At 50.5% G+C, this 72,089-nt stretch overlaps 2 protein-coding genes and 1 long non-coding RNA gene across 4 annotated transcripts in view; 2 read left to right on the top strand and 1 right to left on the bottom strand.

Moving 5' to 3' along the window:
• LOC116938250 (HIG1 domain family member 2A) overlaps nucleotides 1–4,200 on the top strand; it is a 7,582-nt gene extending 3,382 nt beyond the window's left edge. Inside the window, exon 3 of the mRNA XM_032945338.2 lies at nucleotides 4,039–4,200. Coding sequence (XP_032801229.1) covers nucleotides 4,039–4,199 — 161 coding nt within the window. The 3' untranslated portion in view covers nucleotide 4,200. The remainder of the gene's footprint in view (nucleotides 1–4,038) is intronic.
• A 9,862-nt stretch (nucleotides 4,201–14,062) lies between these two features.
• LOC116938249 (serine/arginine-rich splicing factor 12-like) lies at nucleotides 14,063–64,091 on the top strand. Of its 2 annotated transcripts, XM_076058972.1 has the most exons (6): nucleotides 14,069–14,253; nucleotides 23,111–23,215; nucleotides 35,660–35,763; nucleotides 42,635–42,857; nucleotides 55,749–55,811; nucleotides 63,873–64,091. In XM_076058972.1, exons 1-6 carry the CDS (start codon nucleotides 14,189–14,191, stop codon nucleotides 63,970–63,972), a joined length of 660 nt encoding a protein of 219 aa, XP_075915087.1. In that variant the 5' UTR covers nucleotides 14,069–14,188; the 3' UTR covers nucleotides 63,973–64,091. The 2 variants fall into 2 exon arrangements, with proteins under 2 accessions (XP_075915086.1, XP_075915087.1); XM_076058971.1 differs by lacking the exon at nucleotides 55,749–55,811 and having other exon boundaries at nucleotides 14,063–14,253.
• LOC142908388 (uncharacterized) lies at nucleotides 56,454–57,100 on the bottom strand. The gene is made up of 3 exons (XR_012931708.1): nucleotides 57,049–57,100; nucleotides 56,873–56,960; nucleotides 56,454–56,684 (listed from the first exon to the last, which is right to left on the bottom strand). It is a non-coding gene; the product is annotated as an uncharacterized LOC142908388 (long non-coding RNA).
• Nucleotides 64,092–72,089: the final 7,998 nt, after the last annotated feature.

Here is a 72,089-nt window from a genome sequence, read left to right as displayed (position 1 = left end):
TGGCTGGGATTGGCATCGTCCCCGACTCCTCCTGATGTCGAGGGTAAATGGGCGAGGTTTAGGACTGTGACTCATGCAGCTGCAATGGCTGCTTTGGGTACGCGGTCCAGACCTCCCCAGAGACCCTGGCTGACAGAGGAGGTGTTCAGGATGGTTGAGAAAAAGCGACAGGCCCACTGTCATCGGCTACAGAATCCCACGTCAGAGAATGAGGAGGCTTACCGCAGCCTTCGCTCGGAGGTTCGGAGAGCCGTGAGGCGCTGCAAGGATGGGTGGTGGTCGCGGGTTGCTGAGGAGATGGAGTCTGCCTCAGTGGCCCATGATCACAAATCTCTATTTAACTCCATCAAAAAAGTAACCTGCAGCGCCACACCTATTACCATCATTAGGGGAAAAAACGGTGATCCAATCTTCGCCCCCCAGGAACAGGTTTGCAGATTTGCTGAGCATTTCTGTGAGGTCCTGGGGGAGGGAAAATCCCTCAGCCAGGAAAACATCGTGGCACAAAGTGAGGATGACCCTGCTGAGGCTGCGGTGCCTCAAATATTGGAAGAAGTCACCCCCTGTGAGTGGCTGGCTGAGGTGCCATCTGTTGAGGAAGTACTGAAGGCGAGCCGGAGTCTGAGACCAGGAAAGGCAGCGGGCAGAGATGATCTCCCAAGCGAAATGCTGAGGGAGGGTGGCGTATGTGCACAGACTGCCCTACATGACATCATAACAATGGTCTGGACCACTGGACGGGTTCCGCAGGATTGGAAGGATGCCCTGGTGGTCCCCCTCTTTAAGAAGGGGGACCGCACAGACTGTAACAACTACAGGGGCATCTCACTCCTCAGTGTGCCGGGAAAGGTCCTGGCAAGGATTATTCAGCATCGCCTTGCCAGGCACGCTGAGGAGAGGCTTGCAGAGCCCCAATGCGGTTTCAGGAAAGGGCGGTCCTGCACAGGTGCCATATTTTCTGTCCGTCTGCTACAGCAGAGGTGTAGGGAATTCCAACAAGACCTACATCTCTGTTTTATTGACCTGGTCAAGGCCTATGATACCATCAGGAGGCCTGGGCTCTGGGTTGTTCTTCGTGCTTTTGGAGTACCTGACCCTCTGCTCACGATCATTAAGGACCTTCATGATGGTGAGCGGGCCCGGGTAAAACTACGTGGCCGGGAGTCGGAGCCATTCCCTGTACACCTTGGGATGCGACAGGGATGTCCTCTGGCTCCCACATTATTTAACATCTATTTTGACCACGTAGTTCGTGAAGCTTTCAATAGCTGTACCGGGAGAATCTCCATATGGTACAGATATAATGGGAGGCTGATCGATGCCCGGGTGCGGTCAAGGGATGGCTCCCTATTGCTCAACCACGTTATGTATGCTGATGATTTGGTAATAGCTGCTCATTCAGAGGAGGAGTTGGAGACGCTTCTGCTGAGACTGGAGCGTGCCACTAAGAGGTGGGGCCTTACCATCAGCCCCACCAAAACTAAGCACCTGCCTGGGTATTTTGTACCATCGGACACTCCACCCCCACAACTCCCAATCATTGATGGGGCAGTTGTGGAGAGAGTGGAGAGTTTCCCATACCTGGGCAGTGTGCTTATGACTGGCTCCAGTTTAACTGCAGAGGTCTCACTCCGAATCAGTTGAGCGGCAATATCTTTTCATCGGTTGCGTAACGCTGTGTGGAAGCTACCTGGTCTGTCGCTCCGCACTAAGCTTCAGGTCTTCTCGGCCACGGTCATTCCCTCCCTTTTCTACGCTTGCGAAACGTGGACCCCCCTAATGGAACATCTTCGCCGGTTAGAAACATTTAGGCTGGCCTGCCTACGATCCATCCTGGGTTTAACCAGACTGGATTGTGTGAGGAGCTCACAAATCCTTGAAATATCTGGGCAAGGCCCCATCGGTGAGCTCCTCCGGCGGGGAAGGCTACGATGGCTGGGTCATGTAGCCCGCATGCCCAGCCACCGCCTGCCGAAACAGCTTTTGTTCGGCCGGATTGAGGGGGCTAAGCGGGCGCGGCACGGGCTAGAGAAGAGATGGAGTGATGTGGTACAGGAGAACGTGGAGCTGAGTGGACTTGCCGATGACGGGTACCAGCGGTGTCAAGATCGGCCTCTGTGGAGGAGGCTCGTGAAGGACGCTATTGGGCAGTTGAAGGCAGTCGCCCTCCAACAACAACGGAGGGCGGCGGAGCGACGCTCACAACAACGAGCGGAGCGCCGGGTGGCTAAAGCACAGCAGGTTGGCACAGTAGGGGGCACAGGTGGTGCATCAGCCAGTCATCTCAGTCAGTCGACCCGTGGCACCTGCTGGGTCTGCCCCGTGACCTCCTGCCAAGCGGGCGTTCGACACTTCACGTGGCCTAAGGGTGCACATAGCCTGGCACAAGCGTCGTGGTGACGTCACCGCCACTTAGTGGCGAATGGCGGTTGTTGTTGTTGTTGTGTCTGTGTGTGTGTCTGTGTGTGTACACTGTGTGTGTGTGTCTGTCTGTGTGTGTCTGTGTGTGTGTCTGTCTGTGTGTGTCTGTGTGTCTGTGTGTAGCGGTTAGCGCTACGCTGCGCTATGAACCTGGCGACCCGGGTTCGATTCCCGCTCACGGCCAACACCAGTGACGATTATCTGAACAGGTCCCGGGCCTCCCCTAGGTCGACTCAGCCTCAAATGAGTACCTGGTGCGGTGTGTATACATCGCCACTAGGGAGACAAAGGCGGTCGGGCGTGGTGCTGGCCACCCACCCCCTCGTGTACCGTTCCGGCCTTCATAGGTGCTCGCTAACAGCACTTGCCCCTACAGTCTGTTAAGGCTATATGGGGAATCTTTGTGTCTGTGTCTGTGCGGTGGTGTGTTAGTAACCATCGCCACTGGGGAGACAAAGGCGGCCGTGTTGGCCACCCACCCCCTCGTGTGCCACAGTGCCGGTAGCCTTCATATAGCAGCACTTGCCCCTACAGTCTGAGTAGGCTACACGGGGGTCTTTGTCTTTGGTAGCCTTCGTAGACTCTGCTGCTGCTGCTGCTGCTACTCGCTCCTGACGCTGCACTTGCCCCTACAGCCCTGCTGGAGGCTACCTGGGGGAGCTTTGTCTGTGTCTCAGCACTTGCCCCTACGGCCCTACTAGAGGCTACCTGGGGGAGCTTTGTCTGTGTAACAGCACTTGCCCCTACAGCCCTACTAGAGGCTACCTGGGGGAGCTTTGTCTGTGTAACAGCACTTGTCCCTACAGCCCTGCTAGAGGCTACCTGGGGGAGCTTTGTCTGTGTCTCAGCCCTTGCCCCTACAGCCCTGCTGGAGGCTACCTGGGGGAGCTTTGTCTGTGTAACAGCACTTGCCCCTACAGCCCTGCTAGAGGCTACCTGGGGGAGCTTTGTCTGTGTAACAGCACTTGCCCCTACAGCCCTGCTAGAGGCTACCTGGGGGAGCTTTGTCTGTGTCTCAGCAGTTGCCCCTACAGCCCTGCTAGAGGCTACCTGGGGGAGCTTTGTCTGTGTCTCAGCACTTGCCCCTACAGCCCTGCTAGAGGCTACCTGGGGGAGCTTTGTCTGTGTCTCAGCACTTGCCCCTACAGCCCTGCTAGAGGCTACCTGGGGGAGCTTTGTCTGTGCGGGCGAGTCTGCCAGTCAGCGTGAGTGTGGAAAATTAACTCCCCTCTGGCCCCTCCCCTCTGGCCCCTCTCCCCTCCCCTCTGGCCCCTCCCCCTCCCCTCTGGCCCCTCCCCTCTGGCCCCTCCCTGGCCCCTCCCTCTCCCCCCCGGCCCCTCCCCCGGCCCTCTCCCCTGGCCCCTCCCTCCTCCCCTGGCCCCTCCCCCCCTGGCCCCTCCCCCCTGGCCCCTCCCCCTCCCCTCTCGCCTGGCCCCTCCCCCCCTGGCCCCTCTCCCCTGGCCCCTCCCTCCTCCCCCTGGCCCCTCCCCCTCTCCCCTGGCCCCTCCCCCTCCCGCCTGGCCCCTCCCCCTCTCCCCTGGCCCCTCCCCCCTCTCCCCTGGCCCCTCCCCCTCTCCCCTGGCCCCTCCCCCTCCCCGCCTGGCCCCTCCCCCCCAGGCGTGTTGACCACTGCCGTGGTGCTGTCTCTGGGCCTGGTGGCGTTCCGCCGCGGGGATTTTGTTCGCTCCCAGCGCCTCATGAGGGCCCGGGTCCTGGCCCAGGGATTCACCCTCGTGGCGCTCGTCGGCGGGGTCGTCTTGGGGGTAGGCAGGGGGTAGGTGGGGGGTAGGTGGGGGGTAGGTGGGGGGGTAGGTGGGGGGTAGGTGGGGGGTAGGCGGGGGGTAGGCAGGTAGAGAGGGGGTCCTCTTGGGGGTAGGCAGGGGGTAGGTGGGGGGTAGGTGGGGGGTAGAGAGGGGGTAGGCGGGGGGTAGGTGGGGGGGTAGAGAGAGGGTAGGTGGGGGGTAGGTGGAGGGTCGTCTTGGGGGTAGGCAGGGGGTAGGTGGGGGGTAGGTGGGGGGTAGGTGGGGGGTAGAGAGGGGGTAGGTGGGGGGTAGGTGGGGGGTAGAGAGGGGGTAGGTGGGGGGGTAGGTGGGGGGTAGATAGGGGGTAGGCAGGGGGTAGGTGAGGGGTAGGTGGGGGGTAGAGAGAGGGTAGGTGGGGGGGTAGGTGGGGGGTAGAGAGGGGGTAGGCGGGGGGTAGGTGGGGGGTAGGTGGGGGGTAGAGAGGGGGTAGGCGGGGGGTAGGTGGGGGGGTAGAGAGAGGGTAGGTGGGGGGTAGGTGGAGGGTCGTCTTGGGGGTAGGCAGGGGGTAGGTGGGGGGTAGGTGGGGGGTAGGTGGGGGGTAGAGAGGAGGTAGGTGGGGGGTAGGTGGGGGGTAGAGAGGGGGTAGGTGGGGGGGTAGGTGGGGGGTAGATAGGGGGTAGGCAGGGGGTAGGTGAGGGGTAGGTGGGGGGTAGAGAGAGGGTAGGTGGGGGGGTAGGTGGGGGGTAGAGAGGGGGTAGGCGGGGGGTAGGTGGGGGGTAGGTGGGGGGTAGGTGGGGGGGTAGGTGGGGGGTAGGTGGGGGGGTAGGTGGGGGGTAGAGAGGGGGGTAGAGAGGGGGTAGAGAGGGTGGTAGAGATGGGGGTAGAGAGGGGGTAGGGAGGGGGTAGGGAGGGGGTATAGAGGGGGTAGAGAGGGGGTAGAGAGGGGGTAGGTGGGGGGTAGAGAGGGGGTAGAGAGGGGGGTAGAGAGGGGGTAGAGAGGGGGTAGGCGGGGGTAGAGAGGGGGTAGAGGGGGTAGTGAGGGGGTAGTGAGGGGGTAGGCGGGGGGTAGGCGGGGGGTAGGTGGGGGTAGGTGGGGGGTCCTCGGGGGTAGGCAGGGGGTAGGCGGGGGGTAGGCGGGGGGTAGGTGGGGGGTAGAGAGGGGGTAGAGAGGGGGGTAGAGAGGGGGTAGAGAGGGGTAGGGAGGGGGTAGAGAGAGGTTCGAGAGGGGGTAGAGAGGGGGTAGAGAGGGGGGTAGGGGGGGTAGAGAGGGGGTAGTCAGGCCAGGGGGTAGCCTGGATCCGTGATCCCCACCAAGTTATCCCCTGATCCCGCTACCCCGTGTTATATTTTATAGGGGTCTTGGTGTCCTACCAGGTATCCCCCTGATCCCACCAGGTATCCCCCTGATCCCACCAGGTACCCCCCTGATCCTAGTACATTTTAAAGGGATACCTGGGCACCATCCCCATATCCCCCGTTTGGTATCCCCCTTGGCTTACTCAGGGATACACGCACCCCCCCTAACCCTCCCCCGGGTACCCCTAGGTACACCCTAGGTACCCCCTCTCTCATTTGCACGCTCACTCAGTCACTCACTCAGTCACTCACTCAGATATTCACTCAGACACTCACTCACTCAGTCACTCAGACACTCAGTCACTCACTCAGATATTCACTCAGACACTCACTCAGACACTAACTCAGTCACTCACTCAGTCACTCACTCAGACACTCACTCAGATATTCACTCAGACACTCACTCAGACACTAACTCAGACACTCACTCAGTCACTCACTCAGACACTCACTCACTCAGCTACCCACTCACTCACTCAGACACTCACTCAGTCACTCACTCAGACACTCACTCACTCAGACACTCACTCAGTCACTCACTCAGACACTCACTCAGACACTCATTCAGACACTCACTCAGACACTCACTCAGACACTCACTCACTCAGACACTCACTCAGACACTCATTCAGATAGTCATTCAGACACCCACTCAGACACTCACTCAGACACTCACTCAGACACTCACTCAGACACCCACTCAGACACTCAATCAGACACCCACTCAGTCACCCACTCAGACACTCAGTCACTCACTCACTCAAGACACTCACTCAGACACTCACTCACTCAGACACTCACTCAGACACTCACTCACTCAGTCACTCAGACACTCAGTCACTCACTCAGATATTCACTCAGACACTCACTCAGACACTAACTCAGTCACTCACTCAGTCACTCACTCAGACACTCACTCAGATATTCACTCAGACACTCACTCAGACACTAACTCAGACACTCACTCAGTCACTCACTCAGACACTCACTCACTCAGCTACCCACTCACTCACTCAGACACTCACTCAGTCACTCACTCAGACACTCACTTACTCAGACACTCACTCGCTCAGACACTCACTCAGACACTCATTCAGACATTCACTCAGACACTCACTCACTCAGACACTCACTCAGACACTCATTCAGACACTCACTCACTCAGGTAGTCACTCAGACACTCACTCAGACACTCACTCACTCAGACACTCAGTCAGACACTCACTCAGATAGTCATTCAGACACCCACTCAGACACTCACTCAGACACTCACTCAGACACCCACTCAGACACTCACTCAGACACCCACTCAGTCACCCACTCAGACACTCAGTCACTCACTCACTCAAGACACTCACTCAGACGCTCACTCACTCAGGTAGTCACTCAGACACTCACTCAGACACTCACTCACTCAGACACTCACTCAGACACCCACTCAGACACCCACTCAGACACCCACTCAGACACCCACTCAGACACCCACTCGCACACGAACACACTCAGACACTCACCCTCACTCACCCCCATGTCTCTGTACGGTTCTAATAAAATCGCTCAGTCCATCCGTGCTTTGATCTTGATTACTCCTGGAACCAACTCCACCCTCTCACTCCAATACCAACATAGCCGCTATGCGCAACTAAGTGGCGGTGACGTCACTACGGCGCATGTGCCAGGCTAAGTGCACTTTGAGGCTATCACGTGAAGTGTCGAACGCCCGCTGGCAGGAGGTCACGGGGCTGACCCAGCAGGTGCCACGGGTCGACTGACTGAGATGACTGGCTGATGCACCACCTGTGCCCCCTACTGTGCCAACCTGCTGTGCTTTAGCCACCTGGCGCTCCGCCCGTTGTTGTGAGTGTCGCTCCTCCGCCCTCCGTTGTTGTTGGAGGGCAACTACCTCCAACTGCCCAGTAGCGTCCTTCACGAGCCTCCTCCACAGAGGCCGATCTTGACACCGCCGGTACCGGTCATCGGCAAGTCCACTCAGCTCCACGTCCTCCTGTACCACGTCACTCCATCTCTTCTCTAGCCCGTGCCGCGCCCGTTTAGCCCCCTCAATCCGGCCGAACAAAAGCTGTTTCGGCATGCGGTGGCTGGGCATGCGGCTACATGACCCAGCCAACGCAGCCTTGCCTGCCGGAGGAGCTCACCGATGGGACCCTGCCCAGATTTTTCAAGGATTTGTGAGCTCACACAATCCAGCCTGGTTACACCCAGGATGGATCGTAGGCAGGCCAGCCTAAATGTTTCTAACTGGCGAAGATGTTCCATTAGGGGGGTCCACGTTTCGCAAGCGTAGAGAAGGGAGGGAATGACCGTGGCCGAGAAGACCTGAAGCTTAGTGCGGAGCGACAGACCAGGTAGCTTCCACACAGCGTTACGCAACCGATGAAAAGATATTGCCGCTCGACTGATTCGGAGTGAGACTTCTGCTGTCAAACCGGAGCCGGTCATAAGCACACTGCCCAGGTATGGGAAACTCTCCACTCGCTCCACAACTGCCCCATCACCGATTGGGACTTGTGGGGGTGGAGTGGCACGCTCCAGTCTCAGCAGCAGCGTCTCCAACTCCTCCTCTGAATGAGCAGCTATTACCAAATCATCGGCGTACATAACGTGGTTAGATGTTAAATAGATGTTAAATAATGTGGGAGCCAGAGGACATCCCTGTCGCACCCCAAGGTGTACAGGGAATGGCTCTGACACCCGGCCACGTAGTTTTACCCGGGCCCACTCACCATCATGAAGGTCCTTAATGATCGTGAGAAGAGGGTCAGGTACTCCAAAAGCACGAAGAACAACCCAGAGCCCAGGCCTCCTGATGGTATCATAGGCCTTGACCAGGTCAATAAAGCAGAGATGTAGGTCTTGTTGGAATTCCCTACACCTCTGCTGTAGCAGACGGACAGAAAATATGGCATCTGTGCAGGACCGCCCTTTCCTGGCAGGTGCTTAGTTTTGGTGGGGGCCGATGGTAAGGCCCCCCACCTCTTAGTGGCACGCTCCAGTCTCAGCAGCAGCATCAGCAAATCGCAAAGGTTGCGATTTCGTGAGATTTGAAAAGTCCCAATTGCTTTTTTTATTGGAATCGCTTCATTGTTGTTATTATTAATTAATCTATGTTTGATTGTTCTATTTCGTTTAAGACATTTTAATAAATACACGTTGGAAGCAATTGATATGTCATTGGATCTCCTTTGCCAGTAGCAAAATGTAATAGTAGGGAGTTTTCCCCTTTTTTCTCGCAGCAAAACTGAAAACCTGCATTAACCACAATACTTGCAGTCAAAATGCAAACAGAAAACACTTTGATTTAAAGCTTTCGTGACTGCAGGGATTAATATTCTTGGTTCTTTCGGTAAAGTCACCACCACGTAGATAGGGAAATAATAAAATAATAAAAATATAAAACAATAAAATTATTGTAAAACAATAAAAAATATTATTCTTGGTTCTTCCAGTAAAGTCACGATGATGCCTTGAATAAAGGTGTCAGTTTTTGTGCCAGTTAAAAGGGTAAAACCTATTCCTATATCTTGTTTCTGGCAAAGGAGGTCTCATAAAATAAAATTATTGTAAAGCAATAAAATTATTATTCTTGGTTCTTCCGGTAAAGTCACCACCACGTAGAAGGGAAACAATAAAATAATAAAAATATATAAAACAATAAAAATTATTGTAAAACAATAAAATTATTATTCTTGGTTCTTCCGGTAAAGACACCACCACGTAGATAGGGAAACAATAAAATAATAAAAATATAGAACAATAAAATTCTCACGACGTTTCGACTGCAACACATATCGAGAGATACATGGAGATACACAGAGATGCATAGACACATATAGAGAGATACATGGAGATAAACAGAGATACTTAGTCACATATAGAGAGATACATGGAGATACACAGAGATACATAGACACATACAGAGATACATGGAGATACACAGAGATACATAGACACATAGAGAGAGATACACAGAGATAAATAGACACATAGAGAGATACATGGAGATACACAGAGATACATAGACACATATAGAGAGATACATGGAGATGCACAGAGATACATAGACACATATATAGAGATGCATGGAGATACACAGAGATACATAGACACATATAGAGAGATACATGGAGATACACAGAGATACATAGACACATAGAGAGATACATGGAGATAGATACATAGAGATACATAGACACATATAGAGATACATGGAGATACACAGAGATACATAGACATATAGAGAGATACATGGAGATACATAGACACATATAGAGAGATACATGGCGATACACAGAGATACATAGACACATATAGAGAGATACATGGAGATACACAGAGATACATAGACACATATAGAGAGACACATGGAGATACACAGAGATACATAGACACATATAGAGAGATACATGGAGATACACAGAGATACATAGACACATATAGAGAGATACATGGAGATAGATACATAGAGATACATAGACACATATAGAGATACATGGAGATACACAGAGACATAGACACATACAGAGAGATACATGGAGATATATAGAGATACATAGACACATATAGAGAGATACATAGAGATACATGGATATACACAGACACATATCGAGAGATACATGGAGATACACAGAGATACATAGACACATACAGAGAGATACATGGAGATACACAGAGATACATAGACACATATAGAGAGATACATGGAGATACACAGAGATACAAAGACACATATAGAGAGATACACAGAGATACATAGACACATATAGAGAGATACATGGAGATACACAGAGATACATAGACACATATAGAGAGATACATGGAGATACACAGAGATACATAGACACATATAGAGAGATACATGGAGATACACAGAGATACATAGACACATATAGAGATAATAGAGAGACAGAGATACATAGACACATACAGAGAGATACATGGAGATACACAGAGATACATAGACACATATAGAGCGATACATGGAGATAGATACATAGAGATACATAGACACATATAGAGAGATACATGGAGATACACAGAGATACATAGACACATACAGAGAGATGCATGGAGATACATAGAGATACATAGACACATATAGAGAGATACATAGAGATACATGGATATACACAGACACATATAGAGAGATACATAGAGATACATGGATATGCACAGACACATATAGAGAGATACATGGAGATACACAGAGATACATAGACACATATAGAGATATACATGGAGATACACAGAGATACATAGACACATATAGAGAGATACATAGAGATACACAGAGATACATAGACACATATAGAGAGATACATGGAGATACACAGAGATACATAGAGAGATACATAGAGATACACAGAGATACATAGACACATATAGAGAGATACATGGAGATACACAGAGATACATAGACACATATAGAGATAATAGAGATACACAGAGATAAATAGACACATATAGAGAGATACATGGAGATACAGAGATACATAGACACATATAGAGATACATGGAGATACAGAGAGATACATAGACACATATAGAGAGATACATGGAGATACAGAGATACATAGACACATATAGAGAGATACATGGAGATACACAGAGATACATAGACACATATAGAGAGATACATGGAGATACACAGAGATACATAACACATATAGAGAGATACATGGAGATAGATGGAGAGATAGATACATAGAAATACATAGAGATAGATGGAGAGATATATAGATATACATAGAGATACAGAGATACATAGAGATAGATGGAGAGATACATAGAGATACATACAGAGAGATACATAGAGATAGATGGAGAGATACATAGAGATACATACAGAGAGATACATAGAGATAGATGGAGAGAGATACATAGAGATACATACAGAGAGATACATAGAGATAGATGGAGAGAGATAGATACATAGAGATACATACAGAAAGATACATAGAGATAGATGGAGAGATACATAGAGATAGATGAAGAGAGATAGATACATAGAGATACATACAGAGAGATACATAGAGATAGATGGAGAGAGATACATAGAGATACACACAGAGAGATACACAGAGATACATACAGAGAGATACATAGAGATACATACAAAGAGATACATAGAGATAGATGGAGAGAGATACATAGAGATAGATGGAGAGAGATACAGAGAGATAGATGAAGAGAGATAGATACATAGAGATACATACAGAGAGATACACAGAGATACATACAGAGAGATACATAGAGATAGATGGAGAGATACATAGAGATACATACAGAGAGATACATAGAGATAGATGGAGAGAGATAGATACATAGAGATACATACAGAAAGATACATAGAGATAGATGGAGAGAGATACATAGAGATAGATGAAGAGAGATAGATACATAGAGATACATACAGAGAGATACATAGAGATAGATGGAGAGAGATACATAGAGATACACACAGAGAGATACACAGAGATACATACAGAGAGATACATAGAGATACATACAAAGAGATACATAGAGATAGATGGAGAGAGATACATAGAGATAGATGGAGAGAGATACAGAGAGATAGATGAAGAGAGATAGATACATAGAGATACACACAGAGAGATACACAGAGATACATACAGAGAGATACATAGAGATACATACAAAGAGATACATAGAGATAGATGGAGAGAGATACATAGAGATAGATGGAGAGAGATACATAGAGATAGATGAAGAGAGATAGATACATAGAGATACATACAGAGAGATACATAGAGATAGATGGAGAGATACATAGAGATACATACAGAGAGATACATAGAGATACATACAGAGAGATACATAGAGATACATACAGAGAGATACATAGAGATAGATGGAGAGAGATACATAGAGATACATACAAAGAGATACATAGAGATAGACGGAGAGAGATAGATACATAGAGATACATACAGAAAGATACATAGAGATAGATGGAGAGAGATACATAGAGATAGATGAAGAGAGATAGATACATAGAGATACATACAGAGAGATACATAGAGATAGATGGAGAGAGATACATAGAGATACACACAGAGAGATACACAGAGATACATACAGAGAGATACATAGAGATACATACAAAGAGATACATAGAGATAGATGGAGAGAGATACATAGAGATAGATGGAGAGAGATACAGAGAGATAGATACATAGAGATACACACAGAGAGATACACAGAGATACATACAGAGAGATACATAGAGATACATACAAAGAGATACATAGAGATAGATGGAGAGAGATACATAGAGATAGATGGAGAGATACATAGAGATAGATGAAGAGAGATAGATACATAGAGATACATACAGAGAGATACATAGAGATAGATGGAGAGATACATAGAGATACACACAGAGAGATACATAGAGATACATACAGAGAGATACATAGAGATAGATGGAGAGATACAGAGAGATACATACAAAGAGATACATACAGAGAGATACATAGAGATACATACAGAGAGATGGAGAGAGATAGATACATAGAGATACATACCGAGAGATACATAGAGATAGATGGAGAGAGATAAATGGAGATAGATGCCACGACCACCCTAGAAACTTTCTAAAATGACGTCATGTGTTTGTTTAAAAATTTTCCCGCGCTTTTTTAATGAGTGGGACAACCCCCCTCACGCGTGACGTCACCGCATCTTCCCCCCCCACCTCAGGATGAAGTCACGTTTCTCCACCACCAGCACCCCCCCGAAACTCGAAAATGACGTCATTTCTTTAAACAAATTTCCCGCGCTTTTTTCATGCGTGAAACACCCTCACCCCTCTCGTGTCGCCGCTCCACTTCCTCCTCCTAGTGACGTCACTTCCGTCCCTCAAGGTGACGTCACTTTGACCCTCCACCCCCCAACTTTCTAAAACTATGTCATTTGTTTTAAATTATCTACAGCAACTTTTTAATGGGAGATCCTTGCCCCTCTCTTATCAACCGTGACGTCACTTATCCCTCCTCCCTTCAGGGTGACATCACGTCCACCCACGACAATGTCTAAGATGGCGGCATTTGTTTGTTATTATAATTTCTCAATGACGTAACCCCCTTCACCTTCCTCCCTCAACTCAAGGTGACGTCACGTCCACCCCACCACCCCTCCCCCGTGACGTCATCACCACCTCCCTTCCCCACCGTGACGTCACGAGCTCCCCCCCCTACCCCCCCGTAACGTCCACACCACCCCCCCTCCCCCGGGACGTCTCTCAACGCTCTCCCTCTTCCGTGACGTCACCCAAACCCCTCCCGACCGTGACGTCAGTAGCTCCCAACCCCCTTAAACGTCACCTCCCCCTCCTCCTGCGTGACGTCACCCACTTCACCTCTCAACCACATTGCGTCACCCCCTGCTTACCGTGACGTCTCCCCTCTAACCCCTCCCCCGCGACGTCACCCGCTCTACGCCCCTCCCACGGCTCACACACACAGACACACACACCCACGTGACGTCACATTTCCTCCGATGACGTCAGACACTTCGCCCCTCCCTCCGTGACGTCACCGCCACCACCCTCTCCTCTCCTCCATTTGAGTGAGCACTTAGGAGCAGCAACGACCATCACCACCACCAGCACCACCTCCATCATCGTCATCATGTCCAAGTACAACCGCCCCGCCAACTCCTCCGTCTACGTGAGGAACGTGGCCGACTCCACGCGGTGAGTGCGGCGGTAGCGGCTGAGAACGACCACGCTGAGTGGTGGGGGGTGGCGACGATGATGAGGGTAGGCCCGAAGCCTGCGGCCTAGTAGCGCAGGCTTTAGCTTCGCCCACCCCCCTCGATTCGCCTCACGAACTCGGCTCGCGATTTAAACTTAAATTAACCTGGTGTTAATTTGTAGCTATCGACTCGTTAACTCGTTAACCTTGTGTAAGGTTTATTTTGATTTCGGAGGCGAAAGCTTGGCCGGCTTGTCACGTGGAGATGTCCCATAGAGATACACAGATACACAGAGACCCATAGAGACCCACAGAGATCCATAGAGATACACAGAGACCCATAGAGATACACAGAGACCCATAGAGATACACAGAGACCCATAGAGATACACAGACCCATAGAGATACACAGAGACCCATAGAGATACACAGAGATACACAGAGACCCATAGAGATACACAGAGACCTATAGAGATACACAGACCCATAGAGATACACAGAGACCCATAGAGATACACAGAGACCCATAGAGATACACAGAGACCCATAGAGATACACAGAGACCCATAGAGATACATAGAAACCCATAGAGATACACAGAGACCCATAGAGATGGACAGAGACCCCGAGATACACAGAGACCCATAGAGATACATAGACCCATAGAGATGTACAGAGACCCATAGAGATGCACAGAGACCCCGAGAGATACACAGATACCCATAGAGATACACAGAGACCCATAGAGATACACAGAGACCCATAGAGATACACAGAGACCCATAGAGATACACAGAGACCCATAGAGATACACAGAGACCCATAGAGATACACAGAGACCCATAGAGATACACAGAGACCCATAGAGATACACAGAGACCCATAGAGATACATAGACCCATAGAGATACACAGAGACCCATAGAGATGCACAGAGACCCCGAGATACACAGAAACCCATAGAGATACACAGACCCATAGAGATACACAGAGACCCATAGAGATAGACAGAGACCCATAGAGATACACAGAGACCCATAGAGATACACAGACACCCATAGAGATACACAGAGACCCATAGAGATACACAGAGACTCATAGAGACACAGAGACCCATAGAGATACACAAAGACCCATAGAGATACACAGAGACCCATAGAGATACACAGAGACTCAGAGATACACAGAGACCCATAGAGATGAGTCTCTACAGAGACCCATAGAGATACACAGAGACCCATAGAGATACACAGACCCAGAGATACACAGAGACCCATAGAGATGCACAAAGACCCATAGAGATACACAGACCCATAGAGATACACAGACCCACAGAGATACACAGACCCACAGAGATAGACAGAGACCCACAGAGATACACAGAGACCCATAGAGATAAACAGACTCATAGAGACACACAGAGACCCATAGAGATACACAGAGACCCCTAGAGATACACAGAGACCCATAGAGATACACAGAGACCCATAGAGATACACAGAGACCCATAGAGATACACAGATACCCATAGAGATACACAGACCCATAGAGATACGCAGAGACCCATAGAGATACACAGACCCATAGAGATACACAGAGACCCATAGAGATACACAGACCCATAGAGATACACAGAGACCCATAGAGATACACAGAGACCCATAGAGATACACAGAGACCCATAGAGATATACAGAGACCAATAGAGATACACAGAGACCCATAGAGATACACAGAGACCCATAGAGATACACAGACCCATAGAGATACACAGACCCATAGAGATACACAGAGACCCGTGGAGATACACAGAGACCCATAGAGATACACAGAGACCCATAGAGATACACAAACCCATAGAGATACACAAACCCATAGAGATACACAGAGACCCATAGAGATACACAGAGACCCATAGAGACCGATAGAGATACACAGAAACCCATATAGATACACAGAGACCCATAGAGATACACAGACCCATAGAGATACACAGAGACCCATAGAGCCTCATAGAGACAGACCCATAGAGATACACAGAGACCCATAGAGATACACAGAGACCCATAGAGATACACAGAGACCCATGGAGATACACAGACCCACGGAGATACACAGAGACCCATAGAGATACACAGAGACCCATAGAGATACACAGAGACCCATAGAGATACACAGAGACCCATAGAGATACACAGAGACCCATAGAGATACACAGAGACCCATAGAGATACACAGAGACCCATAGAGATACACAGAGACCCATAGAGATACACAGAGACCCATAGAGATACACAGACACCCATAGAGATACACAGACACCCATAGAGATACACAGACACCCATAGAGATACACAGACACCCATAGAGATACACAGACACCCATAGAGATACACAGAGACCCATAGAGATACACAGAGACCCATAGAGATACACAGAGACCCATAGAGATACACAGAGACCCATAGAGATACACAGAGACCCATAGAGATACACAGAGACCCATAGAGATACACAGAGACCCATAGAGATACACAGAGACCCATAGAGATACACAGAGACCCATAGAGATACACAGAGACCCATAGAGATACACAGAGACCCATAGAGATACACAGAGACCCATAGAGATACACAGAGACCCATAGAGATACACAGAGACCCATAGAGATACACAGAGACCCATAGAGATACACAGAGACCCATAGAGATACACAGAGACCCATAGAGATTCACAGACCCATAGAGACCCATAGAGATACACAGACCCATAGAGATACACAGACCCATAGAGATACACAGACCCATAGAGATACACAGACCCATATAGATACACAGAGACCCATAGAGATACACAGAGACTCAGAGATACACAGAGACCCATAGAGATGAGTCTCTACAGAGACCCATAGAGATACACAGAGACCCATAGAGATACACAGAGACCCATAGAGATACACAGAGACCCATAGAGATACACAGAGACCCGTAGAGATACACAGGCCCATAGAGATGCACAGATAACCATAGAGATGCACAGATAACTATGGAGATGCACAGAGACCCATGGAGATGCACAGAGACACATAGAGATACACAGAGACCCATAGAGATACACAGAGACCCATAGAGATACACAGAGACCCATGGAGATACACAGACCCACGGAGATACACAGAGACCCATAGAGATACACAGACCCATAGAGATACACAGAGACCCATAGAGATACACAGAGACCCATAGAGATACACAGAGACCCATAGAGATACACAGAGACCCATAGAGATACACAGAGACCCATAGAGATACACAGAGATACACAGAGACCCATAGAGATACACAGAGACCTATAGAGATACACAGACCCATAGAGATACACAGAGACCCATAGAGATACACAGAGACCCATAGAGATACACAGAGACCCATAGAGATACACAGAGACCCATAGAGATACATAGAAACCCATAGAGATACACAGAGACCCATAGAGATGGACAGAGACCCCGAGATACACAGAGACCCATAGAGATACATAGACCCATAGAGATGTACAGAGACCCATAGAGATGCACAGAGACCCCGAGAGATACACAGAGACCCATAGAGATACACAGAGACCCATAGAGATACACAGAGACCCATAGAGATACACAGAGACCCATAGAGATACACAGAGACCCATAGAGATACACAGAGACCCATAGAGATACACAGAGACCCATAGAGATACACAGAGACCCGTAGAGATACACAGGCCCATAGAGATGCACAGATAACCATGGAGATGCACAGATAACCATGGAGATGCACAGAGACCCATGGAGATGCACAGAGACACATGGAGATGCACAGAGACCCATAGAGATACACAGATACCCATAGAGATACACAGAGATCCATAGAGATGCACAGAGACCCATAGAGACCCATAGAGACCCATAGAGACCCATAGAGACCCATAGAGACCCATAGAGACCCATAGAGACACATAGAGACCCATAGAGATACACAGAAACTCAGAGACACACAGAGACCCATAGAGATACACAGATACCCATAGAGATACACAGAGACCCATGGAGATACACAGAGACCCATAGAGATACACACACCCATAGAGATACACAGAGACCCATAGAGATACACAGAGACCCACAGAGACCCATAGAGATACACAGACCCATAGAGATACACAGAGACCCATAGAGATACACAGAGACCCATAGAGATACACAGAGACCCATAGAGATACACAGAGACCCATAGAGATGCACAGAGACCCATAGAGATGCACAGAGACCCATAGAGATGCACAGAGACCCATAGAGATGCACAGAGACCCATAGAGATACACAGAGACCCATAGAGATACACAGAGACCCATAGAGACCCATAGAGATACACAGAGACCCATAGAGATACACAGAGACCCATAGAGATACACAGAGACCCATAGAGATACACAGAGACCCATAGAGATACACAGAGACCCATAGAGATACACAGAGACCCATAGAGATGCACAGAGACCCATAGAGATGCACAGAGACCCATAGAGATGCACAGAGACCCATAGAGACCCATAGAGATGCACAGAGACCCATAGAGATGCACAGAGACCCATAGAGATACACAGAGACCCATAGAGATACACAGAGACCCATAGAGACCCATAGAGATACACAGAGACCCATAGAGATACACAGAGACCCATAGAGATACACAGAGACCCATAGAGATACACAGAGACCCATAGAGATACACAGAGACCCATAGAGATACACAGAGACCCACGGAGATACACAGAGACCCACGGAGATACACAGAGACCCATTGAGATACACAGAGACACATAGAGATACACAGAGACACATAGAGATACACAGACACACAGAGACACACAGAGACACACAGAGACACACAGAGACACACAGAGACACACAGAGACCCAGAGATATACATAGAGACACATAGAGACACACAGAGACCCACAGATATACACAGAGACTCACAGAGATACACAGAGACCCATAGAGACCCACAGAGATACACAGAGACCCATAGAGATACATAGAGACCCACAGAGACACACAGAGACCCACAGAGTCACACAGAGACCCATAGAGATACATAGAGACACACAGAGACACACAGAGACCCACAGAGTCACACAGAGACCCATAGAGATACACAGAGACACACAGAGACCCATAGAGATACAGAGACCCATAGAGATACAGAGACCCATAGAGATACACAGAGACCCATAGAGATACACAGAGACCTACAGAGACACACAGAGACACACAGAGACCCATAGAGATACACAGAGACCCATAGAGATGCACAGAGACCCATAGAGATGCACAGAGACCCATAGAGATGCACAGAGACCCATAGAGACGCACAGAGACCCATAGAGATATACAGAGACCCATAGAGATACACAGAGACCCATAGAGATACACAGATACCCATAGAGATACACAGATACCCATAGAGATGCACAGAGATCCATAGAGATGCACAGAGACCCATAGAGACCCATAGAGACCCATAGAGACCCATAGAGACCCATAGAGACACATAGAGACACATAGAGACCCATAGAGATACACAGAGACCCACAGAGATACACACCCACAGAGACCCACAGAGACCCACAGAGACCCACAGAGACCCACACAGAGACCCACAGAGACCCACAGAGACCCACAGAGACCCACAGCGACCCACAGCGACACACAGAGACACACAGAGACACACAGAGACACACAGAGACCCACAGAGACCCACAGAGACACATAGAGATACACAGAGACACACAGAGACACACAGAGACCCATAGAGATACACACCCACAGAGACCCACAGAGACACACAGAGACACACAGAGACACACAGAGACACACAGAGACCCACAGAGACCCACAGAGACCCACAGAGACACACAGAGACACACAGAGACCCATAGAGATACACACCCACAGAGACCCACAGAGACCCACAGAGACCCACAGAGACACACAGAGACACACAGAGACCCACAGAGACACACAGAGACCCACAGAGACCCACAGAGACACACAGAGACCCACAGAGACCCACAGAGACCCACAGAGACACACAGAGACCCACAGAGACCCACAGAGACACATAGAGACCCACAGAGACCCACAGAGACACACAGAGACACACAGAGACCCACAGAGATACACAGAGACCCATAGAGATACACAGAAACCCACAGAGATACACAGAGACCCATAGAGATACACAGAGACCCATAGAGATACACAGAAACCCACAGAGATACACAGAGACCCATAGAGATACACAGAGACCCACAGAGACCCACAGAGACCCACAGAGACCCACAGAGACCCACACCGACCCACACCGACCCACAGAGACCCACAGAGACCCACAGAGACCCACAGAGACACACAGAGACACACAGAGACACACAGAGATACACAGAGATACACACAGAGACACACAGAGACACACAGAGATACACACAGAGATACACACAGAGATACACACAGAGATACACACAGAGATACACACAGAGATACACACAGAGATACACACAGAGATACACACAGAGACCCACACAGAGACCCACAGAGATACACAGAGACCCAAACTAAACTATGTTGATGTTTACCAGGTATGACCCCACTGAACGGCTGTGTGGATCTTTGTTCAGACACGCCACCTGCCCATCGCACAGAGATAGCGCCTCAATCAAGTGGCTCATGTCACCATCACCGTGTGGGTATTTACAGCAGCACCCAGATGCCCTACACGCGTAGAGACGTTGATTCAAAATGTGGAGGGGGAGGTAGCTAACGCCTCTTCACAGAGAGAGTGACGCAGACTCTAAATACACAGCAGCAGCAGCGAGGCATCGTCAAGGTCTGGGATCGAACCCACAAACTCCTGCATACCAGGCGAGGTTGCTAACACCTCCCTATCCACCGCGGCTAGGGAATGCCCTGTGCCGAGTTGTGAGTGGGGTGAGCGTGCGAGTGGGGTGGTGAGCGTGCTAGTGGGTGGTGAGCGTACGAGTGGGTGGTGAGCGTACGAGTGGGTGGTGAGCGTACGAGTGGGTGGTGAGCGTACGAGTGGGTGGTGAGCGTACGAGTGGGTGGTGAGCGTATTAGTAAGCGAGTGGTGAGTGGTGGAGTGAGTGTATTAGTGAGTGAGTGTATGAAAGAGTGAGTGTATGAGTGAGTGAGTGTATTAGTGAGTGAGTGAGCGAGTGGTGTATGAGTGGTGTAAGAGTGAGTGTGTGAGTAAGTGAGTGTGTGAGTAAGTGAGTGTGAGTGTGTGAGTGAGTGAGCGAGTGTGTGAGTGAGTGAGTGTGTGAGTGAGTGTGTGCGTGAGTGTGTGCGTGAGTGAGTGCGTGTGTGAGTGAGTGCGTGTATTAGTGAGTGGTGAGTGAGTGTATTAGTGAGTGAGTGTATTAGTGAGTGTGTGAGTGTATTAGTGATTGAGTGAGTGAGTGTATTAGTGATTGAGTGGTGAGTGTATTAGTGATTGAGTGGTGAGTGTATTAGTGAGTGTATGAGTGAGTGTATGAGTGAGTGTGTGTGAGTGTATGAGTGAGTGTATGAGTGAATAAGTGTATGAGTGAGTGAATGAGTGTATGACTGAGTGAGTGTATGAGTGAGTGTGTTAGTAAGTGAATTGTGTAAGTGAGTGAGTGTATTAGTGAGTGTATTAGTGATTGAGTGTATGAGTGAGTGTATGAGTGAATGAGTGTATGAGTGAATGAGTGTATGAGTGAATGAGTGTATGACTGAGTGAGTGTATGAGTGAGTGTGTTAGTAAGTGAATTGTGTAAGTGAGTGAGTGTATTAGTGAGTGCGTGTATTAGTGCGTGTATTAGTGAGTGTATGAGTGAGTGTATTAGTGAGTGAATGTATGAGTGAGTGTATTAGTGATTGAGTGAGTGTATTAGTGATTGAGTGAGTGTATTAGTGAGTGTATTAGTGATTGAGTGGTGAGTGAGTGTATTAGTGAGTGTATGAGTTAGTGTATTAGTGTATGAGTAAGTGAGTGTGTTAGTGAGTGTTAGTGAGTGTGTGTTAGTGAGTGTATTAGTATATGAGTGAGTGAGTGTGTTAGTGAGTGAGTGTTAGTGAGTGTGTGTTAGTGAGTGTATTAGTATATGAGTGAGTGAGTGTGTTAGTGAGTGAGTGTGAGTGAGTGTGAGTGAGTGTGTATTAGTGAGTGTATTAGTGAGTGAGTGTAAGTGAGTATTAGTGAGTGTGTAAGTGTGAGTGAGTGTGTGTGAGTGTATTAGTGTGTATTAGTGAGTGTGTAAGTGAGTATTAGTGAGTATTAGTGAGTGTGTAAGTGTGTGAGTGAGTGAGTGTGAGAGTGTGTAAGTGTGAGTGAGTGTGTGTGAGTGAGTGTATTAGTGAGTATTAGTGAGTGTGTAAGTGAGTGAGTGAGAGTGAGTGAGTGTATTAGTGAGTATCAGTGAGTGTGTAAGTGAGTGAGTGAGAGTGAGTGAGTGTATTAGTGAGTATTAGTGAGTGTGTGAGTGAGCGTGAGTGAGTGTATTAGTGAGTATTAGTGAGTGTGTATTAGTGAGTATTAGTGAGTGTATTAGTGAGTGAGTGTAAGTGAGTATTAGTGAGTGTGTAAGTGTGAGTGAGTGTGTGTGAGTGTATTAGTGTGTATTAGTGAGTGTGTAAGTGAGTATTAGTGAGTGTGTAAGTGAGTATTAGTGAGTATTAGTGAGTGTGTAAGTGTGTGAGTGAGTGAGTGTGATGTTGACCCCGGCCCTGTGTTGCCCCCCTCTTTTCTTTTTTTTGCCGCTATCGTCGTTGTTGAAGGCCCGAGGACTTGCGGCGGGAGTTTGGTCGCTATGGCCCCATCGTAGATGTGTACATTCCACTTGACTACTACACGCGGCGACCTCGCGGATTTGCTTACGTGCAATATCCTTTACCAGCAAGGCTTGCAATCACCGCCATCGCAGACCGGCAGCGCCAATCACCGCCATCATCATCATCATCATCGTAATCGTCATCATCATCATCATCATCGTAATCGTCATCGTCATCATCATCAGCCGCCGCCATTATCAACGCCAGCCGGCCACAGCCACCGCTGTCGGCACCGGCACCGCCGTAGGTCACAGCCACCGGCAATCGCGGTCACAGCCACCGGCAATCACGGTCACAGCCACCGGCAATCGCGGTCACAGCCACCGGCAATCGCGGTCACAGCCACCGGCAATCGCGGTCACAGCCACCGGCAATCGCGGTCACAGCCACCGGCAATCACGGTCACAGCCACCGGCATCGCCACGACTTATTATCGCTACACCACCACCACCGCAATCATCACCATCATCACCACCATCATCATCATCACCATCATCATCATCACCATCATCACCATCACCACCATCACCATGATCATCATGATCATCACCACCATCATCACCATCATCACCATCATCATCATCACCATCACCACCATCAACCACCATCATCACCATCATCACCATCATCATCACCATCATCACCATCATCATCACCATCACCACCATCACCACCACCATCATCATCATCACTATCATCATCACCACCATCACCATCATCACCACCATCATCACCATCACCACCATCATCACCATCACCACCATCATCACCATCATCACCATCATCACCACCACCATCATCACCATCACCACCATCATCACCATCACCACCATCACCACCATCATCACCATCATCATCACCACCATCATCACCATCATCATCACCACCATCACCATCATCATCACCATCATCATCACCACCATCATCACCACCATCATCACCATCACCATCATCACCATCATCACCATCATCATCACCACCACCATCACCGCAGCAGCAGCAACCGGCAGCCACATCCACCACTGCCGTCATCGCAGTTTTGCCGGAATCACCGCAACCATCGCCAACGCTGCCATCACCGCCGCGGTCACCATCATCACCGCCCCCACCATAATCGTCACCAGAATCATCGCCACCACCACCACCGTCGCCACCACCGCCGTAACCACCACCGTCACCACCACCGTCACCACCATCACCACCACCACCGCACCACCACCGTCACCACCATCACCACCACCACCGCACCACCACCGTCACCACCACCGTCACCACCATCACCACCACCACCGCACCACCACCGTCACCACCACCATCACCACCACCGTCACCATCACCGTCACCACCATCACCGTCACCACCACCACCGTCACCACCACCACCACCACCGTTACCACCACCACCTTCACCACCACCGTTACCACCACCACCTTCACCACCACCACCACCGTCACCACCGTTACCACCACCTTCACCACCACCACCGTCACCACCACCATCACCACCGTTACCACCGTCACCACCACCATCACCACCAACGTCACCACCTTCACCACCACCGTCACCACCACCACCATCACCACCGTGGGCAAGGGTTTGAGGTGGGGGTGGACTGGCAGCCTCGCGAGTTTGCCCATAACCACACACACGCACGCATGTACATACACACACGTACACGCACGCACGTACACACACACACACACACGTACACGCACGCACGTACACACACACACACACACGTACACACACACACGTACACACACATGCACGTGCACACGCACGTACACACACACACGTACACACACACGCACATACACGCACGCACGTACAGGCACGCACGTGCACACACACGTATACATGTACACACACACACACACACGTGCACACGTGCGCACACACACACGTACACACACACACGTACACACACACGCACGTACACGCACGTACACACACACGTACACACGGGGCTGGGGGATGAGGGGAGACGTTCCCCCGTTACCCCAGCAGGTGAGTGGGGGGAGGGTGTTGTGGAGCCGGGGTGACGTGTCTGTGTGTGTGTGTCTGTGTGTGTGTGTCTGTGTGTGTGTGTCTGTGTGTGTGTGTCTGTGTGTGTGTGTCTGTGTGTGTGTGTCTGTGTGTGTGTGTCTGTGTGTGTGTGTCTGTGTGTGTGTGTCTGTGTGTGTGTGTCTGTGTGTGTGTGTCTGTGTGTGTGTGTGTCTGTGTGTGTGTGTGTCTGTGTGTGTGTGTGCCTGTGTGTGTGTGTGTCTGTGTGTGTCTGTCTGTGTGTCTGTGTGTGTGTGTGTGTGTCTGTGTGTCTGTGTGTGTGTGTCTGTGTGTGTGTGTCTGTGTGTGTGTGTCTGTGTGTGTGTGTCTGTGTGTGTGTGTCTGTGTGTGTGTGTCTGTGTGTGTGTGTCTGTGTGTGTGTGTCTGTGTGTGTGTGTGTCTGTGTGTGTGTGTGTCTGTGTGTGTGTGTGCCTGTGTGTGTGTGTGTCTGTGTGTGTCTGTCTGTGTGTCTGTGTGTGTGTGTGTGTGTCTGTGTGTCTGTGTGTGTGTGTCTGTGTGTGTGTGTCTGTGTGTGTGTGTGTCTGTCTGTGTCTGTGTGTGTGTGTGTCTGTGTGTGTGTCTGTCTGTGTGTCTGTGTGTGTGTCTGTGTGTGTGTCTGTGTGTGTGTGTGTCTGTGTGTGTGTGTGTCTGTGTGTGTGTGTCTGTGTGTGTCTGTGTGTGTGTCTGTGTGTGTGTGTGTGTCTGTGTGTGTGTGTGTGTCTGTGTGTGTCTGTGTGTGTCTGTGTGTGTGTCTGTGTGTCTGTGTGTCTGTCTGTGTGTCTGTGTGTCTGTATGTGTGTCTGTGTGTCTGTATGTGTGTCTGTGTGTCTGTCTGTGTGTCTGTGTGTCTGTATGTGTGTCTGTGTGTCTGTCTGTGTGTCTGTGTGTGTGTCTGTCTGTCTGTGTGTGTCTGTCTGCGTGTCTCACCGCGTGGCGAGGGGATGCTTGGTGGAGAGCCCGAGGGGGGTGGGGGTTGGTGGGGGGCCCGAGGGGGTTGGTGGGGGGCCCGAGGGGGTTGGTGGGGGGCCCGAGGGGGTGGGGGTTTATTTTTGGGGGGGGGGGTAAACCCCCTTTGACTGCCGTTTGTGTCTCTGTTGTCCCAGATGGCTCCTCTGCGTAGCCCCCACCGAGTTTGTTGCAAACCAGGGGGGAGGGGCATGGAGCCCACGGGCCACTCGGCAGGGTTAGAGGGACGCTAACGCGGCAAGGTCAAAGGCCAAGGTGCCCCAAGCAAGGTCAAAGGTCAAAGTGCCCAAGCAAGGTCAAAGGCCAAGGTGCCAAGCGAGGCCAAGGTGCCCCAAGCGAGGCCAAGGTGCCCCAAGCAAGGTGAAAGGTCAAAGTGCCCAAGCAAGGTCAAAGGCCAAGGTGCCAAGCGAGGCCAAGGTGCCCCAAGCAAGGTCAAAGGTCAAAGTGCCCCAAGCAAGGTCAAAGGCCAAGGTGCCAAGCGAGGCCAAGGTGCCCCAAGCAAGGTCAAAGGCAAAGAGCCCCAAGCAAGGTCAAAGGCCAAGGTGCCCCAAGCAAGGTCAAAGGCCAAGGTGCCCCAAGCAAGGTCAAAGTGCCAAGCAAGGTCAAAGTAAAGTCCCCCAAGCAAGGTCACAGCAAAGTCCCCCAAGCAAGGTCAAGGCAGAGGCCCCAAGCAAGGTCAAAGCAAGGTCAAAGCAAGGTCAAAGCAAGGTCAAAGCAAGGTCAAAGCAAGGTCAAAGCAAGGTCAAAGCAAGGTCCCCCGCCTCCCCCGGCGTGTCTCAAGCAACGAGCAAAGCGCCAGGCAAGCGTCTTACATTGGTTTAGTTGCCACAGCCACAGCCACAGCTGCTGCTGGTGGTGGTGGTGGTGATGGTGGTGGTGGTGAGGGTGGTGGTGGTGGTGATGGTGGTGGTGATGGTGGTGATGGTGGTGGTGATGGTGGTGATGGTGGTGGTGGTGATGGTGGTGATGGTGGTGGTGGTGATGGTGGTGATGGTGGTGATGGTGGTGATGGTGGTGGTGATGGTGGTGATGGTGGTGGTGGTGATGGTGGTGATGGTGGTGGTGGTGATGGTGGTGATGGTGGTGATGGTGGTGATGGTGGTGATGGTGGTGGTGGTGGTGATGGTGGTGGTGATGGTGGTGGTGGTGATGGTGGTGGTGATGTCCCTGCCGATTGGCAAGGCTGTTGCCCTATCCACCCACGTGTCCACTCATACCCCACCCACACCCCCTCCCACCCACACCCCACCCACGTCCCCACCCCACCCACGCCCCACCCCACCCACGCCCCACCCCACCCACGCCCAACCCACGCCCAACCCCACTCACGCCCCACCCACGCCCCCACCCACGCCCAACCCACGCCCAACCCCACCCACGCCCCTCCCCACCCACGCCCCACCCACGCCCCCACCCCACCCATGCCCCACCCCACCCACGCCCAACCCCACCCACGCCCCACCCACGCCCCCACCCCACCCATGCCCCAGCCCACCCCCACCCCACCCACGCCCCTCCCCACCCCACCCACGCCCCACCCACGCCCCCTCCCCACCCACACCCCTCCCCACCCACGCCCCTCCCCACCCACGCCCCACCCCACACCCACCCCACGCCCCAACCCCACCCACGCCCCCTCCCATGAAGCCCAAAGAGCGAGGGGGGCGGTGGCTCTTGAGCGGAGTAGGAGGAGGAGGAGGAGCAGGAGCAGGAGGCGTGTGGGTGTGGGTGTGGACCCCCCGTGGCTCCCCTAGCGAGGTGGAGGAGGTTTGGGGGCGTGGGGAGAGGCGCCGAGTATCCTGCGGGGAATGAGCGGCACGGCCAACGCACCTGGGTAGAGGAGGAGGGGGAGGAGGAGGAGGAGGAGGGCGTTGGCGTGGTGAGCGATGAGTGGTGTGGATGCGGGGCGATGGGTGGCGGGTGTGGATTGGGGGGGGGTGACGCTGGCGAATGATGTGGTGACACTTAGAGGTGGGAGTGTTTTGGGGGGAAGCTGCAAGTGCCAGGCTGCTCCCCCCCCCCCCCCCCCCCCCCCCCCCCCGTCAACCAGGGGTGAGGTAGTGGTGGTGGTGGTTGTTCATGCCCCCACCGAAGATGCACGTCGGTGGAGGGATGCGGGCAAGGCCGGTGAGTCCGGATGCCTTCTATGGCTCCGTCGGGAGCTGGACCGCTACCGCCTGGATCTCTCTGTGGCATTCAGGAGGTCCGGTGGACCGGCTCTGGCTCCTGCCACCATGAGGGGTGGACAGTCCCTCTACTCGGGGCAGCAGACTGCCAAACAACAGGGTGTGTGGCTCTTCTTTTGAACAAAAGAATGAAGGGGGCGTGGGAGCGTTGGCGGTGAGGTGTGGGAAGCTGTGAGCCCCGGGCTACTTTGGGGCTCGCCTTCCCATCAACCGGAGGCGAGGAATGGTGGTCGTGGTTACTTATGCCCCCCACCGAAGACGAACATCCGTGGAGGGATGCAGGCAAGGCCGATGAGTCAGATGCCTTCTATGACCTCTCCTGTCACAGGTGCTGGCTAAAGTGGCCCCTTTGGGATAGAGTCATCTTGTTGTTGGGTGACTTCAATGCCCGAGTTGGTCATGACGCTGGCACCTGGCCTGGAGTGATTGGAAGGCAATGGGCCAGATCAGCTCAATAACAACGGCAGGAGGCTGCTAGATTTTTTGTGTGCGGCCAACACGCTGTTCCGGCATCGGCGCATCCACACAACATCGTGGATGCATGCCGGGTCCAAGCGAGAACATCTGCTGGACTACGTGTATGTATCAAATGTATGGTGGACTTAGTCTTGGTTCTTCCAGTAAAGTTACGTAGGAGGGGGAAATAATAAAATAATGAAAAATAAACCGATGAAATCGTCCCGACCTTTCGATTGCAACACACGCAGTCATCGGCGGGTGTGAGAAGCCACGGCGAGAGCGAGGAATTTGTTTTGGCTTTATTATTTCATTGACTCCCTTCCGCGCGGTGGTGACTTTACCGAAAGAACCAAGAATATGAATCCCTGCAGCCGCGAAAGATTTGAATCGAACTGTGGTGAACTTATTCTTAGTTCTTTCGGTAAAGTCACCACGTTGAAGGGAAACAGCAAAATAATAAAATATATATAAAACAATAAAAATTCTCACGACCGTTTGTGTTATGGTCGAAACGTCGTGATAATTTTTATTGTTTTATATATATTTTATTATTTTGTTGTTTCCCTTCAACGTGACTTTACCGAAAGAACTAAGAATATGCTGCTATTATACTTCTGTAATGCTCAGAACTAAGAATATGAATTACTGCAGTCACAAAAGCTTTAAATCAAAATTTATGGTGAACTTCTTAGGCAACATACGTAGTCAACCGTGGTAATCGGAGGTGCCGGGGGACTGACAGCTAAACGCACCAAGCAACGGATCGGCGGATGATGCTGGCCCCATGTACTTGACACCAGGACCTACCGTGGGAGCTGATCTGCCCACTGACCATCGGCTAGTCATCCGTAAGATGCGCCTGCCATTCTTCCGCTCCGGTGGTGGGTGTGCACCCAGGACCCCATTCCGACCTAAAGTGGGCCTGCTCTCAGTTATCTGATGAAAGTTGCAAGCGAGAATTTCATCATCGCTTGCGGCTGGGATTGGCATCGTCCCCGACGACTCCTGATGTCGATGGTAAATGGGCGAGGTTTAGAACTGTGATTCATGCAGCTGCAATGGCTGCTTTGAGTACGTGGTCCAGACCTCCCCAGAGACCCTGGCTGACAGAGGAGGTGTTCAGGATGGTTGAGAAAAAGCGACAGGCCCACTATCATCGGCTACAGTATCCCACGTCAGAGAATGAGGAGGCTTACCGCAGCCTTCGCTCGGAGGTTCGGAGAGCCGTGAGGCGCTGCAAGGATGGGTGGTGGTCGCGGGTTGCTGAGGAGATGGAGTCTGCCTCAGTGGCCCGTGATCACAAATCTCTATTTAACTCCATCAAAAAAGTTACCTGCAGCGCCACACCTATCACACCGTCGTTGGGGGAAAGAACGGTGATCTGATCTCTGACTTTTAGGAACAGGCCTGCACATGTGCTGAACATTTCTCCTTAAGATCTTGGGGGAGGGGAAACCCCTCAGCTCAGAAAACATCATGGGGCAAATTGGGGATGACCCTGCTGGGGCTGCCTTGTCTCAATTATTGGAAGAAGTCGCCCCCTGTGAGTGGCTGGCTGAGGTGCCATCTGTTGAGGAAGTACTGAAGGCGATCCGGAGACTTGAGACCAGGAAAGGCAGAGGGCAGAGACGATCTCCCAAGCGAAATGCTGAGGGAGGGTGGCGTTTGTGCACAGACTGCCCTATATGACATCACGACAACAGGCTGGGCCACTGGACGGGTTCCGCAGGATTGGAAGGATGCCCTGGTGGTCCCCCTCTTTAAGAAGGGCGACCGGGCAGACTGTAACAACCACAGGGGCGTCTCACGCCACAGTGTGTCCTGGGAAAAAGGTCTTATGATGAAGGTGGACATTGTAGTGCTGGGTGATGGAAGTGATGATCTGATGGTGGTGGTGGTAGTGATGGTGATGTGGTAGTTGTTGGTGTGGTGGTTGTTGCTATTGTTGCAGTGGTTGTGTGGGATGTGACCACCTCGGCATGCACTCCCTACCTCTTACCACCACCACCACCACAGCTGCTGCTGCTGCTACTCCTGCTGCTAACCATTGCTGCTTCCGCTGCCACCACTCCCGGTTCTCCACAATCGAGGTGTTTGGGGTTAGATGGCGGCGTCAAATCTCCCGCCGGCACTCGACAAGGCCAATCGCTAATGGGCTTGTCGCGTGAACAAAACGCGTGGCCAATTTGTGACTCGTACAGCACCAACCGGTTGTGTGTTAGGGAGTAAGCCCACTACGATATTGACAATTATAGTGCAGTATGTAGTGTATATAGTGTAGTAGTTTATAGTGTAGTGTATAGAGTAGTGTATAGTGTAGTGTGTGTATAGTAGTAAACTAGTACAGCACCAACCGGTTGTGTTAGAGAGTAAGCCCACTACGATATTGACAATTATAGTGCAGTATGTAGTGTGTATATAGTGTAGTAGTTTATAGTGTAGTGTATATAGTGTAGTGTATAGTGTAGTGTGTATATAGTAGTAAACTAGTACAGCACCAACCGGTTGTGTTAGAGAGTAAGTCCACTACGACATTGACAATTATAGTGCAGTACGTAGTGTGTATTTAGTGTAGTAGTTTATAGTGTAGTGTATAGAGTAGTGTATAGTGTAGTGTGTGTATAGTAGTAAACTAGTACAGCACCAACCGGTTGTGTTAGAGAGTAAGCCCACTACGATATTGACAATTATAGTGCAGTATGTAGTGTGTATATAGTGTAGTAGTTTATAGTGTAGTGTATATAGTGTAGTGTATAGTGTAGTGTGTATATAGTAGTAAACTAGTACAGCACCAACCGGTTGTGTTAGAGAGTAAGTCCACTACGACATTGACAATTATAGTGCAGTACGTAGTGTGTATTTAGTGTAGTAGTTTATAGTGTAGTGTATAGAGTAGTGTATAGTGTAGTGTGTGTATACAGTAGTATACTAGTACAGAACCAACCTTTTGTGTTAGAGAGTAAGCCCACTACGATATTGACAATTATAGTGCGGTATGTAGTGTGTATATAGTGTAGTAGTTTATAGAGTAGTGTATATAGTGTAGTAGTTTGTAGTGCGTATAGTGTAGTAAACTAGTACAACACTAACCGGTTGTGTGTTTTAGAGTGAACCCACTACGACATTGGCAATTATAGTGTAGTATGTGGTGTGTATAGTGTAGTAGTTTATAGTGTAGTGTGTGTATAGTGTAGTATGTAGTGTGTGTATAGTGTACTGTGTAGTGTGTGTATAGTGTAGTGTGTGTATAGTGTAGTATGTAGTGTGTGTATAGTGTAGTGTGTAGTGTGTGTGTATAGTGTAGTATGTGTATAGTGTACTGTGTAGTGTGTGTATAGTGTAGTATGTAGTGTGTGTATTGTGTAGTGTGTGTATAGTGTAGTATGTAGTGTGTGTATTGTGTAGTGTGTGTATAGTGTAGTATGTAGTGTGTGTATTGTGTAGTATGTAGTGTGTATAGTGTACTATGTAGTGTATATAGTGTAGTATGTGTATAGTGTAGTATGTAGTGTGTGTATAGTGTACTATGTAGTGTGTGTATAGTGTACTATGTAGTGTGTGTATAGTGTAGTATGTAGTGTGTGTATAGTGTAGTGTGTAGTGTGTGTATAGTGTAGTATGTAGTGTGTGTAGTGTGTGTATAGTGTACTATGTAGTGTGTGTATAGTGTAGTGTGTGTATAGTGTAGTATGTGTATAGTGTACTATGTAGTGTGTGTATAGTGTAGTGTGTAGTGTGTGTATAGTGTAGTGTGTGTATAGTGTACTATGTAGTGTGTGTATAGTGTAGTGTCTAGTGTGTGTATAGTGTAGTATGTAGTATATGTATAGTGTAGTATGTATAGTGTACTATGTAGTGTATATAGTGTAGTGTGTGTATAGTGTACTATGTAGTGTGTGTATAGTGTACTATGTAGTGTGTGTATTGTGTAGTGTGTGTATAGTGTAGTGTGTATAGTGTAGTATGTAGTGTGTGTATAGTGTACTATGTAGTGTATATAGTGTAGTATGTGTATAGTGTAGTATGTAGTGCTGATTGCTTTGTGTTTCCGTCGAAACGTCGTGAGAATTTTATCGTTTTACATTTTTATTTTTTTATTATTTCCCCATCTACGCGGCGGTGGCTTTACCCAAAGAACCAAGAATAATAATTTTATTGTTTTACAATAATTTAATTGTTTTATATATTTTTATTATTTTATTGTTTCCCTATCTACGTGGTGGTGACTTTACCCAAAGAACCAAGAATAATAATTTTATTGTTTTACAATAATTTAATTGTTTTATATATTTTTATTATTTTATTGTTTCCCTATCTACGTGGTGGTGACTTTACCCAAAGAACCAAGAATAATAATTTTATTGTTTTACAATAATTTAATTGTTTTATATATTTTTATTATTTTATTGTTTCCCTATCTACGTGGTGGTGACTTTACCGAAAGAACCAAGAATAATAATTTTATTGTTTTACAATAATTTTATTGTTTTATATTTTTATTACTTTATTATTTCCCTATCTACGTGGCGGTGGCTTTACCGAAAGAACCAACAACAATAATTTTATTGTTTTACAATAATTCAATACATTTTCACGTTATTTCATCGTTTCCCCGTCTACGCGGCGGCGACTTTGCCCAAAGACCCAAGGACGTGAGAATCCCCTGCAAAGTCACGAAAGCTTCGAAGTCCCAAATTTAATTCGATATCTTGCGACGTTTCTGCCGGGATTCACGGAGCAGTCCGGCCTTGACACGGAGGCAGCGGGAACGACTCCCCAACGCTGCGGGGTCCCCATCGAGGAGACCCGCGTCACGACACGTCCGGGCGACGTTTGGCGTTGCGAATCGGCGGGCTTTCATGGTAGCCCCGTGACTTTTAATTCGCCGGCGATTTTTTTTTTTTATTATTTAAAAAAAAAAAAAAAAATTGGCAATGGCAGAAAGCGGCGCGGCAGCGTCCGGGGGGCCCGATGGCCAGCGGCGTTCGGGAGGAATCCTCCCTCGCCGTTTCGGTTCTTGGAACTAGGCTTGGCGGGTTGGCGGGTTGGCGGGGTTGGCGGGGTTGGCGGGTTGGCGGGTTGGCGGGGTTGGCGGGTTGGCGGGTTGGCGGGTTGGCGGGTTGGCGGGTTGGCGGGGTTGGCGGGTTGGCGGGTTGGCGGGTTGGCGGGTTGGCGGGTTGGCGGGTTGGTGTCGTCACTTGCGAGGCGATGGCGTGCCGCGTGTTTTGATGCAGTGTAACGCAAAATAACGAAACCCCCGTGGGTAACGCCGCTCGTGGAGAAAAGGCGGCGGAGTGCCACTCTGTCGGCTGGTGCCGCCGCCGCTCCCGCCGCTCCCCATTGTACCGCTACCGCCACTGCTGCCGCTGTTGCTGCTGCTACCACCACTGCTGCTACTACTGCTGCTGCTACTGCTGCTACCGCTGTGGCTACCACTGCTACTACCACTGCTGCTACCACTGCTGCTGCTACTGCTGCTGCTACTGCTGCTACCGCTGTGGCTACCACTGCTGCTACCACTGCTGCTGCTGCTGCTCCCCATTGTACCGCTACCGCCACTGCCGCTGTTGCTGCTGCTACCACTGCTGCTACCACTGCTGCCACTACTGCTGCTACCGCTGTGGCTACCACTGCTGCTACCACTGCTGCTGCTGCTGCTGCTCTCCATTGTACTGCTACCACCACTGCCGCTGTTGCTGCTGCTACCACTGCTGCTACCACTGCTGCTACTACCGCTACTGCTGCTGTTGCCACTGCTACCGCTGTGGCTACCACTGCTGCCACTACTGCTGCTGCTGCTGCTCTCCATTGTACCGCTACCACCACTGCCGCTGTTGCTGCTACCACTGCTGCTACCACCACTGCCGCTGTTGCTGCTACCACTGCTGCTACTACCACTGCTGCTGCTACTGCTGCTGCTGCGCTACCGCTGCTACCACCACTGCTGCCGCTGCTGCTGCTCCTGCTGCTCCCCATTGTACCGCTACCGCCACTGCCGCTGTTGCTGCTACTACCACTGCTGCTACCACTGCTGCTACTACCACTACTACCACTGCTGTTACCACTGCTACCGCTGTGGCTACCACTGCTGCCACTACTGCTGCTGCTGCTGCTACCACTGCTGCTACTACCACTGCTGCTGTTACCACTGCTACCACTGCTGCTGCTACTGCTGCTGCTACCGCTGCTACTACCACTGCTGCTACTGTTGCTACTGCTACTACCACTGCTGCTACTACCACTGCTGCTGTTACCACTGCTGCTACTACCACTGCTACCAGTGCTACTACTACTGCTGCTACCACTGCTGCTACTGCTGCTACTGCTACTGCCACTGCTACTACCACTGCTACTGCTGCTACTGCTACTACCGACGCTGCTGCTACTACCACTGCTACTACCACTGCTACTACCACTGCTGCTACTGCTACTACCGCCGCTGCTGCTACTACCACTGCTACTACCACTGCTACTACCACTGCTACTACCACTGCTGCTACTGCTACTACCGCCGCTGCTGCTACTACCACTGCTACTACCACTGCTACTACCACTGCTACTACCACTGCTACTACCACTGCTGCTACTGCTACTACCGCCGCTGCTGCTACTACCACTGCTACTACCACTGCTACTACCACTGCTACTACCGACGCTGCTGCTACTACCACTGCTACTACCACTGCTACTACCACTGCTACTACCACTGCTACTACCACTGCTACTACCACTGCTACTACCACTGCTACTACCGCCACCACCACTGCTGCCACCCACTGTTGCTGCTGCTGTTGTTGTTGTTGCCGGCAAAGTGAGGTTGTCCTTAACGGCGAGGCCCCAGGTTTGAGGATGTCCGTGACGCCGAGGACGCCATGTACAACCTGGACCGCAAGTGGGTGTGTGGGCGGCAGATCGAGATCCAGTTCGCTGAGGGGGACCGCAAGAGTGAGTTATCACGGTGGTGGTGTGGTGGTGGTGGGTGGTGGTGAGTGGTGGTGTGGTGGTGGTGAGTGGTGGTGGTGGTGGGTGGTTGGTGGTGGTGTGGTGGTGGTGAGTGGTGGGTGGTGGTGGTGAGTGGTGAGTGGTGGTGGTGAGTGGTGGTGGGTGGTGGTGGTGAGTGGTGAGTGGTGGTGAGTGGTGTGGTGATGGTGGTGGGTGGTGGTGGTGAGTGGTGTGGTGGTGAGTGGTGTGGTGGTGAGTGGTGAGTGGTGTGGTGGTGGTGGTGGGTGGTGGTGTGGTGGTGGTGAGTGGTGGGTGGTGGTGGTGGTGAGTGGTGGTGGTGGTGAGTGGTGGTGTGGTGGTGGTGGTGGTGAGTGGTGGTGGTGAGTGGTGAGTGGTGGGTGGTGGTGGTGTGGTGGTGGTGTGGTGGTGGTGGTGGTGAGTGGTGGTGGTGAGTGGTGGTGGTGTGGTGGTGGTGAGTGGTGGTGAGTGGTGGGTGGTGGTGGTGGTGGTGGTGAGGTGGTGGTGGTGAGTGGTGTGGTGGTGAGTGGTGGGTGGTGGTGGTGGTGAGTGGTGGGTGGTGGTGGTGAGTGGTGAGTGGTGTGGTGGTGGTGGTGAGTGGTGGTGGGTGGTGGTGGTGGTGGTGAGTGGTGGTGAGTGGTGAGTGGTGGTGAGTGTTGTGGTGGTGGTGTTGGTGGTGTGGTGGTGGTGATGGTGAGTGGTGGTGAGTGGTGGGTGGTGGTGGTGGTGAGTGGTGAGTGGGTGGTGGTGGTGAGTGGTGGGTGGTGGTGGTGTGGTGGTGATGGTGGTGGTGAGTGGTGTGAGTGGTGTGGTGGTGGTGAGTGGTGGTGAGTGGTGGTGATGGTGGTGAGTGGTGGGTGGTGGTGGTGGTGTGGTGGTGGTGAGTGGTGTGGTGGTGGTGGTGGTGGTGAGTGGTGGTGGTGGTGAGTGGTGGTGGTGAGTGGTGGTGGTGAGTGGTGGTGAGTGGTGCTGTGGTGGTGGTGGTGGTGGTGGGTGGTGGTGGGTGGTGGTGTGGTGGTGGTGTGGTGGTGGTGAGGTGGTGGTGAGGTGGTGGTGAGTGGTGGTGGTGGTGGTGGTGGTGAGTGGTGGTGGTGGTGAGTGGTGGGTGGTGGTGAGTGGTGGGTGGTGGTGGTGGTGAGTGGTGGTGAGTGGTGGTGGTGGTGGTGTTGGTGGTGGTGTGAGGGTGGGTGGTGGTGGTGAGTGGTGGTGAGTGGTGGTGGTGGTGGTGGTGTGGTGGTGGTTGGTGGTGTTGGTGGTGGGGAGTTTTTGGTGAGTGGTGTGGGTGAGTGGTGGTGGTGTGGTGGAGCTATTTATTAGTCAGCAACGGAGTGGTGGGTGGTGGTGGTGAGTGGTGAGTGGTGTGGTGGTGGTGGTGGTGTGGTGGTGGTGAGTGGTGAGTGGTGGTGAGTGGTGGTGGTGTGGTGGTGGTGAGTGGTGAGTGGTGTGGTGGTGGTGGTGGGTGGTGGTGGTGGTGGGGTGGTGGTGGTGAGTGGTGGGTGGTGGGTGGTGGTGGTGAGTGGTGGGTGGTGGGTGGTGGTGGTGTGGTGGTGGTGGTGGTGGGTGGTGGTGGTGGTGGTGGTGGTGAGTGGTGGTGGTGGTGGTGAGTGGTGGTGGTGAGTGGTGAGTGGTGGTGGTGAGTGGTGGGTGGTGGTGGTGGTGGGGGTGGTGGTGTGGTGGTGGTGGTGTAGTGGTGGTGGTGGTGGTGAGTTGTGGGTGGTGGTGGTGGTGGGTGGTGAGTGGTGGTGTGGTGGTGAGTGGTGGTGGTGAGTGGTTAGTGTTGTGGTGGTGTGGTGAGTGGTGGTGGTGAGTGGTGGTGGTGAGTGGTGTGAGTGGTGGTGTGGTGGTGAGTGGTGGTGAGTGGTGGTGGTGAGTGGTGGGTGGTGGTGAGTGGTGGTGGTGGTGAGTGGTGGGTGGTGGTGGTGGGGGGTGGTGGTGAGTGGTGTGGTGGTGGTGGTGATGATGGTGAGTGGTGAGTTGTGGTGGTGGTGGTGAGTGGTGGGTGGTGGTGAGTGGTGGGTGGTGGTGGTGAGTGGTGGGTGGTGGTGGTGAGTGGTGGGTGGGTGGTGGTGTGGTGGGTGGTGGTGTGGTGGTGATGGTGGTGAGTGGTGGTGTGGTGGGTGGTGGTGGTGGTGGTGGTGAGTGGTGGTGGTGGTGGTGAGTGGTGGTGGTGGTGGTGGTGGTGAGTGGTGGTGGTGAGTGGTGGTGGTGGTGGTGAGTGGTGGTGTGGTGGTGGTGGTGAGTGGTGTGGTGGTGGTGTGGTGGTGGTGGTGTGGTGGTGAGTGGTGGGTGGTGGTGTGGTGGTGGTGGTGGTGGTGGTGGTGTGGTGGTGAGTGGTGTGGTGGTGGTGGTGAGTGGTGGGTGGTGGTGTGGTGGTGGTGGTGATGGTGGTGGTGGTGTGGTGGTGAGTGGTGTGGTGGTGTGGTGGTGGTGGGTGGTGGGTGGTGGTGGTGGTGGGTGGTGGTGGTAGTGGTAGTGGTGGTGAGTGGTTAGTGTTGTGGTGAGTGCTTAGTGTGGTGATTGTGGTGGTGTGCGTGTGTGTGCGTGTCTTTGTGTGTATCTGTGTGCGTGTGTGTGCGTGTCTTTGTGTGTATCTGTGTGCGTGTCTTTGTGTGTATCTGTGTGCGTGTCTTTGTGTGTATCTGTGTGCGTGTGTGTGTGTGTCTTTGTGTGTATCTGTGTGTGTGCATGCGTGCGTGTCTATATGTGTGTCTGTGTATGTGTGTGTCTGTGTATCTGTGTGTGTGTGTATCTATGTGTGTCTATCTGTGTATCTATCTGTGTGTGTATCTGTGTGTGTCTATGTCTGTGTCTATGTCTGTGTATCTCTGTGTGTGTATCTGTGTGTGTAGCTGTGTGTGTGCATGCGTGTGTATGTGTATCTGTCTGTGTATCTGTGTGTGTATCTATCTATGTGTGTGTGTATCTATGTGTGTGTGTGTGTGTATCTATGTGTGTGTGTGTGTATCTATGTGTGTGTGTATCTGTGTATCTATGTGTGTGTGTATCTCTGTATCTCTGTGTATGTATGTGTATGTATGTATCTCTGTGTGTATCTCTCTGTGTGTATCTGTGTGTGTGTATCTCTGTATCTCTGCGTGTGTGTATCTGTGGGTGTATATCTGTGTCTCTGTGTGTGTATCTGTGTGTGTGTCTGTGTGTGTGTGTGTCTCTCTGTGTATCTGTATGTGTGTGTATCTCTGCGTGTGTGTATCTCTGCGTCTCTGTGTGTGTCTCTCTGTATGTATCTGTATGTGTGTGTATCTCTGCGTGTGTATCTCTGCGTGTGTATCTCTATGTATCTCTGCGTGTGTGTCTCTGCACGTGTCTCTCTCTGTATGTATCTGTATGTGTATGTATGTGTGTGTATCTATCTGTATGTATGTGTCTCTGCGTGTGTCTCTGTGTGTGTCTCTGTGTGTATCTCTGTGTGTATCTCTGTGTGTATCTATCTGTATGTGTCTCTGTATCTATCTGTATGTGTCTCCGTGTGTGTATCTCTGTATGTATCTCTGTGTGTATCTCTGTGTGTATCTCTGTATGTATCTCTGTGTGTCTCTATCTATCTCTGTATGTATCTCTGTATGTATCTCTGCATGCATCCCTGCGTGTGTCTCTGTGTATGTATCTGTATGTATCTCTGTGTGTGTCTCTGTGTGTGTCTCTGTGTGTGTATGTATGTGTGTGTATCTGTATCTGTATGTATCTCTGTATGCATCTCTGTGTGTATGCATCTCTGTGTGCATGTATCCCTGCGTGTGTCTCTGTATGTATCTATCTGTGTGTCTCTCTGTATCTATCTGTGTGTGTATCTCTGTATGTATCACTATGTATGCATCTCTGTGTGTATCTCTGTGTGTATCTCTGTGTGTATCTCTGTATGTATCACTATGTATGCATCTCTGCGTGTATCTCTGCGTGTATCTCTGTGTGTATCTCTGCGTGTATCTCTGCGTGTATCTCTGTGTATCTCTGCGTGTATCTCTGCGTGTATCTCTGTGTGTATCTCTGTGTATCTCTGTGTGTATCTCTGTGTCTCTGTGTGTATCACTGTGTGTCTCTGTGTGTCTCTCTGTATCTATCTGTGTGTATCTATCTGTGTGTATCTATCTATGTGTCTCTCTGTGTGTCTCTGTGTGTGTCTCTGCGTGTGTCTCTGTGTGTATCTCTGTATCTCTGTGTGTGTCTCTGTGTGTATCTCTGTGTGTATCTCTGTATCTCTGTGTGTGTCTCTGTATCTATCTGTATGCGTGTCTCTCTATCTGTCTGTGTGTGTCTCTGTGTGTATCTCTCTGTGTGTCTGTGTGTCTCTGTGTGTATCTCTGTATCTATCTATCTGTGTGTCTCTGTGTGTATGTATCTCTGTGTGTCTCTCTGTGTGTCTCTGTGTGTCTCTGTGTGTCTCTGTGTCTCTGTGTGTATCTCTGTGTGTATCTCTCTGTGTGTATCTCTGTATCTCTGTATGTGTGTCTCTGTATCTGTCTCTGTGTGTGTCTCTGTATGTATCTCTCTGTATCTATCTATCTGTATGTGTGTCTCTCTGTATCTCTCTGTGTCTATCTATCTGTGTGTATCTCTCTGTGTGTCTGTGTGTGTGTGTCTCTGTGTGTATCTCTGTATCTATCTATCTGTGTGTCTCTGTGTGTATGTATCTCTGTGTGTCTCTCTGTGTGTCTCTGTGTGTCTCTGTCTCTGTGTGTCTCTGTGTGTATGTATCTATCTGTGTGTATCTCTGTGTGTATCTCTGTATCTCTGTATGTGTATCTCTGTATCTATCTATCTGTGTGTCTCTCTGTGTGTCTCTGTGTGTCTCTGTCTCTGTGTGTCTCTGTGTGTATGTATCTATCTGTGTGTATCTCTCTGTGTGTATCTCTGTATCTCTGTATGTGTGTCTCTGTATCTGTCTCTGTGTGTGTCTCTGTATGTGTCTCTCTGTATCTATCTATCTGTATGTGTGTCTCTCTGTATCTCTGTGTCTATCTATCTGTGTGTCTCTGTGTGTATGTATCTCTGTGTGTCTCTCTGTGTGTCTCTGTGTGTCTCTGTGTCTCTGTGTGTCTCTGTGTTTATCTCTCTGTGTGTATCTCTATCTCTGTATGTGTGTCTCTGTATCTGTCTCTGTGTGTGTCTCTGTATGTATCTCTCTGTATCTATCTATCTATCTGTATGTGTGTCTCTCTGTATCTCTCTGTGTCTATCTATCTGTGTGTATCTCTCTGTGTGTCTGTGTGTGTGTGTCTCTGTGTGTATCTCTGTATCTATCTATCTGTGTGTCTCTGTGTGTATGTATCTCTGTGTGTCTCTCTGTGTGTCTCTGTGTGTCTCTGTCTCTGTGTGTCTCTGTGTGTATGTATCTATCTGTGTGTATCTCTGTGTGTATCTCTGTATCTCTGTATGTGTGTCTCTGTATCTGTCTCTGTGTGTGTCTCTGTATGTATCTCTCTGTATCTATCTATCTGTATGTGTGTCTCTCTGTATCTCTCTGTGTCTATCTATCTGTGTGTCTCTGTGTGTATGTATCTCTGTGTGTGTCTCTGTGTGTCTCTCTGTATCTCTCTGTGTCTATCTATCTGTATGTGTGTCTCTCTGTATCTCTCTGTGTCTATCTATCTGTGTGTCTCCCTGTGCGTCTCTGTGTGTCTCTGTATCTGTATCTGTCTCTCTGTGTGTGTCTCTCTGTGTATGTATCACTGTATGTATCACTGTATGTATCTCTGTGTGTGTCTCTGTATGTATCTCTCTGTATCTATCTATCTGTCTGTATGTGTGTCTCTCTGTATCTCTCTGTGTCTATCTATCTGTATGTGTGTCTCTCTGTATCTCTCTGTGTCTATCTATCTGTATGTGTGTCTCTCTGTATCTCTCTGTGTCTATCTATCTGTGTGTCTCTGTGTGTATGTATCTCTGTGTGTCTCTCTGTGTGTCTCTGTGTGTCTCTGTGTCTCTGTGTGTCTCTGTGTGTATCTCTCTGTGTGTATCTCTGTATCTCTGTATGTGTGTCTCTGTATCTGTCTCTGTGTGTGTCTCTGTGTGTATCTCTGTGTGTATCTCTGTGTGTATCTTTGTGTCTATCTATCTGTGTGTATCTCTGTGTGTATCTCTGTGTGTATCTCTGTGTCTATCTATCTGTATGTGTGTCTCTCTGTATCTCTCTGTGTCTATCTATCTGTATGTGTGTCTCTCTGTATCTCTCTGTGTCTATCTATCTGTATGTGTGTCTCTCTGTATCTCTCTGTGTCTATCTATCTGTATGTGTGTCTCTCTGTATCTCTCTGTGTCTATCTATCTGTGTGTGTGTCTCTCTCTATCTCTCTGTGTCTATCTATCTGTATGTGTGTCTCTCTGTATCTCTCTGTGTCTATCTATCTGTATGTGTGTCTCTCTGTATCTCTCTGTGTCTATCTATCTGTATGTGTGTCTCTCTGTATCTCTCTGTGTCTATCTATCTATCTGTATGTGTGTCTCTCTGTATCTCTCTGTATCTATCTATCTATCTGTATGTGTGTCTCTCTGTATCTCTCTGTGTCTATCTATCTGTATGTGTGTCTCTCTGTATCTCTCTGTGTCTATCTATCTGTGTGTCTCTCTGTATCTATCTATCTGTCTGTATGTGTGTCTCTCTGTATCTCTCTGTGTCTATCTATCTGTGTGTCTCTGTGTGTATGTATCTCTGTGTGTCTCTCTGTGTGTCTCTGTGTGTATGTATCACTGTATGTATCACTGTATGTATCTCTGTGTGTGTCTCTGTATCTATCTATCTGTATCTCTCTGTGTCTATCTATCTGTGTGTCTCTGTATCTATCTCTCTGTATCTCTCTGTGTCTATCTCTCTGTGTGTCTCCCTGTGCGTGTGTCCCAGCCCCGAACCAGATGAAGACGAAGGAGCGGCGCCGCAGCTCCCCGCGCTACGACGACCGGCGGCGACGCTCGCGCTCACGCTCCTACTCACCACGGAGGCGCTCGCCACGCTCACCACGCTCACCACGCTCACCACGCTCACCACGCTCACCACGCTCACCGGCGCCGGCACCACGCAGGGAGCGCGGTGCCGGGGGACGCCGTCGCTCGTACTCGCCACGCAGGTGACACACTCGCACACTCACACTTATACACGTACATACACACATACACACACACATACACACATACACACATACACTCACACATACACACACACAGACACACACATACACACACACACTCACACACACTCACACACTCACACTTATACACGTACACTTATACACCACATACATACACATACACACTCACACTCACACTTATACACGTACATACACACATACACACACACATACACACATACACATACATACACACATACACACACACACACATACACACATACACATACATACACACATACACATACATACACATACATACACACACACACTCGCCACGCAGGTGACACACTCACACACATACACATACACTCACACATACACTCACTCACACACACACTTATACACATACACATACACTCACACATACACTTATACACTCACACATACACACATACACATACATACACACATACACATACATACACACATACACATACATACACATACATACACATACACACTCACACACTTATACACTCACACATACACTCACACATACACTCACACATACACTCACATACACATACACACATACACATACATACACACATACACTCACATACACATACACACATACACACAACAACAACAACAACAACCGCCATTCGCCACTAAGTGGCGGTGACGTCACCACGACGCTTGTGCCAGGCTATGTGCACCTTGAGGCCACGTGAAGTGTCGAACGCCCGCTGGCAGGAGGTCACGGGGCAGACCCAGGTGCCACGGGTCGACTGACTGAGATGACTGGCTGATGCACCACCTGTGCCCCCTACTGTGCCAACCTGCTGTGCTTTAGCCACCCGGCGCTCCGCTCGTTGTTCTGAGCGTCGCTCCTCCGCCCTCCGCTGTTGTTGGAGGGCGACTGCCTCCAACTGCCCAGAAGCATCCTTCACGAGCCTCCTCCACAGAGGCCGATCTTGACACCGCTGGTACCAGTCATCGGCAAGTCCACTCAGCTCCACGTCCTCCTGTACCACATCACTCCATCTCTTCTCTAGCCCGTGCCGCGCCCGCTTAGCCCCCTCGATCCGGCCTAAAAAAAGCTGTTTTGGCATGCGGTGGCTGGGCATGCGGGCTACATGACCCAGCCATCGCAGCCTTGCCTGCCGGAGGAGCTCACCGATGGGACCCTGCCCAGATCTTTCAAGGATTTGTGAGCTCCTCACACAATCCATTCTGGTTAAACCCAGGATGGATCGTAAGCAGGCCAGCCTAAATGTTTCTAACCGGCGAAGATGTTCCATTAGGGGGTTCCACGTTTCGCAAGCGTAGAGAAGGGAGGGAATGACCGTGGCCGAGAAGACCTGAAGCTTAGTGCGGAGCGACAGACCAGGTAGCTTCCACACAGCGTTACGCAACCGATGAAAAGATATTGCCGCTCGACTGATTCGGAGTGAGACCTCTGCTGTTAAACTGGAGCCAGTCATAAGCACACTGCCCAGGTATGGGAAACTCTCCACTCTCTCCACAACTGCCCCATCACCGATTGGGAGTTGTGGGGATGGAGTGTCCGATGGTACAAAATACCCAGGCAGGTGCTTAGTTTTGGTGGGGCTGATGGTAAGGCCCCATCTCTTAGTGGCACGCTCCAGTCTCAGCAGCAGCGTCTCCAACTCCTCCTCTGACTGAGCAGCTATTACCAAATCATCAGCATACATAATGTGGTTGAGCAATAGGGAGCCATCCCTTGACCGCACCCGGGCATCGATTAGCCTCCCATTATATCTGTACCATATGGAGATTCCCCCGATACAGCTATTGAAGGCTTCACGAACTACGTGGTCAAAATAGATGTTAAATAATGTGGGAGCCAGAGGACATCCCTGTCGCACCCCAAGGTGTACAGGGAATGACTCTGACTCCCGGCCACGTAGTTTTACCCGGGCCCGCTCACCATCATGAAGGTCCTTAATGATCGTGAGCAGAGGGTCAGGTACTCCAAAAGCACGAAGAACGACCCAGAGCCCAGGCCTACTGATGGTATCATAGGCCTTGACCAGGTCAATGAAGCAGAGATGTAGGTCTTGCTGGAATTTCCTACACCTCTGCTGTTGCAGACGGACAGAAAATATGGCATCTGTGCAGGACCGCCCTTTCCTGAAACCGCATTGGGGCTCCGCAAGCCTCTCCTCAGCGTGCCTGGCAAGGCGATGTTGAATAATCCTTGCCAGGACCTTTCCCGGCACACTGAGGAGTGAGATGCCTCTGTAGTTGTTACAGTCTGTGCGGTCCCCCTTCTTAAAAAGGGGGACCACCAGGGCATCCTTCCAATCCTGCGGAACCCGTCCAGTGGTCCAGACTGTTGTTATGATGTCATATAGGGCAGTCTGTGCACAAACTCCACCCTCCCTCAGCATTTCGCTTGGGAGATCATTTCTGCCCGCTGCCTTTCCTGGTCTCAGACTCCGGATCGCCCTCAGTACTTCCTCAACAGATGGCACTTCAGCCAGCCACTCACAGCGGGTGACTTCTTCCAATATTTGAGGCACCGCAGCCTCAGCAGGGTCATCCCCACTTTGTGCCACGATGTTTTCCTGGCTGAGGGATTTCCCCTCCCCCAGGACATCACAGAAATGCTCAGCAAATCTGCAAACCTGTTCCTGGGGGTCGGAGATTGGATCAACGTTTTTTCCCCTAATGATGGTAATAGGTGTGGCGCTGCAGGTTACTTTTTTGATGGAGTTAAATAGAGATTTGTGATCGCGGGCCACTGAGGCAGACTCCATCTCCTCAGCAATCCGCAACCACCACCCATCCTTGCAGCGCCTCACGGCTCTCCGAACCTCCGAGCAAAGGCTGCGGTACGCCTCCTCATTCTCTGACGTGGGATTCTGTAGCCGATGACAGTGGGCCTGTCGCTTTTTCTCAACCATCCTGAACACCTCCTCTGTCAGCCAGGGTCTCTGGGGAGGTCCAGACCGCGTACCCAAAGCAGCCATTGCAGCTGCATGAATCACAGTTCTAAACCTCGCCCATTTACCCTCAACATCAGGAGGAGTGGGGGACGATGCCAACCCCAGTCGCAGGCGATAATGAAATTCTCGTTTGCAACTTTCATCAGATAACTGAGTCCAGGCCACTTTAGGTTGGAATGGGGTCCTGGGTGTACACCCACCACCGGAGTGGAAGAATGGCAGGCGCATCTTACAGATGACTAGTCGATGGTCAGAGGGCAGATCAGCTCCACGGTAGGTCCTGTTGTCAAGGACATGGGCTCGCATCCGCTGGTCCGTCACTATGTAGTCCAGCTGATGTTCTTGCTTGGACCCGGCATGCATCCATGATGTTGTGTGGATGCGCCGATGCCGGAACAGCGTGTTGGTAATTACAAGCCCATGGGCTGCACAAAAATCTAGCTGCCTGCTACCGTTGTTATTGAGCTGATCCGGCCCATGCCCTCCAATCACTCCAGGCCAGGTGCCAGCATCATGACCAACTCGGGCATTGAAGTCACCCAACATGATGACTCTATCCCGAGGGGCCACTTTAGCCAGCACCTGTGACAGGAGGTCATAGAAGGCATCTGAGTCATCGGCTTTGCCTGCATCCCTCCACGGATGTTCATCTTCGGTGGGGGTATATGTAACCACGACCACCATTCCTCGCCTCCGGTTGATGGGAAGGCGAGCCCAAAGTAGCCTGGGGCTTACAGCTTCCCACACCTCACCGCCACGCTCCCACGCCCCCTTCATTCTTTTGTTCAAAAGAAGACCCACACCCTGTTGTTTAGCAGTCTGCTGCCCCGAGTAGAGGACTGTCCACCCCTCAAGGTGGCAGGAGCCAGAGCCGGTCCACCGGACCTCCTGAATGCCACAGAGATCCAGGCGGTACCGGTCCAGCTCCCGACAGAGGAGTGGCAGCCTCTCCTCTGCAGTGAGCGTTCGAACATTCCACGTGGCCACCCGTAGTGGCTTTTCGTTGTTTCTGGAGTAGCCCCGAGGGTAGGTATTCAATCTCCTGGCTCCGCCAATTGGGGTTTGGCCAGGAGACGTCATAGACGCCTGGCCCCCCGGGGCCTCCGGCACAAGCTTTTTAGTTACATATTTCAGTTTCATTCGTGGTTTCGTGGTAATTAATTGAAGGTGGAGGGGTTACCAGCCCCTCGCACCCGTCCAGAGCCCCCGTTTAGCCCCTGTGGTGGACACATATGCCATGAGGGGAGGAGCCAATCAAAATTGGATCTCCCCCCACAGCACTGTCCACGACAGAGTTGCCCGTCCGGCACCGCGTGGAGGTAGGGGGTTGTTTTGCCGGACACTCACACACACACACTCATACACATACACACTCATACATACACACATACATACATACACACATACACAACAACAACCGCCATTCACCACTAAGTGGCGGTGACGTCACCACGACGCTTGTGCCAGGCTATGTGCACCCTGAGGCCACGTGAAGTGTCGAACGCCCGCTGGCAGGAGGTCACGGGGAAGACCCAGGTGCCACGGGTCGACTGACTGAGATCACTGGCTGATGCACCACCTGTGCCCCCTACTGTGCCAACCTGCTGTGCTTTAGCCACCCGGCGCTCCACTCGTTGTTCTGAGCGTCGCTCCTCCGCCCTCCGTTGTTGTTGGAGGGCGACTGCCTTCAACTGCCCAGTAGCATCCTTCACGAGCCTCCTCCACAGAGGCCGATCTTGACACCGCTGGTACCGGTCATCGGCAAGTCCACTCAGCTCCACGTCCTCCTGTACCACATCACTCCTTCTCTTCTCTAGCCCGTGCCGCGCCCGCTTAGCCCCCTCAATCCGGCCGAACAAAAGCTGTTTCGGCATGCGGTGGCTGGGCATGCGGGCGACATGACCCAGCCATCGCAGCCTTCCCCGCCGGAGGAGCTCACCGATGGAACCTTGCCCAGATCTTTCAAGGATTTTTGAGCTCACACAATCCAGTCTGGTTAAACCCAGGATGGATCGTAGGCAGGCCAGCCTAAATGTTTCTAACCGGCGAAGACGTTCCATTAGGGGGGTCCACGTTTCGCAAGCGTAGAGAAGGGAGGGAATGACCGTGGCCGAGAAGAACTGAAGCTTAGTGCGGAGCGACAGACCAGGTAGCTTCCACACAGCGTTACGCAACCGATGAAAAGATATTGCCGCTCGACTGATTCGGAGTGAGACCTCTGCTGTTAAACTGGAGCCGGTCATAAGCACACTGCCAAGGTATGGGAAACTCTCCACTCTCTCCACAACTGCCCCATCACCGATTGGGAGATGTGGGGGTGGAGTGTCCGATGGTACAAAATACCCAGGAAGGTGCTTAGTTTTGGTGGGGCTTATGGTAAGGCCCCATCTCTTAGTGGCACGCTCCAGTCTCAGCAGCAGCGTCTCCAACTCCTCCTCTGAACGAGCAGCTATTACGAAATCATCGGCATACGTAACATGGTTGAGCAATAGGGAGCCATCCCTTGACCGCACCCGGGCATCGATCAGCCTCCCATTATATGTGTACCATATGGAGATTCCCCCGGTACAGCTATTGAAGGCTTCACGAACTACGTGGTCGAAATAGATGTTAAATAATGTGGGAGCCAGAGGACATCCCTGTCGCACCCCAAGGTGTACAGGGAAAGGCTCGGACTCCCGGCCACGTAGTTTTACCCGGGCCCGCTCACCATCATGAAGGTCCTTAATGATCGTGAGCAGAGGGTCAGGTACTCCAAAAGCACGAAGAACAACCCAGAGCCCAAGCCTATTGATGGTATCATAGGCCTTGACCAGGTCAATGAAGCAGAGATGTAGGTCTTGCTGGAATTCCCTACACCTCTGCTGTTGCAGACGGACAGAAAATATGGCATCTGTGCAGGACCGCCCTTTCCTGAAACCGCATTGGGGCTCCGCAAGCCTCTCCTCAGTGTGCCTGGCAAGGCGATGTTGAATAATCCTTGCCAGGACCTTTCCTGCACACTGAGGAGTGAGATGCCTCTGTAGTTGTTAGTCTGTGCGGTCCCACCAGGGCATCCGTCCAATCCTGCGGAACCCATCCAGTGGTCCAGACTGTTGTTATGATGTCATATAGGGCAGTCTGTGCACAAACTCCACCCTCCCTCAGCATTTCGCTTGGGAGATCATCTCTACCCGCTGCCTTTCCTGGTCTCAGACTCCGGATCGCCTTCAGTACTTCCTCAACAGATGGCACTTCAGCCAGCCACTCACAGGGGGTGACTTCTTCCAATATTTGAGGCACCGCAGCCTCAGCAGGGTCATCCTCACTTTGTGCCACGATGTTTCCTGGCTGAGGGATTTCCCCTCCCCCGGGACATCACAGAAATGCTCAGCAAATCTGCAAACCTGTTCCTGGGGGTCGGAGATTGGATCAACGTTTTTTCCCCTAATGATGGTAATAGGTGTGGCGCTGCAGATTACTTTTTTGATGGAGTTATATAGAGATTTGTGATCGCGGGCCACTGAGGCAGACTCCATCTCAGCAACCCGCGACCACCACCCATCCTTGCAGCGCCTCACGGCTCTCCGAACCTCCGAGCGATGGCTGCAGTAAGCCTCCTCATTCTCTGACGTGGGATTCTGTAGCCGATGGCAGTGGGCCTGTCGCTTTTTCTCAACCATCCTGAACACCTCCTCTGTCAGCCAGGGTCTCTGGGGAGGTCTGGACCGCGTACCCAAAGCAGCCATTGCAGCTGCATGAATCACAGGTCTAAACCTCGCCCATTTACCCTCGACATCAGGAGGAGTGGGGGACGATGCCAACCCCAGTCGCAGGCGATGATGAAATTCTCGTTTGCAACTTTCATCAGATAACTGAGACCAGGCCACTTTAGGTTGGAATGGGGTCCTGGGTGTACACCCACCACTGGAGTGGAAGAATGGCAGGCGCATCTTACAGATGACAAGTCGATGGTCAGAGGGCAGATCAGCTCCACGGTAGGTCCTGTTGTCAAGGACATGGGCTCGCATCCGCTGGTCCGTCACTATGTAGTCCAGCAGATGTTCTTGCTTGGACCCGGCATGCATCCATGATGTTGTGTGGATGTGCCGATGCCGGAACAGCGTGTTGGTAATTACAAGCCCATGGGCTGCACAAAAATCTAGCAGCCTCCTACCGTTGTTATTGAGCTGATCTGGCCCATGCCGTCCAATCACTCCAGGTGCCAGTATCATGACCAACTCGGGCATTGAAGTCACCCAACCTGATGACTCTATCCCGAGGGGCCACTTTAGCCAGCACCTGTGACAGGAGGTCATAGAAGGCATCTGACTCATCGGCTTTGCCTGCATCCCTCCACGGATGTTCGTCTTCGGTGGGGGCATAAGTAACCACGACCACCACTCCTCGCCTCCGGTTGATGGGAAGGCGAGCCCAAAGTAGCCTGGGGCTTACAGCTTCCCACACCTCACCGCCACGCTCCCACGCCCTCTTCATTCTTTTGTTCAAAAGAAGACCCACACCCTGATGTTTGGCAGTCTGCTGCCCCGAGTAGAGGACTGTCCACCCCTCATGGTGGCAGGAGCCAGAGCCGGTCCACCGGACCTCCTGAATGCCGCAGAGATCCAGGCGGTACCGGTCCAGCTCCCGACAGAGGAGTGGCAGCCTCTCCTCTGCAGTGAGCGTTCGAACATTCCACGTGGCCACCCGCAGTGGCTTTTCGTTGTGTCTGGCGGAGCCCCGAGGGTAGAGATTCAATCTCCACACACTCGCACACACACAAACAGGTGACACACACACACACTCACACACACACACAGGTGACACACACACACTCACACACACTCACACACACCACGCAGGTGACACACACTCACACACACACACTCACACACACACACAGGTGACACACACACACTCACACACTCACACACACCACACAGGTGACACACACACGGTGACGCGGTGACACGCACAGTGACACGCACGGTGACATGCATGGTGGCACGGTGACACGCACGGTGACACACACGGTGACACACACGGTGACACACACGGTGACACGTGACATGCACGGTGACAAGGTGACACGCACGGTGACACGCACGGTGTTACAGTGACACGGTGTTACGGTGACACGCACGGTGACACACGGTGACACGTGACATGCACGGTGATGTGGTGTTACGGTGACACGCACGGTGATCAGGTGACACGGTACACGCACGGTGTTACGGTGACAATTGCACGGTGTTACGGTGACACGCTCGGTGACACGCACGATGACACGCACGGTGTTACAGTGACACGGTGTTAGTGTTACAGTGACACGCTGTTACAGTGGCACGCTGTTACAGTGACACGCTGTTACAGTGATACAGTGACACGCTGTTACAGTGACACAGTGACACGCTGTTACAGTGACACGCTGTTACATTGACACGCTGTTACAATAACACAGTGACACGGTGTTACAGTGACACAGTGACACGCTGTTACAGTGACAGTGACACGCTGTTACAGTGACACGCTGTTACAGTGACACGCTGTTACAGTGACAGTGACACGCTGTTACAGTGATACAGTGACACGCTGTTACAGTGATACAGTGACACGCTGTTACAGTGACACAGTGACACGCTGTTACAGTGACACGCTGTTACATTGACACGCTGTTACAATAACACAGTGACACGGTGTTACAGTGACACAGTGACACGCTGTTACAGTGACAGTGACACGCTGTTACAGTGACACGCTGTGACAGTGACACGCTGTTACAGTGATACAGTGACACGCTGTTGCAGTGACACGCTGTTACAGTGACACGCTGTTACAGTGATACAGTGACACGCTGTTACAGTGACACGCTGTTACAGTGACACGCTGTTACAGTGATACAGTGACACGCTGTTACAGTGACACGCTGTTACAGTGACACGCTGTTACAGTGACAGTGACACGCTGTTACAGTGATACAGTGACACGCTGTTGCAGTGACACGCTGTTACAGTGACACGCTGTTACAGTGATACAGTGACACGCTGTTACAGTGACACGCTGTTACAGTGACACGCTGTTACAGTGACACGCTGTTACAGTGATACAGTGACACGCTGTTACATTGACACGCTGTTACAGTGACACAGTGACACGCTGTTACAGTGACACGCTGTTACAGTGACACAGTGACACGCTGTTAGTGACACAGTGACACGCTGTTACAGTGACACGCTGTTACAGTGACACGCTGTTACAGTGACACGCTGTTACAGTGACACGCTGTTACAGTGACACAGTGACACGCTGTTACAGTGACACGCTGTTACAGTGACACAGTGACACGCTGTTACAGTGACACAGTGACACGCTGACACAGTGACACGCTGATACAGTGACATGCTGTTACAGTGACACGCTGTTACAGTGATACAGTGACACGCTGTTACAGTGACACGCTGTTACAGTGACACGCTGTTACAGTGATACAGTGACACGCTGTTACATTGACACGCTGTTACAGTGACACAGTGACACGCTGTTACAGTGACACGCTGTTACAGTGACACAGTGACACGCTGTTACAGTGACACGCTGTTACAGTGACACAGTGACACGCTGTTACAGTGACACGCTGTTACAGTGACACGCTGTTACAGTGACACGCTGTTACAGTGACACAGTGACACGCTGTTACAGTGACACGCTGTTACAGTGACACAGTGACACGCTGTTACAGTGACACGCTGTTACAGTGACACGCTGTTACAGTGACACGCTGTTACAGTGACACAGTTGACAGTGTTACAGTGACACAGTGACACTCTGTTACAGTGACACAGTGACAGGGTGTTACAGTGACACAGTGACACGCTGTTACAGTGACACGCTGTTACAGTGACACAGTGACACGCTGTTACAGTGACACGCTGTTACAGTGATACAGTGACACGCTGTTACAGTGACACGCTGTTACAGTGACACGCTGTTACAGTGACAGTGACACGCTGTTACAGTGGCACGCTGTTACAGTGATACAGTGACACTGTTACAGTGACACGCTGATAAAGTGACACCCTGTTACAGTGACACGCTGTTACAGTGACAAAGTGACACGCTGACACAGTGACACGCTGATACAGTGACATGCTGTTACAGTGACACGCTGTTACAGTGACACAGTGACACGCTGTTACAGTGACACGCTGTTACAGTGACAGTGACACGCTGTTACAGTGGCACGCTGTTACAGTGATACAGTGACACGCTGTTACAGTGACACGCTGTTACAGTGACACGCTGATACAGTGACACCCTGTTACAGTGACACGCTGTTACAGTGACACAGTGGCACGCTGACACAGTGACACGCTGATACAGTGACACGCTGATACAGTGACATGCTGTTACAGTGGCACAGTGACACGCTGTTACAGTGACACGCTGTTACAGTGACACAGTGACACGCTGTTACATTGACACGCTGTTACAGTGACACAGTGACACGCTGTTACAGTGACACAGTGACACGCTGTTACAGTGACACAGTGACACGCTGTTACAGTGACACACTGTTACAGTGACACGCTGTTACAGTGACACAGTGACACGCTGTTACAGTGACACGCTGTTACAGTGACACGCTGTTACAGTGACACGCTGTTACAGTGACACGCTGTTACAGTGACACAGTGACACGCTGTTACAGTGACACGCTGTTACAGTGACACGCTGTTACAGTGACACAGTGACACGCTGTTACAGTGACACGCTGTTACAGTGACACGCTGTTACAGTGACACGCTGTTACAGTCACACGCTGTTACAGTGACAGTGACACGCTGTTACAGTGACACAGTGACACGCTGTTACAGTGACACGCTGTTACAGTGACATGCTGTTACAGTGACACGCTGTTACAGTGACACAGTGACACGCTGTTACAGTGACACGCTGTTACATTGACACGCTGTTACAATAACACAGTGACACGGTGTTACAGTGACACAGTGACACGGTGTTACAGTGACACAGTGACACGCTGTTACAGTGACAGTGACACGCTGTTACAGTGACACGCTGTTACAGTGACAGTGACACGCTGTTACAGTGACAGTGACACGCTGTTGCAGTGACACGCTGTTACAGTGACACGCTGTTACAATAACACAGTGACATGCTGTTACAGTGACACAGTGACACGCTGTTACAGTGACACAGTGACACGCTGTTACAGTGACACACTGTTACAGTGACACGCTGTTACAGTGACAGTGACACGCTGTTACAGTGACACAGTGACACGCTGTTACAGTGACACGCTGTTACAGTGACACGCTGTTACAGTGACACGCTGTTACAGTGATACAGTGACACGCTGTTGCAGTGACACGCTGTTACAGTGACACGCTGTCACAGTGACACGCTGTTACAGTGATACAGTGACATGCTGTTACAGTGACACGCTGTTACAGTGACACAGTGACACGCTGTTACAGTGACACGCTGTTACAGTGACACAGTGACACGCTGTTACAGTGACACAGTGACAGTGACACGCTGTTACAGTGACACGCTGTTACAGTGACAGTGACATGCTGTTACAGTGGCACGCTGTTACAGTGATACAGTGACACTGTTACAGTGACACGCTGATACAGTGACACGCTGTTACAGTGACACGCTGATACAGTGACACGCTGATACAGTGACACGCTGATACAGTGACACGCTGATGCAGTGACACGCTGTTACAGTGACACGCTGATACAGTGATACAGTGACACGCTGTTATGGTGACATGCTGTTACAGTGACACGCTGTTACAGTGACACGCTGTTACAGTGACACAGTGACACGCTGTTACAGTGACACGCTGATACAGTGACACGCTGTTACAGTGACACAGTGACACGCTGTTACAGTGACACGCTGTTACAGTGACACGCTGTTACAGTGACATGCTGTTACAGTGACACAGTGACACGCTGTTACAGTGACACGCTGTTACAGTGACACGCTGTTACAGTGACACGCTGTTACAGTGACACAGTGACACGCTGTTACAGTGACACGCTGATACAGTGACACGCTGTTACAGTGACACAGTGACACGCTGTTACAGTGACACGCTGTTACAGTGACACGCTGTTACAGTGACACGCTGTTACAGTGACACGCTGTTACAGTGACACAGTGACACGGTGTTACAGTGACACGCTGATACAGTGACACGCTGTTACAGTGACACAGTGACACGCTGTTACAGTGACACGCTGTTACAGTGACACGCTGTTACAGTGACACGCTGTTACAGTGACACGCTGTTACAGTGACACGCTGTTACAGTGACACGCTGTTACAGTGACACGCTGTTACAGTGACACAGTGACACGCTGTTACAGTGACACGCTGATACAGTGACACGCTGTTACAGTGACACAGTGACACGCTGTTACAGTGACACGCTGTTACAGTGACACGCTGTTACAGTGACACGCTGTTACAGTGACACGCTGTTACAGTGACACGCTGTTACAGTGACACGCTGTTACAGTGACACAGTGACACGCTGTTACAGTGACACGCTGATACAGTGACACGCTGTTACAGTGACACAGTGACACGCTGTTACAGTGACACGCTGTTACAGTGACACGCTGTTACAGTGACACGCTGTTACAGTGACACGCTGTTACAGTGACACGCTGATACAGTGACACGCTGTTACAGTGACACGCTGATACAGTGACACGCTGTTACAGTGACACAGTGACACGCTGTTACAGTGACACGCTGTTACAGTGACACGCTGTTACAGTGACACGCTGTTACAGTGACACGCTGTTACAGTGACACGCTGTTACAGTGACACGCTGATACAGTGACACGCTGTTACAGTGACACGCTGTTATGGTGGCTGCTGTGTCTGTAGGAAATCTCGCAGTGAGACTCCCAAGAAACGGAGAGAGAGTGGCAGCCGCTCGCCCGACAACAAGTAGCTAGCACTCACCCTCACCACTACTCACCACTAGCACTCACCCTCACCACTACTCACCACTAGCACTCACCACTACTCACCACTACTCACCACTCATCACTCACCCTCACCACTACTCACCCTCACCACTACTCACCACTAGCACTCACCCTCACCACTCACCACTAGCACTCACCCTCACCACTACTCACCACTAGCACTCACCACTACTCACCACTAGCACTCACCACTACTCACCACTAGCACTCACCCTCACCACTACTCACCACTACTCACCACTCACCCTCACCCTCACCACTACTCACCCTCACCACTACTCACCACTAGCACTCACCCTCACCACTACTCACCACTACTCACCACTCACCCTCACCCTCACCACTACTCACCCTCACCACTACTCACCACTCACCACTACTCACCACTCACCCTCACCACTACTCACCACTAGCACTCACCCTCACCACCACTCACCACTACTCACCACTCACCCTCACCCTCACCACTACTCACCACTACTCACCACTACTCACCCTCACCACTAGCACTCACCACTACTCACCACTACTCACCACTAGCACTCACCCTCACCACTACTCACCACTACTCACCACTAGCACTCACCACTACTCACCACTCATCACTCACCACTAGCACTCACCACTCATCACTCACCCTCACCACTACTCACCACTACTCACCACTAGCACTCACCCTCACCACTAATCACCACTACTCACCACTACTCACCCTCACCACTACTCACCACTACTCACCACTACTCACCACTCACCCTCACCACTACTCACCACTACTCACCACTCACCCTCACCACTACTCACCCTCACCACTACTCACCACTACTCACCACTCACCCTCACCACTACTCACCACTACTCACCACTACTCACCACTACTCACCACTAGCACTCACCCTCACCACTAGCACTCACCCTCACCACTACTCACCACTACTCACCACTACTCACCACTCACCCTCACCACTACTCACCACTACTCACCACTCACCCTCACCACTACTCACCACTCACCACTACTCACCACTACTCACCACTAGCACTCACCACTACTCACCACTCACCACTAGCACTCACCCTCACCACTACTCACCACTAGCACTCACCACTCATCACTCACCACTGCTCACCACTAGCACTCACCACTCATCACTCACCACTAGCACTCACCACTCATCACTCACCCTCACCACTACTCACCACTACTCACCACTCATCACTCACCCTCACCACTACTCACCACTACTCGCCCTCACCACTACTCACCACTACTCACCACTAGCACTCACCACTATTCACCCTCACCACTAGCACTCACCCTCACCACTACTCACCACTCACCACTACTCACCCTCACCACTACTCACCACTACTCACCACTACTCACCCTCACCACTACTCACCACTACTCACCACTACTCACCACTCACCACTACTCACACTCACCACTACTCACCACTAGCACTCACCACTCATCACTCACCCTCACCACTACTCACCACCACTCACCCTCACCACTACTCACACTCACCACTACTCACCCTCACCACTACTCACCACTAGCACTCACCACTACTCACCACTCATCACTCACCACTCATCACTCACCCTCACCACTCACCCTCACCACTACTCACCCTCACCACTCACCACTACTCACACTCACCACCACTCACCACTACTCACCACTCACCCTCACCACTCACCCTCACCACTAGCACTCACCCTCACCACTACTCACCACTAGCACTCACCACTCATCACTCACCCTCACCACTACTCACCCTCACCACTCACCCTCACCACTACTCACCCTCACCACTAGCACTCACCACTACTCACCACTACTCACCACTCACCACTACTCACCCTCACCACTCACCACTACTCGCCACTCACCACTACTCACCACTAGCACTCACCCTCACCACTCACCCTCACCACTACTCACCCTCACCACTCACCACTCACCCTCACCACTACCACTCACCGCCACCACTCACCACCACCACTCACCCTCACCACTCACCCTCACCACCACTCACCACTACCACTCACCACCACCCCTCACCACTCACCCTCACCACCACTCACCACTAGCCCTCACCACCTCTCACCACTACCACTCACCACCACTCACCACTACCACTCACCACCACTCACTACCACTCACCACTACCACTCACCACCACTCACCACCACCACCCACCCTCACCACCACCACTCACCCTCACCACTACCACTCACCACTACCACTCACCACTCGCCCTCACCACCCACCCTCACCACCACCACCACTCACCACCACCACTCACCGCTCACCACCACTCACCACCACCACTCGCCGTTACTATTGCTCCTGCTCACTACCACCACTATTGGTGGTGGTGTGTGTGTGTGGTGTGTGTGTGTGTGGTGGTGTGTGTGTGGTGCTGTGTGTGGTGGTGTGTGTGTGTGGTGGTGTGTGTGGTGTGTGTGGTGTGTGTGGTGCTGTGTGTGTAGTGTGTATGGTGTGTGTGTGTGGTGTGTGTGTGTGGTGCTGTGTGTGGTGTGTGTGTGTAGTGTGTATGGTGTGTGTGTGTGTGCTGTGTGTGTGGTGTGTGTGTGTGGGGTGTGTGTGTGTGTGTGGTGTGTGTGGTGCTGTGTGTGTGTGTGTGGTGTGTGTGTCTGTGTGTGTGGTGCTGTGTGTGCTGTGTGTGGTGTGTGTGAGTGTGTGGTGTGTGTGTGTGTGGTGTGTGTGGTGCTGTGTGTGTGTGTGTGTGGTGTGCTGTGTGTGGTGTGTGTGGTGCTGTGTGTGTGTGTGTGTGGTGTGCTGTGTGTGGTGTGTGGTGTGCTGTGTGTGTGTGTGTGGTGTGTGTGTATGGTGTGTGTGTGTGGTGGGTGTGTGTGGTGTGTGTGTGGTGCTGTGTGTGGTGTGTAGTGTGTATGGTGTGTGTGTGGTGTGTGTGTGTGCTGTGTGTGTGGTGTTTGTGTGCTGTGTGTGTGCTGTGTGTGGGGTGTGTGGTGTGTGTGTGGTGTGTGTGTGGTGTGTGTGTGGTGAGGCTGGTGGTGAGTGTGGTGAGTGTGGTGAGTGTGGTGGTAAGTGCGGTACTGCGTGTGGTGTGGTGATGTGGTGCTGTGTGCTGTGCTGTGTGTGGTACTGAGTGATGTGTTGGTGTTGCTGTGTGGTGTGGTGGTGAGTGATGTGGTGCTGTGTGATGTGTGGTGGTGCTGTGTGATGTGGTGGTGAGTAATGTGTGATGTGGTGTGTGGTGGTGATGAGTGATGTGATGAGTGATGTGTGATGTGATGTGTGGTGTGTGATGTGATGTTGATGAGTGATGTTGATGAGTGATGTGATGAGTGATGTGATGTGTGATGTGATGTGCGGTGTGTGATGTGATGTTGATGTGTGATGTGATGTGTGGTGTGTGATGTGATGTTGATGAGTGATGTGATGAGTGATGTGTGATGTGATGTGTGGTGTGTGATGTGATGTTGATGTGTGGTGGTGATGAGTGATGTGATGAGTGATGTGATGAGTGATGTGATGTGTGATGTGATGTGTGGTGTGTGATGTGATGTTGATGAGTGATGTTGATGAGTGATGTGTGATGTTGATGAGTGATGTGATGTGTGGTGAGTGATGTGATGTGATGTGTTGTTGATGTGTGGTGGTGCTGAGTGATGTGATGTTGATGAGTGATGTGTGGTGTGTGGTGTGTGATGTGGTGTGTGATGTGTGGTGTGTGATGTGGTGTGTGATGTGTGGTGTGTGGTGTGATGTGATGAGTGGTGTGTGGTGTGTGATGTTGATGAGTGATGTGATGTGTGATGTGTTGTTGATGTGTGGTGGTGCTGAGTGATGTGATGTTGATGAGTGATGTGTGGTGTGTGGTGTGTGATGTGGTGTGTGATGTGTGGTGTGTGATGTGGTGTGTGATGTGTGGTGTGTGGTGTGATGTGATGAGTGGTGTGTGGTGTGTGATGTTGATGAGTGATGTGATGTGTGATGTGTTGTTGATGTGTGGTGGTGCTGAGTGATGTGATGTTGATGAGTGATGTGTGGTGTGTGATGTGGTGTGTGATGTTGATGAGTGATGTGATGAGTGATGTGTGATGTGATGTTGATGTGATGTGTGGTGTGTGGTGGTGCTGAGTGATGTGATGTTGATGAGTGATGTGTGATGTGATGTGTGGTGTGTGATGTGATGTTGATGAGTGATGTGATGTGTGATGTGATGAGTGATGTGTGATGTGATGTGTGATGTGATGTTGATGAGTGATGTGTGATGTGATGTGTGATGTGATGTTGATGAGTGATGTGTGGTGTGTGATGTGTGATGTGGTGGTGCTGAGTGATGTGATGTGTGGTGTGTGATGTGATGTGTGATGTGTTGTTGATGTGTGGTGGTGCTGAGTGATGTGATGTTGATGAGTGATGTGTGGTGTGTGATGTGGTGTGTGATGTTGATGAGTGATGTGATGAGTGATGTGTGATGTGATGTTGATGTGATGTGTGGTGTGTGGTGGTGCTGAGTGATGTGATGTTAATGAGTGATGTGTGATGTGATGTGTGGTGTGTGATGTGATGTTGATGAGTGATGTGTGGTGGTACTGAGTGATGTGATGTTGATGAGTGATGTGTGGTGTGTGATGTGATGTGTGATGTGGTGGTGCTGAGTGATGTGATGTGTGGTGTGTGATGTGATGTTGATGAGTGATGTGTGGTGTGTAAATGTGGTGTGTTGTTGTTGTTGTGCTGCTGTGTGATGTGTGATGTGTTGATGTTGCTGTGTTGTTGTTGTTGTTGTGCTGCTGTGTGATGTGTTGATGTGTTGATGTTGCTGTGTTGTTGTTGTTGTGCTGCTGTGTGATGTGTTGATGTGTTGATGTTGCTGTGTTGTTGTTGTTGTTGTGCTGCTGTGTGATGTGTTGATGTGTTGATGTTGCTGTGTTGTTGTTGTTGTTGTGCTGCTGTGTGATGTGTTGATGTGTTGATGTTGCTGTGTTGTTGTTGTTGTTGTGCTGCTGTGTGATGTGTTGATGTGTTGATGTTGCTGTGTTGTTGTTGTGCTGCTGTGTGATGTGTTGATGTTGCTGTGTTGTTGTTGTTGTTGTGCTGCTGTGTGATGTGTTGATGTTGCTGTGTTGTTGTTGTTGTTGTGCTGCTGTGTGATGTGTGATGTGTTGATGTTGCTGTGTTGTTGTTGTTGTTGTGCTGCTGTGTGATGTGTGGTGTTGCTGTGTTGTTGTTGTTGTTGTGCTGCTGTGTGATGTGTTGATGTTGCTGTGTTGTTGTTGTTGTTGTGCTGCTGTGTGATGTGTTGATGTTGCTGTGTTGTTGTTGTTGTTGTGCTGCTGTATGATGTGTTGATGTGTTGATGTTGCTGTGTTGTTGTTGTTGTTGTGCTGCTGTGTGATGTGTTGATGTGTTGATGTTGCTGTGTTGTTGTTGTTGTGCTGCTGTGTGATGTGTTGATGTGTTGATGTTGCTGTGTTGTTGTTGTTGTTGTGCTGCTGTGTGATGTGTTGATGTTGCTGTGTTGTTGTTGTTGTGCTGCTGTGTGATGTGTTGATGTGTTGATGTTGCTGTGTTGTTGTTGTTGTTGTTGTGCTGCTGTGTGATGTGTTGATGTGTTGATGTTGCTGTGTTGTTGTTGTTGTTGTGCTGCTGTGTGATGTGTTGATGTTGCTGTGTTGTTGTTGTTGTGCTGCTGTGTGATGTGTTGATGTGTTGATGTTGCTGTGTTGTTGTTGTTGTTGTGCTGCTGTGTGATGTGTTGATGTTGCTGTGTTGTTGTTGTTGTTGTGCTGCTGTGTGATGTGTTGATGTTGCTGTGTTGTTGTTGTTGTTGTGCTGCTGTGTGATGTGTTGATGTGTTGATGTTGCTGTGTTGTTGTTGTTGTGCTGCTGTGTGATGTGTTGATGTGTTGATGTTGCTGTGTTGTTGTTGTTGTGCTGCTGTGTGATGTGTTGATGTGTTGATGTTGCTGTGTTGTTGTTGTTGTTGTGCTGCTGTGTGATGTGTTGATGTTGATGTTGCTGTGTTGTTGTTGTGCTGCTGTGTGATGTGTTGATGTTGCTGTGTTGTTGTTGTTGTGCTGCTGTGTGATGTGTTGCTGTGTTGTTGTTGTTGTTGTGCTGCTGTGTGATGTGTTGATGTGTTGATGTTGCTGTGTTGTTGTTGTTGTGCTGCTGTGTGATGTGTTGATGTGTTGATGTTGCTGTGTTGTTGTTGTTGTTGTGCTGCTGTGTGATGTGTTGATGTGTTGATGTTGCTGTGTTGTTGTTGTTGTTGTGCTGCTGTGTGATGTGTTGATGTGTTGATGTTGCTGTGTTGTTGTTGTTGTTGTGCTGCTGTGTGATGTGTTGATGTGTTGATGTTGCTGTGTTGTTGTTGTGCTGCTGTGTGATGTGTTGATGTTGCTGTGTTGTTGTTGTTGTTGTGCTGCTGTGTGATGTGTTGATGTTGCTGTGTTGTTGTTGTTGTTGTGCTGCTGTGTGATGTGTGATGTGTTGATGTTGCTGTGTTGTTGTTGTTGTTGTGCTGCTGTGTGATGTGTGGTGTTGCTGTGTTGTTGTTGTTGTTGTGCTGCTGTGTGATGTGTTGATGTTGCTGTGTTGTTGTTGTTGTTGTGCTGCTGTGTGATGTGTTGATGTTGCTGTGTTGTTGTTGTTGTTGTGCTGCTGTATGATGTGTTGATGTGTTGATGTTGCTGTGTTGTTGTTGTTGTTGTGCTGCTGTGTGATGTGTTGATGTGTTGATGTTGCTGTGTTGTTGTTGTTGTGCTGCTGTGTGATGTGTTGATGTGTTGATGTTGCTGTGTTGTTGTTGTTGTTGTGCTGCTGTGTGATGTGTTGATGTTGCTGTGTTGTTGTTGTTGTGCTGCTGTGTGATGTGTTGATGTGTTGATGTTGCTGTGTTGTTGTTGTTGTTGTTGTGCTGCTGTGTGATGTGTTGATGTGTTGATGTTGCTGTGTTGTTGTTGTTGTTGTGCTGCTGTGTGATGTGTTGATGTTGCTGTGTTGTTGTTGTTGTGCTGCTGTGTGATGTGTTGATGTGTTGATGTTGCTGTGTTGTTGTTGTTGTTGTGCTGCTGTGTGATGTGTTGATGTTGCTGTGTTGTTGTTGTTGTTGTGCTGCTGTGTGATGTGTTGATGTTGCTGTGTTGTTGTTGTTGTTGTGCTGCTGTGTGATGTGTTGATGTGTTGATGTTGCTGTGTTGTTGTTGTTGTGCTGCTGTGTGATGTGTTGATGTGTTGATGTTGCTGTGTTGTTGTTGTTGTGCTGCTGTGTGATGTGTTGATGTGTTGATGTTGCTGTGTTGTTGTTGTTGTTGTGCTGCTGTGTGATGTGTTGATGTTGATGTTGCTGTGTTGTTGTTGTGCTGCTGTGTGATGTGTTGATGTTGCTGTGTTGTTGTTGTTGTTGTGCTGCTGTGTGATGTGTTGATGTTGCTGTGTTGTTGTTGTTGTGCTGCTGTGTGATGTGTTGATGTGTTGATGTTGCTGTGTTGTTGTTGTTGTTGTGCTGCTGTGTGATGTGTTGATGTGTTGATGTTGCTGTGTTGTTGTTGTTGTGCTGCTGTGTGATGTGTTGATGTGTTGATGTTGCTGTGTTGTTGTTGTTGTGCTGCTGTGTGATGTGTTGATGTGTTGATGTTGCTGTGTTGTTGTTGTTGTTGTGCTGCTGTGTGATGTGTTGATGTTGATGTTGCTGTGTTGTTGTTGTGCTGCTGTGTGATGTGTTGATGTTGCTGTGTTGTTGTTGTTGTTGTGCTGCTGTGTGATGTGTTGATGTTGCTGTGTTGTTGTTGTTGTGCTGCTGTGTGATGTGTTGATGTGTTGATGTTGCTGTGTTGTTGTTGTTGTTGTGCTGCTGTGTGATGTGTTGATGTGTTGATGTTGCTGTGTTGTTGTTGTTGTGCTGCTGTGTGATGTGTGATGTGTTGATGTTGCTGTGTTGTTGTTGTTGTGCTGCTGTGTGATGTGTTGATGTGTTGATGTTGCTGTGTTGTTGTTGTTGTGCTGCTGCAGGAAGCGGCAGTCGTCCTCCAAGTCTCGCTCACCGTCCCTTGACAAGCTGAAGAGTCGCTCACCCAGCCACGAGCGTCCTCGCACTCACCCTCGTGACTAAGACACTCACCCACACGCTCACCCACACACTCACCCACACACTCACCCACACACTCACCCACACACTCACCCACTCACCCACACACTCACCCACACACTCACCCACACACTCACCCACTCACCCACTCACTCACCCACACACTCACCCACACACTCACTCACTCACTCACCCACTCACTCACCCACTCACTCACTCACCCACACACTCACTCACTCACTCACCCACCCACTCACCCACTCACTCACTCACCCACACACTCACTCACCCACTCACTCACACACTCACTCACCCACTCACTCACTCACTCACCCACACACTCACCCACACACTCACCCACACACTCACCCACACACTCACCCACACACTCACCCACACACTCACCCACACGCTCACCCACACACTCACCCACTCACTCACTCACCCACACACTCACTCACCCACACACTCACCCACACACTCACCCACTCACCCACACACTCACCCACACACTCACCCACACGCTCACCCACACACTCACCCACACACTCACCCACACACTCACCCACTCACTCACTCACTCACCCACACACTCACTCACTCACTCACCACACACTCACCCACACGCTCACCCACACACTCACCCACACACTCACCCACACACTCACCCACACACTCACCCACACACTCACCCACACACTCACCCACACACTCACCCACACACTCACCCACACGCTCACCCACACACTCACCCACACACTCACCCACACACTCACCCACTCACTCACCCACACGCTCACCCACACACTCACCCACACACTCACCCACACACTCACCCACACACTCACCCACACACTCACCCACACACTCACCCACACACTCACCCACACACTCACCCACACGCTCACCCACACACTCACCCACACACTCACCCACACACTCACCCACTCACTCACCCACACACTCACCCACACACTCACCCACACACTCACCCACTCACCCACACACTCACCCACACACTCACCCACACACTCACCCACACACTCACCCACTCACCCACTCACCCACACACTCACCCACACACCCACACACTCACCCACACACTCACCCACACGCTCACCCACACACTCACCCACACACTCACCCACACACTCCCCACTCACCCACACACTCACCCACACACTCACCCACACACTCACCCACACACTCACCCACACACTCACTCACACACTCACCCACACACTCACCCACTCACCCACACACTCACCCACACACTCACCCACTCACCCACACACTCACCCACACACTCACCCACACACTCACCCACACACTCACCCACCCACTCACCCACACACTCACCCACACACTCACCCACACACTCACCCACACACTCCCCACTCACCCACACACTCACCCACACACTCACCCACACACTCACCCACACACTCACCCACACACTCACTCACACACTCACCCACACACTCACCCACTCACCCACACACTCACCCACACGCTCACCCACTCACTCACCCACACGCTCACCCACTCACCCACCCACACGCTCACCCACACGCTCACCCACACACTCACCCACACACTCACCCACACACTCACCCACACACTCACCCACACACTCACCCACACACTCACCCACACACTCACCCACTCACCCACACACTCACCCACACACTCACCCACACACTCACCCACACACTCACCCACACACTCACCCACACACTCACTCACCCACACGCTCACCCACACGCTCACCCACACGCTCACCCACCCACACGCTCACCCACTCACCCACTCACCCACACACTCACCCACGCACACGCTCACCCACACGCTCACTCACCCACACGCTCACCCACTCACCCACCCACATGCTCACCCACTCACCCACTCACCCACACGCTCACCCACCCACACGCTCACCCACACGCTCGCTCACCCACACACTCACCCACGCACACGCTCACCCACACGCTCACTCACCCACACGCTCACCCACTCACCCACCCACACGCTCACCCACACGCTCACCCACCCACTCACTCACCCACACACTCACCCACACGCTCACCCACACGCTCACCCACACGCTCACCCACCCACACGCTCACCCACTCACCCACTCACCCACACACTCACCCACGCACACGCTCACCCACACGCTCACTCACCCACACGCTTACCCACTCACCCACCCACATGCTCACCCACTCACCCACTCACCCACACGCTCACCCACCCACACGCTCACCCACACGCTCGCTCACCCACACACTCACCCACGCACACGCTCACCCACACGCTCACTCACCCACACGCTCACCCACTCACCCACCCACACGCTCACCCACACGCTCACCCACCCACTCACTCACCCACACACTCACCCACACACTCACCCAGCCACACACTCACCCACACGCTCACACGCTCACTCACCCACTCACCCACACGCTCACCCACACACTCACCCACAGACTCACTCACCCACACGCTCACCCACTCACCCACACGCTCACCCACACGCTCACCCACCCACTCACTCACCCACACACTCACTCACCCACACGCTCACCCACCCACTCACTCACCCACACACTCACTCACCCACACGCTCACCCACGATAACCCTCGCCCGCACGCTCACCCCGACCTGGCCACGCTTCTGACACATGAGAGGGTTCACAGCCAGCGGCTGAGACCACGAACCCCATCCCCGGCTTGGGCGTAAGCTTCAGCGGCTGTAGTTTGTTAGGTGGTTTATTTTTTTCGTGTGTGTGTGTGTGTGTGTTAGTGGTAGCTGTTGAGTGAGGGCGGCTGTAGAGTTGTAGCTGAGCCTGCCACTGTATCTGTGTATGTTTTTTTTTAACTTTTTGAGTTCTTGGGGAGGGGTGGGTGGGGGGTTGATGGCTGATGGGGCAAGCGACGTTAGACAGAGGGACAGCGACGGACAGAATCCAGGCAGAGGCAGGACACGGAGACAACACGGAGATAGTTTTGATATTTGCGTTGGGAAAATTACGTCCTGGGCACGAGTCACTTGCTCAACAATTAATAAATAAATAAAGAGCCGTCGGTCCATGTCGCCAATTTACAAAACTTCTCGTCAGTGTGGATTTGTCTGTGGTGGTGGTGGTGAGTGTGGTGGTGAGTGGTGGTGGTGAGTGGTGGTGGTGAGTGTGGTGGTGGTGGGTGTGGTGTGGTGGTGAGTGTGGTGTGGTGGTGAGTGTGGTTGTGGGTGGTGAGTGTGGTGGTGGTGAGTGTGGTGGTGGTGGTGGTGGGTGTGGTGTGGTGGTGAGTGTGGTTGTGGGTGGTGAGTGTGGTGGTGGGTGTGGGGGTGAGTGTGGTGGTGAGTGTGGTGGTGTGGATGTTGGGGTGGTGGGTGTGGTGGTGGTGAGTGGTGGTGGTGGTGGTGGTGAGTGTGGTGGTGTGTGGTGAGTGTGGGGGTGGTGGTGAGTGTGGTGGTGGTGAGTGTGGTGGTGGTGAGTGTGGTGCTGGGGGTGGGTGTGGGGGTGAGTGTGGTGCTGGGGGTGAGGGGGTGGGGGTGGTGAGTGTGGTGCTGGGGGTGAGTGTGGTGCTGGGTGTGGGTGTGAGTGTGGTGCTGGGAAACTCTCCACTCACTCCACAACTGCCCCATCACCGATTGGGAGTTGTGGGGGTGGAGTGTCCGATGGTACAAAATACCCAGGCAGGTGCTTAGTTTTGGTGGGGCTGATGGTAAGGCCCCACCTCTTAGTGGCACGCTCCAGTCTCAGCAGCAGCGTCTCCAACTCCTCGTCTGAATGAGCAGCTATTACCAAATCATCGGCATACGTAACATGATTTAAAGCTTTCGTGACTGCTGGGATTCATATTCTTGGTTCTTTCGGTAAAGTCACCACGTAGAAGGGAAACAATAAAATAATAGAAATATAAAACAAAATTATTGTAAAACAATAAAATTATTATTCTTGGTTCTTTTGTTAAAGTTACCACGTAGAAGGGAAACAATAAAATAATAAAAATATAAAACAATTAAATTATTGTAGAACAATAAAAATTTTATTCTTGGTTCTTTCGGTAAAGTCACCACCACGTAGAAGGGAAACAATAAAATAATAAAAATATAAAACAATAAAATTATTGTAAAACAATACAATTATTCTTGGTTAACTTCAGATAGTTGGGCTAGGATAACAACATAGTTGGGCTAGGATAACAACAGATACTAGGGCTAGGATAACAACAGATACTTGGGCTAGGATAACAACAGATACTTGGGCTAGGATAACAACAGATACTAGGGCTAGGATAAGATACTAGGGCTAGGATAACAGATACTAGGGCTAGGATAACAGATACTAGGGCTATGATGACTACAGATACTAGGGCTAGGATAACAACAGATACTAGGGCTAGGATAACAGATATTAGGGCTAGGATAACAGATACTAGGATAACAGATACTAGGGTTAGGATAACAGATACTAGGGTTAGGATAACTACAGATACTAGGGCTAGGATAACTACAGATTCTGGAGTCCATCCCGATCCCACGACAGCCCCGAGCTCCCATCGCCAGCCACCTCCTCGCTCTCGACCACTGTCCAACTTCCCGGCTGTAATTCTCCCCCGTCACCACTAGGCCACGCACTGTCCCTACCCCCGCACGGTCTCCACACCGTCCCTACGATGGACGGCTGCCCTGGTGGTCCCCCGCCTCGAAGAGGGGCATTTCCTTGAATCTGTTCGGGAAAGGTCCGGGAAACCATCATTCAACATTTCCTTAGGCACAGGATCTGGGTTTTTTCTCGTGATCGACTGCTCACAATCATTCAGGACCTTCCTGATGGTGGGCAGGTCCCCGGTAAGGCCGTGTGGCTGTGAGTGTGATTCATCACCTTGGGTTGCGGACAGGGATGTCCTCTGGCTCCCACATTGGTTAACGTCTTTTGATTTTTTTCAACCACATAGTTCGAGACGGTCTACATGGCTGTACAGGAGGAAGTTTCATTTTGATACAGATACAATGGGAGGCTGATCGATGCCCGGGTGCGGTCAAGAGATGGCTCCCTATTGCTCAACCACGTTGTTATTGTAAAACAATACAATTATTATTCTTGGTTCTTTCGGTAGTATCTGTTGTTATCCTAGCTCAAGTATCTGTTGTTATCCTAGCTCAAGTATCTGTTATCCTAACCCAAGTATCTGTTATCCTAGCCCTAGTATCTGTTGTTATCCTAGCCCAAGAATCTGTTGTTAAACTAGCCCAAGTATCCGTTGTTATCCTAGCCCTAGTATCTGTAGTTTTCCTAGCCCTAGTATCTGTTGTTATCTTAGCCCTAGTATCTGTTGTTATCCTAACCCAAGTATCTGTTGTTATCCTAGCCCAAGTATCTGTTGTTATCCTAGCCCAAGTATCTGTTGTTATCCTAACCCAACTATATGTTGTTATCCTAGCCCTAGTATCTGTTGTTATCCTAGCCCAAGTATCTGTAGTTATCCTAGCCCTAGTATCTGTTGTTATCCTAGCTCAAGTATCTGTTATCCTAACCCAAGTATCTGTTATCCTAGCCCTAGTATCTGTTGTTATCCTAGCCCAAGAATCTGTTGTTATCCTAGCCCAAGTATCCGTTGTTATCCTAGCCCTAGTATCTGTTGTTATCCTAGCCCAAGTATCTGTTGTTATCCTAGCCCTAGTATCTGTTGTTATCCTAGCCCAAGTATCTGTTGTTATCCTAACCCAACTATCTGTTGTTATCCTAGCCCTAGTATCTGTTATCCTAGCCCAAGTATCTGTAGTTATTCTAGCCCTAGTATCTGTTGTTATCCTAGCCCCAATATCTGTTATCCTAGCCCTAGTATCTGTTATCCTAGCCCAAGTATCTGTTGTTATCCTAGTCCTAGTATCTGTTGTCATCCTAGCCCTAGTATCTGTTATCCTAGCCCTAGTATCTGTTATCCTAGCCCAAGTATCTGTTGTTATCATAGCCCTAGCATCTGTTACCCTAGCCCAAGCATCTGCAGTTATCCTAACCCTAGTATCTGTTATCCTAGCCCAAGTATCTGTTGTTATACTAGCCCAACTATCTGTTGTTATCCTAGCCCAAGTATCTGTTATCCTAGCCCAAGTATCTATTGTTATCCTAGCCCTAGTATCTATTGTTATCCTCGCCCAAGTAACTGTTATCCTAGCCCAAGTATCTGTTGCTACCCTAACCCAACTCTGTGTTATCCTAGCCCAACTATCTGTTATCCTAACCCAAGTATCTGTTGTTATCCTAGCCCTAGTATCTGTTGTTTTCCTAGCCCAAATATCTGTTGTTATCCTAGCCCTAGTATCTGTTGTTTTCCTAGCCCAAGTATCTGTTGTTATCCTAGCCCTAGTATCTGTTGTTATCCTAGCCCTAGTATATGTTGTTATCCTAGCCTTAGTATCTGTTGTTATCCTAGCCCTAGCATCTGTTGTTATCCTAGCCCTAGTAACTTTTGTTATCCTAGCCCTAGTATCTGTAGTTATCCTCGCTAAAGTATCTGTTGTTATACTGGCCCTAGTATCTGTTATCCTAGACCTGGTATCTGTTATTATCCTAGCCCAAGTATCTGTAGTTATACTAGCCCTAGTATCTGTTGTTATCCTAGCCCAAGTGTCTGTTGTTATCCTAGCCCAAGTGTCTGTTGGTATCCTAGCCCTAGTATCTGTTGTTATCGTAGCCCAACTATCTGTAATCCGAGCCCTAGTATCTGTTATCCTATCCCTAGTATCTGTAGTTATCCTAGCGCAAGTGTCTGTTGTTATCCTAACCCAGGTATCTCTTATCCTAGCCCAAGAAACTGTAGTTATCCTAGCCCTAGTATCTGTTATCCTAGCCCAAGTATCTGTGGTTATCCTAGCCCTAGTATCTGTTAACCCAACCCAACTATCTGTAGTTATCCTAGCCCAACTATCTGTTATCCCAACCCAAGTATCTGTTGTTATCCTAGCCCAAGTATCTGTAGTTATCTTAGCCCAAGTATCTGTTATCCTAGCCCTAGTATCTGTTGTTATCCTAGCCCAAGTCTCTGTTGTTATGCTAGCCCTAGTATCTGTTATCCTAGTTCAAGTATCTGTTGTTATCCTAGCCCTAGTATCTGTTGTTATCCTAGCCCAATTATCTATTGTTATCCTAGCCCTAGTATCTGTTGTTATCCTAGCCAAAGTATATGTTGTTATCCTAGCCCTAGTATCTCTTGTTATCCTAGCCCTAGTATCTGTTGTTATCCTAGCCCTAGTATCTGTTGTTATCCTAGCCCAAGTGTCTGTTGGTATCCTAGCCCAAGTATCTGTTGTTATCCTAGCCCTAGTATCTGTAGTTATCCTAGCCCAAGTATCTGTTATCCTAGCCCAAGTATCTGTAGTTATCCTAGCCCTGGTATCTGTTGTTATCCTAGCCCAAGAATCTGTTGTTATCCTAGCCCAAGTGTCTGTTGTTATCCTAGCCCAAGGATCTGTTGTTATCCTAGCCCAATTATCTGTTGTTATCCTAGCCCTGGTATCTGTTGATATCCTAGCCCAAGTATCTGTTGTTATCCTAGCCCAAGTGTCTGTTGTTATCCTAGCCCAAGGATCTTTTGTTGTCCTAGCCCAAGTATCTGTAGTTATCCTAGCACTAGTATCTGTTGTTATCCTAGCCCAAGTATCTGTTGTTATCCTAGCCCTAGTATCTGTTGTTATTCTAGCCCTAGTATCTGTTGTTATCCTAGCTCAAGTATCTGTAGTTATCCTAGCCCTCGTATCTGTAGTTATCCTAGCCCAAGTATCTGTTGTTATCCTAGCCCAAGTATCTGTTGTTATCCTAGCCTAACTAACTGTTGTTATCCTAGCCCTAGTATCTGTTATCCTAGCCCTAGTATCTGTTGTTATCCTAGCCCTAGTATCTGTTGTTATCCTAGCCCTAGTATATGTTGTTATCCTAGCCCTAGTATCTGTTGTTATCGTAGCCCAACTATCTGTAATCCGAGCCCTAGTATCTGTTATCCTATCCCTAGTATCTGTAGTTATCCTAGCGCAAGTGTCTGTTGTTATCCTAACCCAGGTATCTCTTATCCTAGCCCAAGAAACTGTAGTTATCCTAGCCCTAGTATCTGTTATCCTAGCCCAAGTATCT

The sequence above is a fragment of the Petromyzon marinus genome, assembly GCF_048934315.1.
Source record: "Petromyzon marinus isolate PM22_M1 ecotype Great Lakes invasive population chromosome 83 unlocalized genomic scaffold, UKy_Petmar_22M1.pri1.0 chr83_unloc.2, whole genome shotgun sequence".
NCBI classification, from domain to species: domain Eukaryota; kingdom Metazoa; phylum Chordata; class Hyperoartia; order Petromyzontiformes; family Petromyzontidae; genus Petromyzon; species Petromyzon marinus.
This window is presented reverse-complemented; position numbering and strand designations above follow the sequence as displayed.

What these genes read in the sequence shown, in the direction of transcription:
- LOC116938249 (XM_076058972.1), top strand. Translation starts at nt 14,189, where the DNA reads ATGTCCAAGTACAACCGCCCCGCCAACTCCTCCGTCTACGTGAGGAAC. An exon ending in CGCTGAGGGGGACCGCAAGA is followed by an intron (nt 35,764 to 42,634) that starts GTGAGTTATCAC and finishes CGTGTGTCCCAG; the next exon opens with CCCCGAACCAGATGAAGACG. An exon ending in CGCTCGTACTCGCCACGCAG is followed by an intron (nt 42,858 to 55,748) that starts GTGACACACTCG and finishes CTGTGTCTGTAG; the next exon opens with GAAATCTCGCAGTGAGACTC.